General features: G+C 39.4%; 5 protein-coding genes across 9 annotated transcripts; 3 read left to right on the forward strand and 2 right to left on the reverse strand.

The window, feature by feature from the left end:
- Positions 1–2658: 2658 nt before the first annotated feature.
- On the forward strand, positions 2659–3880 carry LOC128610551 (C-C motif chemokine 3-like). Its single transcript, XM_053629936.1, has 3 exons — positions 2659–2995; positions 3371–3482; positions 3598–3880. The coding sequence occupies exons 1-3, from the start codon at positions 2926–2928 to the stop codon at positions 3701–3703; spliced, it is 288 nt and encodes a 95-aa protein (XP_053485911.1). The 5' UTR covers positions 2659–2925; the 3' UTR covers positions 3704–3880.
- An 11555-nt stretch (positions 3881–15435) lies between these two features.
- LOC128610554 (zinc finger protein 239-like) lies at positions 15436–27164 on the forward strand. 4 transcript variants are annotated; one of them, XM_053629944.1, is made up of 3 exons: positions 15436–16498; positions 17621–17792; positions 23607–27164. In XM_053629944.1, the coding sequence occupies exons 2-3, from the start codon at positions 17633–17635 to the stop codon at positions 24680–24682; spliced, it is 1236 nt and encodes a 411-aa protein (XP_053485919.1). In that variant the 5' UTR covers positions 15436–16498; positions 17621–17632; the 3' UTR covers positions 24683–27164. The 4 variants fall into 4 exon arrangements, 3 of the variants coding, with proteins under 3 accessions (XP_053485919.1, XP_053485918.1, XP_053485920.1); XR_008386378.1 differs by having other exon boundaries at positions 15436–22635; positions 23607–23693; XM_053629943.1 differs by having other exon boundaries at positions 15436–17792.
- A 348-nt stretch (positions 27165–27512) lies between these two features.
- LOC128610555 (zinc finger protein 135-like) lies at positions 27513–29420 on the forward strand. Its single transcript, XM_053629946.1, has one exon. It carries the CDS (start codon positions 28042–28044, stop codon positions 29209–29211), a length of 1170 nt encoding a protein of 389 aa, XP_053485921.1. The 5' UTR covers positions 27513–28041; the 3' UTR covers positions 29212–29420.
- A 3852-nt stretch (positions 29421–33272) lies between these two features.
- On the reverse strand, positions 33273–40302 carry LOC128610557 (uncharacterized). Of its 2 annotated transcripts, XM_053629949.1 has the most exons (4): positions 37599–40302; positions 37395–37477; positions 37133–37306; positions 33273–36572 (listed from the first exon to the last, which is right to left on the reverse strand). In XM_053629949.1, exons 1-4 carry the CDS (start codon positions 37859–37861, stop codon positions 36073–36075), a joined length of 1020 nt encoding a protein of 339 aa, XP_053485924.1. In that variant the 5' UTR covers positions 37862–40302; the 3' UTR covers positions 33273–36072. The 2 variants fall into 2 exon arrangements, with proteins under 2 accessions (XP_053485924.1, XP_053485925.1); XM_053629950.1 differs by having other exon boundaries at positions 37395–37796.
- Positions 40303–44892: 4590 nt separating this feature from the next.
- On the reverse strand, positions 44893–50824 carry LOC128610560 (C-C motif chemokine 3). The gene is made up of 5 exons (XM_053629951.1): positions 50708–50824; positions 47828–47875; positions 46367–46437; positions 45296–45425; positions 44893–45178 (listed from the first exon to the last, which is right to left on the reverse strand). Exons 3-5 carry the CDS (start codon positions 46428–46430, stop codon positions 45073–45075), a joined length of 300 nt encoding a protein of 99 aa, XP_053485926.1. The 5' UTR covers positions 46431–46437; positions 47828–47875; positions 50708–50824; the 3' UTR covers positions 44893–45072.
- Positions 50825–51095: the final 271 nt, after the last annotated feature.

Consider the following 51095-nt stretch of genomic DNA (forward strand, 5'->3'; position numbering starts at 1 on the left):
ATTTAATGCTTAAGCTGTCTGAAAGAGTCTGGATCTGCACTTTTCTCCCACAACACCAAAGTGTCCTCTGAAGCACTGGGACTAAAAAACCACGAGCTTTGTGGACTATAAACAGATGAAAAACTAAAGAGAAGACCAAAGCTGCGCAACATTCTGTTCGATTAATGATCATATCATGGATAGAGACGAATAATTCTAAACGCTTATTTTCTCTGATGTGTCACTGGTTTCTCTGAACTCTGTTTCTATAGAAGTTGCAAGCTAAGCCTGTGGTAAAGCATTTTTAGCACCTAAGCCTTAATTTTCTTCCTCTCTGCGAACACCCCTCTTCTCGCTTTTTATCTTCTCTGAAGTTCATCTGTTTTCTTTTACATGGCTATATTCTTATAAAACTGGAGAATGAATGTGTTCTTGTAAGAGAATTAAAGACTTGAACTCAATGAAGAACGCCTGTTTAAACTAGCGCGAGGTGTGTTTTCTGTCCTCACGGTGTTTAATTTCATGAATACAGCCAGAAGACGAAGATTGTGATCAGATCAGATTTAAATACTAGCGCATGCTTGCACGCTGGGATTTAGTGTTTTCTGATTTTACAGACTTGATTTAGCATGTGAAAGGACTTTTTGAGTCAAATCAGGGCGTGCGGTATCTGATCTAAAAATAATGTTGAACTCAGTGTTGCCTCTAAATCACACCGCACACTTCTATATGTATTCACGTGCTAGAACCTTTTTCCAAACTACTTCAATTGGATTTTGTCTCACTCATGAGTCCAAATGTTTTAAAAACGGTTCAGTCTTATTGCAGAAAATAGAACGAATTAAAACCACCTGCCTAATATTGTGTATAATTCAACACCTTGAACTCTTTGTCATGTTCCTCAAATCGTTCCTGAACAGTGTGTGCAGTGTGTCAGGGAGCGTTATCCTGCTGAAAGAGGACACTGATATTAGGGAACACCATTACCATGAAGGGGTGTACTCATTCTGCAGCAGTGTTTAGGTAGGTGGTACGTGTCAAAGTAACATTCACAGGAATGCAGGACCCAAGATTTCCCAGCAGAACATCCCAGCCTTCTTCCCATAGTGCATCCTTGTGCCATCTCTTTTCCCCGAGGCACATGCACCCAGCCGTCTACATGACCAGGACACCTTCTTCCATTCCATTTTAATGTTAAGTCTGATCAGTGTATAGCGATTAAGTAGAATCCAATCTATGGTTGAACTGGACTGAATTATGTTTTGTGAGCTCTATATATGGATTTTATTCTTCTTTTATCTTAATCATAATTAGTTCTGTTTGGACTGGATTCTCATCTAAACTTTGATGGGATTCAGCTAGAACAGCTGTTGTTCCTTAGTCAGATCGCAGTTCTGTTCTTAGTCTAGATTGGATTTTGCTTTTTAACAAGGTTTAACTAGGACTGCAGAACCAATGGGCACAGAAAAAGAACCTCAACCTTAAAATCTGATGTCAGCAACAGAAATGGTACAAGACAAACTATTCTAAACTATAGCTTTATCATCCATCTTTCCGCATCACAGGACGTTGTGCTGCTGTTTCATCTCATTATGACCGGGTCAGAATCTTTTTCTCATTATGCACCATTAACAATGCGAACCACTGGTTTTAGACGAGTAGTAAAATACAGTCTCGTGCTGTCACGAACCAGGATCAAAGCGTCCGGATATGAAAAATAGAATAATGAACAATGGAACATTTCCATTGTTATCGAAAGCTTTGTCTTGCTATGGTTCTGACGGTGTTGTGGCAGATTCAGTAAAGTTGAGCTCCATCATTCCCTGGCGATATTGTCGGGCAGATGAAGCTGTATGTTTGGGCCATCACTGGGACGTTGTTATTATTCAGACCTCTAAGTGTCTCTCCTCTATTCACACTTCTAATTTAATCTTCCCTTCATTCATCTCTCCTTACATCTCTCCTTACATCCTTATTTTTTCTGATCAAATTCTTTCTTTCTCCCTCCAGCCAACCATTTGCTTCTCAATGTACAGTATTTCCCTCTATTTTCTTTCTGCGCCTTGAGTTGCGGAGGATGTGTGCGTGTGTGTGTCTTGTGTGTGTGAGACTGAGATGTATGTGCAAAGTAGCATGCTGAATGTTATCTTGAATCTGATCTAACGACTCCTTCACTCTTCACTCATTTCTGTTTGACCACAATCAGGACTGCAAAAACACTGCACTGAGCACTTTCTTGCACTGATCCTGCACTGGGTATTTTTCTCCATCTTCATTCTTTCTCTTTTACTGTGTATTTCTATGATCTTTTTTTTCCAGCTGTTGTTAAAGCAGGCCTAATCCTGGAGTTCGGGGATCCTGTAGCACCCTCATGACTCCTACTTACAACGGATTTGCTTGAGTTGCTCAGTCTTACCACCTCAGACCCTCTGATAAGTCAGGTCCATGACCTTCTCCTTGGTCTTGCTGATGTTTAGGATGAGCTGCTTGTTCTCCCAGTAATAAGAAAACAGACCAATGTAATTTATTGATTATTTATTAATTATTAGTTGAATGTGTTTAGATCTACTCCAGTAGAGCTTATTTGTCTTGATTTTATTCATGTGTCTGATTAACACAATTCTGTGTGTGTGTGTGTGTGTGTGTGTGTGTGTGTGTGTGTGTGTGTGTGTGTCAACAAAGTAAAGTATTAAAAGCTGATCAGATGTTTCTTTCTGTAGGTGAAATCCACAGCCAGGATCTTAGGGAAGGTGTTTTTTTTTTTTTTTGGTTTGTTTGTTTTGTTTCCTCATAATTAAAGTTTTTCTTCAAACTGCCCCCCCCTTCCCTCCCCATCTAAACCACACTCTCCTCCTCCTGTGATCAGCATATAAGCCCAGTGCCGAGGTCATATCTGCATTATTGATTCATTTCACATCAAAACGATCATCATCTCCATCAGCAGCCATGTTCTCCCGTTCTCTCCTGCTGGTTCTGCTGGGTCTTTCCTGTCTTCAGTCCTTCACAATGGCAGAGAGTAAGATTTTTACTTTTTATTTTTAAGCTATTTCAGATAGCATGGATCAATTATATATTGTTATATGTACTTGTAAATTATTTTATCTAGTGTTAGTGAGTCAATGTGAACTTATGTTATCATTTTAAAAGATTATCATCTTACACATTATAACACAAGTCCAGTCTCAGACTGTAAAGCACGTGCTGCTGAATTTGTTGAGAAAACTGTCTATCACTTTCCATCCATCCAATTTCTATACTGCTTTTCCAACTGGGTGTCCATCACTTTATGAACCCAAAACGTTATTTCAGATATTCATTGACTCATGACTTTTATTTATCTTTAGACTTTACTCTGAAATAAATTGATAAATAACGAAATGTTTGAACACAGGTGCAAACGGGGCATCATTATGCTGTTTCGAGTTTCACAAGAGACCATTCCCTGCAGCGAACGTTGTCTCTTATGAAGAAACCAGATCCGACTGTACGATTCCCGGAGTCATGTATGTTTTTCTTCTTCTTTTAAAATGAATTTTAGAGTTCTCTTGGAGGATTAATGAATATTTGATTTGAGATGATCACAGTTCTACACTGACCCATATCTTCTTTCCTCTGCAGTTTAACCACAAAAAAGGCTTATCGTATATGTGCGGATCCTGAGGAGGACTGGGTGAAGCAGATCATCGCTAATAAAAACTTGGCCAAGACTCCGGCGACAAATTAAAACATCTCTCCATGTATTAGCTTTACTTTGCAGAATGCTTCATTTCACCTAAACATGACTTAAAGCAATATGATGTCATATGTAACAGGACAAAACTTTTAGTTAAACATACGCCTGTAGCTGCACGCAGCCATTTATTTTATCTTCTGCACAAATAAAGGAGACATTTATTACTCACATGAGATGGTGGTGGAAGGTGTATTGATGCAATGAAATCAGTATCATACAGAGAGAAAATATAGAAGGAAGTCGAACTTACAGAGTGTGGAAATAACATTAGGGGAAATGATGCATAAGGGATATTGAGGTATAAGGTATACTGAGGTAAAGGTGATAATGGAGTATCAGTGATAATGAGGTATAAGGGTGTAAGGGATGCTGTGGTATTAGTTATAATAAAGTATAAAGGCTAATGAGCAGTAAGGAATCGCGAGGTGTAAGGGATAATGAGATTTAAAGGATTCTGGAGTTTAACGGATAATGAGATGTAACTGATATTGAGGAATAAGGTATAATGAGGTATTGGGGATTTGGTGTAAGAGGATCATTTGATGTATAAATGCTGAGGTATAAAGGAAAACGAGGCATAAAATTTGAGATACAAGAACTTTATTAGCTTATGCACAAACTCTCCGACAATGAAGTTCATAGTTACATGCTACTGTATATGATACATAAACAATGTTTAAAAAAAAAAAAAAAGTTTAAAACTTGTGCAATATGTTGTGTAGAATTGAGGCAACATGAAAATGTAGCATAAAAATATGGAATATAATAACTAAAAGGCATAAACAGCAGCAGTGTTTATAAGAGATATACAGTAAATATACCCTGGTCATATTTGCATGAGGTGAGGTATTGTGCAGTTTCCGGTAATGTGGAAATTATCTGTCAAAGTTCCATTTACATTTTATTTATTTAGCAGACGCTTTTATCCAAAGCGACGTACAAATAAGAAAATACAAGGAAAAGATACACCAAGTGGAGAACAATACAAGTAGCGTTACCATACAAGATGTTTAATTGAGTTCTAGAGGAGAAAAGTGCACATAGTAGAGGCGTAAGAGCCAGTGTAAGTGTAGATTTCCATCCATCCTCTATACCGCTTTATCCTTTTCAGGGTCACGGGGAAACTTACCACCTTGTGCATCGGGCACAAGGCGGGGTACACCCTGGACAGGGTGCCAATCCATCGCAGGGCACAATCACACTCACACTATTTTTCACACACCCATTCATACACTACGGACACTTTAGAAATGCCATTCAGCCTACCATGCATGTCTTTGGACTGGGGGAGGAAACCCCCACAGCACGGGGAGAACATGCAAACTCCACACACACAGGGTCATGGCAGGAATTGAACCCCCAACTCTGGAGGTGTGAGGCGAACGTGCTAACCACTAAGCCAGAAGAGGTGGGTCTTTAACCGTTTTTTGAAGATAGTGTCGGATTCTGCTTTCCGGACTGAGGTTGGAAGTTCATTCTACCACTGATGGACAGTCAGGTTGAAAGTTCTGCAAAGGGACCTCGTGCCTCACCGAGTATTCACTATACCAGGCCTCGGTCGTTAAGTGATCGCAGGTTGTGTGAGAAAACATAAACTTCAAGGAGAGTGTTGCGGTAGGAGGGACCAGACCTTTCCAGACAAGGTCTTCTACATGAGCAAGAGCAACGTTTATGGGTATCATTCCGTACAAGTGCACTCTCAACATTTATACACTCACAGTGTCAGAGTGTGTGAGGGAAAGATGGAGGTGGAAGTGAAACAATTACCAGATTTGGTAAGAGTGAACAGTGAGTGGGGAGGGTGAGAGGGTTTCCTGAAGACACTGAGAGCCCATCAATCCTATTGTAGATGTCTTACACTGACAGGAGTCGGTCCCTGTGATTTCCTTACAGTAGCTATCCTGATCACCTGCAGTACAGTTACCAAAACCACACAGCAATGCTCAGCAGCGTTACAATGTACATCTGTAGAAGTTTCTGAGGACCTCGGGTGACTTTCAGGAAGTAGAACCGCTTTCATGCTTCCTTACCCAGCTGTGCCATGTTCTCTGACCAGGATAGATCATCATTGATATGGTCATCCAGGAACTTTGTAGTTGCTCACTCTCTCCACCTTGGACCCTTTGATCAGTGAGGGTGGGTGGTGTCGTTCCACTCTCTTCAGGTCCATGTCAGTCTAATTGGTCTTGCTGACGTTTAGGGTGAGACTGTTGTAACGGGTGGGTATGGCTCAGGTGGTAGACCGGGTTGTTCACTAATCGTAGGATTGGTGTTTTGATTCCCAGCCCACGTGACTCCACATACCGAAGTGTCTCAGGGCAAGACACTGAACCCCAAGTTGCTCCTGATGGCAAGTTAGTGCCTTGCATGGCAGCTCTGCTACCATTGGTGTGTGAGTGGGTGAGTGTGTGTGTGAATGGGTGAATGAGATGCACTGTAAATTGCTTTGAATCAAAGCACTATATAAGTGCAGACCATTTCCCATTTACATAATGTGCTATAAGGGATAATGAGGTATAAGATGTACTACTAGCAGCCCTAAATGTTCCTATGTTGTTTTAATGTGTTTAGATTCACTGTTTACTCTTCTCCATTAAAGATTATTTGTCTTTATTTTATTCATGTGTGTGACTAACACAGCTGTGTGTGAGGAGATTGTCTACGAAGTGTCAAACACTGCTCAAAATCTATCTCGTTTTAGGTGAAAACCACAGCCGAGTTCTTGTGGAAGGGGTGGGGGGCTTCGGTCTTTCTTAGTCAAAAGGAACTTTTTGTCATCTTCAAACTGCCCTACCCATCTCACACTCTCCTCCTCCTCCTCTGATAAGTTTATACGCCCAGTGCCGAGGTCATATCTGTATTATTGATTCATTACACATCAAAACGATCATCATCTCCATCAGCAGCCATGTTCTCCTGTTCTCTCCTGCTGGTTCTGCTGGGTCTTTCCTGTCTTCAGTCCTTCACAATGGCACAGAGTAAGATTTTGCCCTTCTTCTTTTTTTTCTTTTCTTTTTTTTATATTAGCATGCATAAATTCAATTCTGTTTTATCTGTTGAAGTCTGATAGAATTTGAAAGACATATTCACCAGACATGAAGATAATACTATAAGAATGATCATCTTCCACGTTATAACACAAGTCCAGTCACTTCGACTCAGATTGTAAAGCACGTCTTGCTGAATTTGTTGAGAAAACTGTCTGGGAAATTGTGTGTTTGTGTGTGTTCACTGTACACTGGCTTCCTGATTTATATTTACAATCATACTTTCTGGCACTGAAAAAAGTGCATCACTTTATGAACCCAAAAATTATTTCAGATAATCATTACAAAGTTAAAAATGACTCATGACTTTTATGTATCTTTAGACTTTAGTCTGAAATAAATTGCTAAATAACAAAATGTTTGAACACAGATGCAAACGGGGCAGCATTCTGCTGTTTCGAGTTTCACAAAAGACCATTACCTGCAGCGAACGTTGTCTCTTACGAAGAAACAAGATTTGATTGTTCAGTTCCCGGAGTCATGTATGTTTTCAACCCTGTTTCTTCTTCTTCTTTAAAATGAATTTTAGAGTTCTCTTGGAGGATTAATGAATATTTGATTTGAGATGATCACAGTTCTACACTGACCCATATCTTCTTTCCTCTGCAGTTTAACCACAAAAAAGGCTTATCGTATATGTGCGGATCCTGAGGAGAACTGGGTGAAGCAGATCATCGCTAATAAAAACTTGGCCAAGACTCTGGCGACAAATTAAAACATCTCTCCATGTATTAGCTTTACTTTGCAGAATGCTTCATTTCACCTACATATTACTTAAAGCAATATGATGTCATATGTAACAGGACAAAACTTTTAGTTAAACATACACCTGTAGCTGCACGCAGCCATTTATTTTATCTTCTGCACAAATAAAGGAGACATTTATTACTCATTATTGCCGTTGTTTTCTAAATACAATGTTTAAACAAACATGGTTCACATCATCATCATCATCATCATCATCATCATAATAATAATATGATGGGCGCACGGTGGCTTAGTGGTTAGCACGTTCGCCAGGGTTGGGGGTTCGATTCCCACCACTGCAATGTGTATGCGGAGTTTGCATGTTCTCCCAGTGCTGCGGGGGTTTCCTCCGGGTACTCCGGTTTCCTCCCCCAGTCCAAAGACATGCATGGTAGGCTGATTGGCATTTCCAAAGTGTCTGTAGTGTATGAATGGGTATGTGATTGTGTGCCCTGTGATGGATTGGCACCCTGTCCAGGGTGTACCCCGCCTTGTACCCGATGCTCCCTGGGATAGGCTCCAGGTTCCCCGTGACCCTGAAAAGGATAAAGCGGTATAGAAAATGGATGGATGGATAATAATAATTACTCTCTGCCTCTCAGGCACTTGAGATGGTGGTGGAAGGTGTATTAATGCCATGAAATCAGTATCATACAGAGAGAAAATATAGAAGGAAGTCGAACTTACAGAGTGTGGAAATAACATTAGGGGAAATGATGCATAAGGGATTTTGAGGTATAAGGTATACTGAGGTAAAGGTGATAATGGAGTATCAGTGATAATGAGGTATAAGGGTGTAAGGGATGCTTTGGTATTAGTTATAATAAAGTATAAAGGCTAATGAGCAGTAAGGAATAGCGAGGTGTAAGGGATAATGAGGTTTAAGGGATAAGGTTTAAGGAATAATGAGGTTTAATGGATAATGAGGTGTAACTGATATTTAGGAATAAGGTATAATGAGGTATTGGGGATTCGCTGTAAGAGGATCATTTGATGTATAAGTGCTGAGGTATAAAGAAAAATGAGGCATAAAATTTGAGATACAAGAACTTTATTAGCTTATGCACAAACTCTGATAATGAACTTCATAGTTACACACTGTCACGTGTGCTGTAGTAGAAAATACTGTACATGATACATGAAAAATGTAAGTTTAAAACTTGTGCAATATGTTGTATAGAATTGGGGCAACATGAAAATGTGGTATAAAAATATGAAATATAATAACTAAAAGGCATAAACAGCAGCGGTGGTTGGAAGAGATATACAGTAAATGTACTGTCAAATGGTCATAATTGCATGAGGTGAGGTATTGTGCAGTTTACGGTAATGTGGAAATTAGTGACGTGACTTGGTATAGTCCCGTACAAGTGCACTCTCAGCATTTCTACACTCACAGTGTCAGAGTGTGTGAGGGAAAGATAGAGGTGGAAGTGTTAGAAGGTGACAGTAATGCTGCTGAACCATTTACCAGATTTGGTAAGTGTGAACAGTGAGTGGGGAGGGTGAGAGGGATTCCTGAAGACACTGAGAGCCCATTGCTCCTGTTGTAGATGTCTTACACTGACAGGAGTCGGTCCCTGTGATTTCCTTACAGTAGCTATCCTGATCACCTGCAGTACAGTTACCAAAACCACACAGCAATGCTCAGCAGGGTTACAATGTACATCTGTAGAAGTTTCTGAGGACCTCAGGTGACTTTCAGGAAGTAGAACCGCTTTCATGCTTCCTTACCCACCTGTGCCATGTTCTCTGACCAGGATAGATCATCATTGATATGGTCATCCAGGAACTTTGTAGTTGCTCACTCTCTCCACCTTGGACCCTTTGATCAGTGAGGGTGGGTGGTGTCGTTCCACTCTCTTCAGGTCCATGTCCGTCTAATTGGTCTTGCTTACGTTTAGGGTGAGACTGTTGTATAATGTGCTATAAGGGATAATGAGGTATAAGATGTACTACTAGCAGCCCTAAATGTTCCTATGTTGTTTTAATGTGTTTAGATTCACTGTTTACTCTTCTCCATTAAAGATTATTTGTCTTTATTTTATTCATGTGTGTGACTAACACAGCTGTGTGTGAGGAAATTGTCTACGAAGTGTCAAACACTGCTCAAAATCTATCTCGTTTTAGGTGAAAACCACAGCCGAGTTCTTGTGGAAGGGGTGGGGGGCTTCGGTCTTTCTTAGTCAAAAGGAACTTTTTGTCATCTTCAAACTGCCCTACCCATCTCACACTCTCCTCCTCCTCCTCTGATAAGTTTATACGCCCAGTGCCGAGGTCATATCTGTATTATTGATTCATTACACATCAAAACGATCATCATCTCCATCAGCAGCCATGTTCTCCTGTTCTCTCCTGCTGGTTCTGCTGGGTCTTTCCTGTCTTCAGTCCTTCACAATGGCACAGAGTAAGATTTTGCCCTTCTTCTTTTTTTTCTTTTCTTTTTTTTTATATTAGCATGCATAAATTCAATTCTGTTTTATCTGTTGAAGTCTGATAGAATTTGAAAGACATATTCACCAGACATGAAGATAATACTATAAGAATGATCATCTTCCACGTTATAACACAAGTCCAGTCACTTCGACTCAGATTGTAAAGCACGTGTTGCTGAATTTGTTGAGAAAACTGTCTGGGAAATTGTGTGTTTGTGTTTGTTCACTGTACACTGGCTTCCTGATTTATATTTACAATCATACTTTCTGGCACTGAAAAAAGTGCATCACTTTATGAACCCAAAAATTATTTCAGATAATCATTACAAAGTTAAAAATGACTCATGACTTTTATGTATCTTTAGACTTTAGTCTGAAATAAATTGCTAAATAACAAAATGTTTGAACACAGATGCAAACGGGGCAGCATTCTGCTGTTTCGAGTTTCACAAAAGACCATTACCTGCAGCGAACGTTGTCTCTTACGAAGAAACAAGATTTGATTGTTCAGTTCCCGGAGTCATGTATGTTTTCAACCCTGTTTCTTCTTCTTCTTTAAAATGAATTTTAGAGTTCTCTTGGAGGATTAATGAATATTTGATTTGAGATGATCACAGTTCTACACTGACCCATATCTTCTTTCCTCTGCAGTTTAACCACAAAAAAGGCTTATCGTATATGTGCGGATCCTGAGGAGGACTGGGTGAAGCAGATCATCGCTAATAAAAACTTGGCCAAGACTCTGGCGACAAATTAAAACATCTCTCCATGTATTAGCTTTACTTTGCAGAATGCTTCATTTCACCTAAACATGACTTAAAGCAATATGATGTCATATGTAACAGGACAAAACTTTTAGTTAAACATACACCTGTAGCTGCACGCAGCCATTTATTTTATCTTCTGCACAAATAAAGGAGACATTTATTACTCATTATTGCCGTTGTTTTCTAAATACAATGTTTAAACAAACATGGTTCACATCATCATCATCATCATCATCATAATAATAATAATAATATGATGGGCGCACGGTGGCTTAGTGGTTAGCACGTTCGCCAGGGTTGGGGGTTCGATTCCCACCACTGCAATGTGTATGCGGAGTTTGCATGTTCTCCCAGTGCTGCGGGGGTTTCCTCCGGGTACTCCAGTTTCCTCCCCCAGTCCAAAGACATGCATGGTAGGCTGATTGGCATTTCCAAAGTGTCTGCAGTGTATGAATGGGTATGTGATTGTGTGCCCTGTGATGTATTGGCACCCTGTCCAGGGTGTACCCCGCCTTGTACCCGATGCTCCCTGGGATAGGCTCCAGGTTCCCCGTGACCCTGAAAAGGATAAAGCGGTATAGAAAATGGATGGATGGATAATAATAATTACTCTCTGCCTCTCGTCAGGCACTTGAGATGGTGGTGGAAGGTGTATTAATGCCATGAAATCAGTATCATACAGAGAGAAAATATAGAAGGAAGTCGAACTTACAGAGTGTGGAAATAACATTAGGGGAAATGATGCATAAGGGATATTGAGGTATAAGGTATACTGAGGTAAAGGTGATAATGGAGTATCAGTGATAATGAGGTATAAGGGTGTAAGGGATGCTTTGGTATTAGTTATAATAAAGTATAAAGGCTAATGAGCAGTAAGGAATAGCGAGGTGTAAGGGATAATGAGGTTTAAGGGATAAGGTTTAAGGAATAATGAGGTTTAATGGATAATGAGGTGTAACTGATATTTAGGAATAAGGTATAATGAGGTATTGGGGATTCGCTGTAAGAGGATCATTTGATGTATAAGTGCTGAGGTATAAAGAAAAATGAGGCATAAAATTTGAGATACAAGAACTTTATTAGCTTATGCACAAACTCTGATAATGAACTTCATAGTTACACACTGTCACGTGTGCTGTAGTAGAAAATACTGTACATGATACATGAAAAATGTAAGTTTAAAACTTGTGCAATATGTTGTATAGAATTGGGGCAACATGAAAATGTGGTATAAAAATATGAAATATAATAACTAAAAGGCATAAACAGCAGCGGTGGTTGGAAGAGATATACAGTAAATGTACTGTCAAATGGTCATAATTGCATGAGATGAGGTATTGTGCAGTTTACGGTAATGTGGAAATTAGTGACGTGACTTGGTATAGTCCCGTACAAGTGCACTCTCAGCATTTCTACACTCACAGTGTCAGAGTGTGTGAGGGAAAGATGGAGGTGGAAGTGTTAGAAGGTGACAGTAATGCTGCTGAACCATTTACCAGATTTGGTAAGTGTGAACAGTGAGTGGGGAGGGTGAGAGGGATTCCTGAAGACACTGAGAGCCCATCACTCCTGTTGTAGATGTCTTGCACTGACAGGAGTCGGTCCCTGTGATTTCCTTACAGTAGCTATCCTGATCACCTGCAGTACAGTTACCAAAACCACACAGCAATGCTCAGCAGGGTTACAATGTACATCTGTAGAAGTTTCTGAGGACCTCAGGTGACTTTCAGGAAGTAGAACCACTTTCATGCTTCCTTACCCACCTGTGCCATGTTCTCTGACCAGGATAGATCATCATTGATATGGTCATCCAGGAACTTTGTAGTTGCTCACTCTCTCCACCTTGGACCCTTTGATCAGTGAGGGTGGGTGGTGTCGTTCCACTCTCTTCAGGTCCATGTCCGTCTAATTGGTCTTGCTTACGTTTAGGGTGAGACTGTTGTATAATGTGCTATAAGGGATAATGAGGTATAAGATGTACTACTAGCAGCCCTAAATGTTCCTATGTTGTTTTAATGTGTTTAGATTCACTGTTTACTCTTCTCCATTAAAGATTATTTGTCTTTATTTTATTCATGTGTGTGACTAACACAGATGTGTGAGGAAATTGTCTACGAAGTGTCAAACGCTGCTCAAAATCTATCTCATTTTAGGTGAAAACCACAGCCGAGTTCTTCTGGAAGGGGTGGGGGGTTTTGTTCTTTCTTAGTCAAAAAATAACTTTTTGTCGTCTTCAAACTGCCCTACCCACCTCACACTCTCCTCCTCCTCCTCCTCTGATAAGTTTATACACCCAGTGCCGAGGTCATATCTGCATTATTGATTCATTTCACATCAAAACGATCATCATCTCCATCAGCAGCCATGTTCTCCCGTTCTCTCCTGCTGGTTCTGCTGGGTCTTTCCTGTCTTCAGTCCTTCACAATGGCACTGAGTAAGATTTTGCCCTTCTTCTTCTTTTTTTAATATTAGCATACATAAATTCAATTCTGTTTTATCTGTTGAAGTTCAATTCTGTTTTATCTGATAGAATTTTTGAAAGACACATATTCACCAGACATGAAGATAATACTATAAGAATGATCATCTTCCACGTTATAACACAAGTCCAGTCACTTCGACTCAGATTGTAAAGCACTTGTTGCTGAATTTGTTGAGAAAACTGTCTGGGAAATTGTGTGTTTGTGTTTAACTTTCATTAGAAAGTTAAGAATGACTCATGACTTTTATTTCACTTTAGACATTACTCTGAAATAAACTGCCAAATAACAAAATGTTTTGACACAGATGCAAACGGGGCATCATTATGCTGTTTCGAGTTTCACAAGAGACCATTCCCCGCAGCGAACGTTGTCTCTTACGAAGAAACAAGATTCGACTGTACGCTTCCCGGAATCATGTATGTTTTAAACCCTGCTTCTTCTTCTTTTTAAAAATTCATTTTACAAATGGAGGATTAATGAATATTTGATTTGAGATGATCACAGTTCTACACTGACCCATATCTTCTTTCTTCTGCAGTTTAACGACAAAAAAGGGTTATCGCATATGTGCGGATCCTGAGGTGGACTGGGTGAAGCAAGTCATCAAAATTAAAACCTCGGACAAGACTCAGACGACAAATTAAAACATCTCTCAATGTATTAGATTTACTTTGCAGAATGCTTCATTTCACCTAAATATTACTTAAAGCAATATGATGTTGTGTGTAACAGGAAACTGATTTATTTTACCTTTTGCACAAATTAAAGCACATTTATAACTCATGGACTCTTGGTTGCTTCTCTGACTAATCCCCTCTTTATCCAGTCACTGAGTGTTGGGCCGTGCCGTGGAGAACCTCCCCTGGGCAAAGTTTCTGTAGTGCCATACTCTTTCCATTTTTTTCATAACGGAAAAAGTCCATAATGAATGGATTTAAAATACTGTTTGTTTTGGTATGTTCTCTAGCAAACTCTAATTTAAGGGTTTCACACTAACAGGGGTTAATACGTAATTATTAATAAAATTAGTCAAAATAAACAAGTAAATAATGAAGTAATTTTGCACACTATACTGATTTACCTTACATATTTATGCAAGGCACAGAAGCAGTCCCTCTAGGATTTTGCGATCGCAGAAATGAATATAAAATCAAGGAAATTTTTCGCGGGAGCTTGCAATTTCTCAAAATTACAGCAGATTTTGGCCAAGACACATCATGTGACATCATCTCAATGCGCCTGTCATCACACCATGCAATCAGCCCAAGCCCCCTTCGATTCACGCTCGTCGAACATGTGTTCAGCTAAAAGGTTTAATTTACCAACAAACATCACTGCCAATTCAAGTAAAAAAGCCACAGCAAAATTTCTGGCCACAACAATAAAAATTCTTCATTCTTATCCAGAGCAACCTACGTTTATACATCTTATACATTTATACAGCTGAGCAGGTGAGGGTTGAAGGCCTTGCTCAAGGGCCTAGCAGCTTGACAGTGCAGGGATTTGAACTCATGACAATGTCTCGTCACGAAACTACTGTACCACTACCACATAACATATTCCACATGTAAGCAAGATAGAACAAAACATTTTATCTGGACTGTAGTGATTAAAAAGATCACAGCAGAACTGGGAACATGAGGATAAGGGAAGACATGAAGGAGGATCAAACCATTTGGTGGGGGTGGGGTGGAGGGGTCACAAATATATACCTTTATATATATGTACAATGCAATGCAAGACCTTTACATTTAGGTCCAAAATAATTACAGTACTTTCAATCATTTGAATTCGTTTTAATATGAAAAATAATCAATTTACAATTGGCAATATTACTCAGTAAGAAGTCATGTCCTCTTCACTGGATTTTAAACAAAAGATCCAATGGTCTTTTTGCACTGTCTCACTCTATCATCTGCCTTTATTATTATTATTATTATTATTATTATTATTATTATTATTATTTAGCCATCCCAAAGAAAAAATGAACACCATTTGATTGTCTTTTCATCATCAATGTCTCTGTAAAAAAAAAAAATTACTTATACAAAATTGTTTACTGACCCTCAATTTGTTCCAAACCTGTACGCTGTTATATTTTCAGTGAAACACAAAAGGAGAATTTAAGAAGAAGGTTTAACACAGCTATATTATGAAAGCCTCCCATACGACACAAAGCTTTAATCTTCTGCCACTTTATGTAATAGAGCTGTAATAGAGTGTGTGTGTGTGTGGGGGGGGGGGGGGGTGTCTTCTTTTGTGTTATATAAATCATTATGTTATCTTGTTTATATTGTTAACTTGTTTTAACACAGAACTGACAATGACATAGATCAGAACACAATGGTTACAGACACTTAAAAAAAGAGAATTAAAAAAAAAGAAAAATAGTTAAAGAACTAGATTTGCAAATAATATATATTTTTTATTTTAATAAATGACTTTGTCCTAACCACAACCTAAAACCACACTTGAGTCAAATCCGCACCATGCTCTAGTTGAGGTCTGAGGATAGTAACACTCTTATTTTTAGTATTATTTATTATTTTCTTAGAAAAGTGAGTTCACTGAAAGGCCACCAGTAAAGCCATGCAAAATATATGCACAATATTCATTCTTCCTCTTATGTCTAATATACTGAAAACGGCTCTGTTAATGTTTCTTGTCTGGTCACAATAACACACGAATCAGGTAAATGTTTGCATCCCTGGATATTACTGTCGGTTTAACATGAACGTTTCTGTCATAAAACAGTTGTCAAATATTAAACGTTAGCTACTTAGCTCATATCTTACCTCAGACTCTTTCACCGTTACAACTGAAGCGTCGCGCGCGGATTCTATGACCGTGCTTCGATTTGATTAGCCAGCTCAAACATGTGAGTAGATCTTTAACGTCTTTGCCCAGCGTCCAGTCCAGTAGATGGCGGTAAAGCACCTTTAATCTGTTAAATCACCTCAACTCGATGAAGAGCTGCAGTATTTATTTATTTTTTGCTTGGACACGGAGATCTATATCCAACCGGGCTGATCATCTCTACTCTAAATACACTTTCAGACATTTTATTTACATTACAGCAGTTCTGTTCAAGCTTCATCGCGACAGTTCAATCTGTTCGAGTTCAATAATAATAATAATAATAATAATAATAATAATAATAATGGTTGTATTTGAAGTGGGTACATGTTGATTTTTAAATCCAGAGCTTCTCGGTGTCGGTTCACAGTTAGGCTACTCACTGGATCCTAAATGGATCTCTGCTTCATGTGTAATAGTGTCTCGTGCAGATAGCTGGCTTTTTACCTCAGTAAGTATATACATTTTTCTGTTTCTGATCGCTATCAATTGCTAAGGATTAAGGTGCCGAGTAAGTTTACCTCAGCTAACATACCTTCAGCTAAATTATTTACATAAATTCAAGGGATTGGATTAGCCACAAAAGTGGATCTGCTACAGAAACCTAGATGGTTCATGTTTAGAAAACAAAACTGCAGTCACTGAACTAATACTATACTAATACAATACTGTTTTGCTATATATATATTTGATATAGTATTTTTTTTTTAAAAATACTTTGCTGGGTCTGCATCAGGACCGCTGTCTGCCATTTAGCGACCTCTGGTTTCACCCATCATTAAGTATTTCTGCTGCTTGAACATACCACTACTTTACTTGCCTGGTGCTTTTCTTGATGGTCTTTAGTCTCTGGTGATACCACAGCCCCTAAAACGAAGCTGTAGCATAAATCTAATGTGTGGTCACATGTAGTAGCTTCTTCTCATAGTGATTTACTGAGGCTGGCAGTTCAAATTTCACAGAAGAAAAAGAAGCTGAGTTCATAAAATAGTTCTCTAGCCTATTACGCTGACTACTTTTGAGGGCGGAACCAGAATTACTGAGGAAATGTTTCATGCTGAATAGAATGGTCTGCATATTTTGTTTACAAAAAAAAATAAAATTCCTAGTGGATTGGCACCCGGTCCAGGGTATACCCCGCCTTGTGCCCGATGCTCCCTGGGATAGGCTCCAGGTTCCCCATGACCCTGAAGAAGGATAAGCAGTATAGAAGATGGATGGATGGATGGATGGAAATTCCTAGTGAGCACAAACATAAAAGTTCTGTAGTATTGAATACAGGTGTGCACATGACTTTTTAAAGCAATATCCCATTTCTACAGACATGAGACCAAAGACAAACACCACATAAGCAAGTGTGTTGACTGTAATAAAATTTTAAAGGGATGTAAGCTGCAAGGAAGGTTGTAAGGAACTCTTTAACACAGTGGTCATGTCTTCCCTTCAGGAGGCAGAGCCAGAAGTCTGTATCAGTGCATATCTTATGACAAGCAGGTCCTTTTGGTGCATTGGGACAATGATCTTTTGTATTTTTCACATTATTGAATTAAATTTTTTTCCCCTCTCCCCACAGATAAACAGTAACATGATGCCCACAAGAGACTCCAGTAGTCAGCAAAAGACTGATATTCTTTGTACTATGACCAGTGAAGTACAAATGCAGACTGACCTTCACCACTGCTCAGACTGTGGGAAGAGTTTTACTCACCGGAGTATGCTCCAAAGACACCAGCGCATTCACACAGGTGAGAAGCCGTATAATTGCGCACATTGTGGGAAGAGTTTTTCACAGCTGATCAGTCTCCAGCTACACCAGCGCATTCACACAGGAGAGAAGCCATACGATTGCTCAAAGTGTGGAAAGCGTTTTGCTAGGCTGAGTAATTACCACCAACATCAGCGAATTCACACGGGCGAGAAACCATTTATCTGTGTACAGTGTGGGGCAAAATTCACTCACAAGGGTAATCTCAAAACACACCAACGCATCCATACAGGAGAGAAGCCGTATCACTGTTCACAATGTGGAAAGAGTTTTGCTGACATTAGTAATTGTCTACAGCACCAACGAACCCATGTAGGAGAAAAGCCGTATCACTGCTCACAATGTGGGAAGAGTTTTAATTTACAGCGTAATCTCCAACAACACCAGCACATTCACACTGGAGAAAAACCGTATCAGTGTTCACAGTGTGGGAAGAGTTTTAATCACAAGAGGACTCTCACGCGACACCAGAGTATTCATTCAGGAGAGAAGCCGTATTACTGCTCACAGTGTGGGAAGAGCTTTAATCGAGAGTGTAATTTCCAAACACATCAGCGCATTCACACCGGAGAGAAACCTTATAACTGTCCACAGTGTGGAAAACGTTTTAACCAACGGAGCGGTCTCAAAACACACCAGCGCATTCACACGGGAGAAAAGCCGTATCACTGCTCACAGTGTGGGAAGAGTTTTAATCAAAAGGATACTCTAAGACATCACCAGCGCATTCACACAGGAGAGAAGCCGTATCACTGCTCAGAGTGTGAAAAGAGTTTTACTCATCCGAGTACTCTCCAGAGACACCAGCGCACTCACACGAGAGAGAATTCCCAACAGTACTGACCGCTGAATGAACTACAGTCATACCAGCCCATTCACACTGGACAAAAACTGTATAAATACTGCACATTATGAACCGTTATTTACTTGTTTTCAAATACTTTAAAGACGCACAAATGTGCACAAACACAGAGTTATCCGTGTTTTGAGTTAACATGACTTGTGTAAAGTGTCGCTATTTGTTTTGCTTTCCTGTTGTTGAATTACAGATTTTTACTCCAGAAGCAAAGAAACTTCCCAGTAAACACCTGTTATTAGTAGATATGCTAACCCTATATTATAACATGAGAAAGAGTAGGCTGGGAGGAAATACTGAGACAATATAATAATAATAAGAAGAGAAGAATCTTGTGACAGTTTGTAGATGGGGCATAGCAGCCATTTTAAAAGTGTCAGTATATAACTCACCCCCCAGAGACTAATTCTAATAAAGAGTATCAGTCTTAAGAATCTAAGCAAACATGGACAGCTTTCTTTCAGTGTCTCCTATAAATCCTAAAAAAAATCCTAAAAAATGTCAAAGCGTCCATAACTCAGTTCTATGTGAGAGTATACAGGTGCATCTCAAAAAATTAGAATATCGTGTAAAAGTACATTTTTTTTCTGTAATTTAATTCAAAAAGTGGAACTTTCATATATTCTAGATTCATTACACATAAAGTGAAATATTTCAAGACTTTTTTGTGTTAATCTTGATGATTATGGCTTATAGCTAACAGAAATCAAAAATCCAGTCTCTCAAAATATTCAATTAAAGAATTTATAATACAGAAATGCTGACCTTGTGAAAAGTATGTTCATTTATGTGCTGATACTCGGTCGGGTGTAACCCAGCCAAGGTTAAACAATTATAGAATTATTCTGGAAATTATTTAATTTGACATGTAGGGCAATTATTATGATTAGTTTAATACACAGAAATTACTTTTGTATTCTATGTACTTTAATTCATATTTGAAGAGAGACATGTTTTGTAAAGGAAGTCACGATTCAGTCAAAATAGCTAGCTGCCTTGTGACATTTTAGTTAATTGAATCTTGGAATGTCGGCGCTCATGTGCTAAGAAAGAACACAGAGATATTCGCCATTTTATTTTTCTACTTTATTGTGAAGGATGTTTGCAACACATTATACTAAGAATTGTATGGTATTTTATGTTTGTTCAAGGTAATGCAATTAATAGCCATTGCAGTTCTTTATACTTCGTGGTTATTACTCAGATTATGGGTAAATGTATTTGTGAAATTGAAATGGTACTAAACAGTTGTACAACATTTAGAAATATAGTCTTTACAACATGATTAGGCTTAATGATTAATAATCTATTTTTTTGTGAATAATCCTACGCTGTTGTTGTTTCATGCGCATTAACTTTACGGCATGTTTGTCCTCCTCTGAGCGGAGCAAGAGCAACAATTCTTTGAAAGTAGGTGGGTTCTCTTTCTTTTTCTGAAGACCGAGGGCAGTAATAAGCACATCATCCCAGCAGCCTCGGCAAAACTGCCTAAGAAGGTGACGATCTGTCTCAGATTGAGAAACCCCACCTCTACAGACAGTCTTGCTCACTGTTGACTGCAGCCTATGGAGATAGTTGGAAGGTTTCTCACCTGTGTTCTGGAGAGTATTCATAAACTTCGCAAACAAATCATCTCCGTCTTCAACTATGCCAAAAGCTGAATCTAGTAGCTCAATATAGGCCCTTGGGGCAGCTTGAGGTCCCAATGGTTTGATAATGTCTGCAGCTGGGGGTAAGAGACTTTCTATAATTCTCCTAGCTATGTGTAGATCAGACATAGATGGGTCTTCTAAGAAGAGCTCAACATTTGTTTGCCATGTATCATAATCTGTCTCACCACTTGGACATGGATATTTCCTGGAGAAGGTTCTGAGCTTCGATGATACAAACAAACCCTTTAAATGTGATCATGTATGACAGAAGCAAACAGTCTGGGACCTATGATACCTTCCAGACAAATGATAACAAATCAAATCATTGTCCCTTTCCACCTATCCAGATTTATTACAAATACTGTGTACATTTATTTAAAAAAAAAAACTACTGTATTCTTGTGAATTGGTGACGGTTAATCACTGAACAGTGGAGAAGTTCAACAAAACAGACTTCATGTAAAAACTGTAATGAATTTTCCTGGTTACACAACTGCACTTTCACCATGGAGTATTAGCACATTTATAGAAGGGGTGTATTTATTTATAATCGCACTCTCCGGTGTCACCCAGATAAGGACAGGTTCCCCTTGAGTCTGGTTCCTCTCAAGGTTTCCTCATATCGTCTCAGGGAGTTTTTCCTCACCACTGTCACCTCTGGCTGATCATTAGAGACAAATTCATACATTTAAAATCTATATCCTGAATTTATATGTTTCTGTAAAGCTGCTCTGGGACAATGTTCACTGTTAAACACGCTATACAAATAAAACTTAACTGAATTGAATTAAATGGGTAATCTTGGAAGGTGAATTTCAGGCTTATTGAATAGAATAGAGGGAGATTTGAGTAGATCTTTGGCCAAACGCTGTCCAGTAGGTCGAGGTAAAACACTGAAGAAGAAACAATAGCTATTTCTCCCTCTATGTTTACAATACAATATTTTCTTCCTAAGTTTTACAGCGACGGTTAAATCTGATCAAGGTTTTTTTTTTTAATTTTATTTTTATTTTTTTTATAAATAACAGCATTTGGAGAGATAAAGTTTGTTGAGCTTTAAATCCAAAGGTAAGTTAAAATGAAACTGCCCTGCTGAATAGGCTCCAGGATAGGCTCCAGGTTCCCCTGTGACCCTGAAGGAAGGATAAGTGGTATAGAAGATGGATGGATGGATGTTTTTGAGTAATGCTTTGAATATGAAATGATGGTTTCACAGGAGGCACAGTGGTTTAGTGTTTAGCACGCCTGCCTCGCACTTCCAGGTTGGGGGTTCGAATCCCGTCTCTTCCCTGTGTGCGTGGAGTTTGCGCGTTCTCCCCATGTTTCAGGGGTTTCCTCTGGGTACTCCGGTTTCGTCCTTCGCTCCAAAGACATCTGTTGTAGAATGATTGGCATCTCTAAATTGTCCGTAGTGTGAGTGTGTCTACGATTGTGCCCTGCAATGGATTTGCACCCTGACCAGGGAGTCCCGTGTCATGTCCCTTGAGTCCCCTGGGATAGGCTCGAGGCTCCCCACAACCCTGTGTAGGATAAGCTGTACAGAAAATGGATGGATGAATGTTTCAGAAAATGTTATTTTTAAATAAATAAGCTATTACACAGTAACTCGAAGCTAATTATACGATGTGAAGTAGATCTGTAAAAAGTTTCACATCTACCTATACGTCAGTTCACACAAACTCAAGAGCTCTATTACCTAGACTATGAATGTCAGTGGTTTAAACCCAACACTACACATGATAAGAAAACACACTATATGAAGTAGTGTGATAAATGTCAGGCACACAACTCTAATTTCTAACACAATTTCAGGTTTATTGAACAGTATATAGCAGGGGTTACCAAACTTTTCCAGGGCAAGGCCCCCCAAATGGCATTAACATTTGACCGAGGCCCCCCTTTTGCAAGATGTCTTTAAAACACATTAAAAATACAGACTTCTGAATATATCCCCCTTTTGATTAATTATTACATGTTACATCTTTACATTCCATTATATTAGGAATTGATTGTGTATGTGTGGTTGTCTGAGAGTGAGAATTTATTTTTCACACCAAATTGTTGAGGCTTCCCGGGCGCACCCTGGCGGCCCCACTTTGAAAACCACTGGTATATAGGGCAATTTGAGTAGACATTTGGCCATTAGGTGGCAGTAAAACACCTTTTAGATGTAAAATCACCGAAGAAGAATCCATTTTTTTTTGCCTGTTTGTTTACAATACAATATTTTCTCCTCAGCGACGGTTAAATCTGATCGAGTTTTAAATAATAACAGCATTTGGAGAGGATTTATGTGTTGATCTTTAAATCCTGAGGTAAGTTAAAGTGAAAATGGGTCTCTGAGCTGCTGGGTGTTGGTTATCAGTTACTGACTGGATCCTAACTGGATCTGCTTCATATGTAACAGCTGGATTTAATCTTTCAAATAAATCAGTTAAGATTCTGACTGATAGTAATCCTTTTAGAATTTGCTCCAGTTTTGTAGTTATCAGTTGCTAAGGATTAAATTAAGTTAGTTCACCTCAGCTAACATTTCCCCCTCATGTGCTAAGGATTATTATTGATTGGATCATGTTGACTTTTGGAGAACTTTTTTTTTTTAAGAGAAAAATGCGATTTATTTATTTATTTATTTATTTGTTAGCAACAATCTAGTCAGCTAACTGTCATGAGTGAGGTACACTCGCCGTCCACTTTATTAGGAACACCTGCACATTTTATGCAGTTATCCAATTAGCCAATCATGTGGCAGCAACACAATGCATAAAATCATGCAGATACAGGTCAAGAGATTCAGGTAATGTTCACATCAGACATCAGAATGGGGAGAAAGTCTGATCTCTGTGACTTTAACCGTGGCATGGTTGTTGGTACCCGATGGGCTGGTTTGAGTATTTTAGAAACTGCTGCTGATCTCCTGGAAGTTTGCACAGAATGGTGCGCAAAACAAAAAACATTGAAGGCAAACACAGACTCCAAAGGTGACCAAATGCCTAGAATAAAGTCTAGATGTTGAAAGCAGTTAAACACAGCTGAGCAATAACAAACACTCATGAAGCTCTAAACTTCATGGTGCCTTAAAATGCGGTAATAATAATAATAATAATAATAGTAATAATGGACATTTTATTGTCAGCAAAATCTAAAAAAAAAAAAAAAACAACCCTAATAAAAACAGTTGGAAAATGGAATTGATGGATCCCTTATCCCTTAAATTTGGGGCATTGGGACAAAACTGTTTTATATATTTTATGTTACTGAGTTCTATTTTTTTTTTTCTCCTTAGACATGCACAAAAACATGGTGCCTACAAAAGCCTCCAGTAGCCATCAAAAGCCTTCCGGTACACCTGAAACTCTCACCAGTTCTTCACAAGTGAAGAAAGATCTCAACACCTGCTCAGACTGTGGAAAGAGTTTCACTTCCCAGAGTAAACTCCAAATCCACCAGCGCATTCACACCGGAGAGAAGCCGTATCACTGCCCGCAGTGTGGAAAGAGGTTTAGCTGCAAGAGTGCTCTCCGAAGACACCAGCGCGTTCACACCGGAGAGAAGCCGTACCGCTGCTCACAGTGTGGGAAGAGTTTTAATTGCAGGAGTACTCTCCGAAGACACCAGCACATTCACACCGGAGAGAAGCCATACCACTGCTCACACTGTGAGAAGAGTTTTACTCGACTGAGTGTTTTACGTGAACACCAACGAATTCACACAGGAGAGAAACCATTTATGTGCTTACAGTGTGGCAGAAGTTTTACTCAGCGGGGTAATCTCAAAACACATCAACGACTGCACACGGGCGAGAAGCCGTATCACTGCCCGCAGTGTGGGGAGAGTTTTAAACACAAGACAACTCTCCAGGAACACCAGACTATTCACTCAGGAGAAAGGCTCTATTACTGCTCACACTGTGGGAAGAGTTTTAATCGAGAGAGTCATTTCCAAATACACCAGCACGTTCACACCGGACAGAAGCCGTACCACTGTTTGCAGTGTGGAAAGAGCTTTGCTCGACCAACTACGCTCCGAAACCACCAGCGCATTCATACCGGACAGAAGCCGTATCAGTGTTCACGGTGCGGAAAGAGCTTCGCGCAAATAAGTACTCTCCAGAACCACCAGCGCATTCACACCGGACAGAAGCCATATCACTGTCCACAGTGTGGAAAGAGCTTCTCTCTGTCGAATGCACTCCGAAGACACCAGCGCACTCACACGGGAGAGAAGCCGTATCACTGCTCCGATTGTGGAAAGAGTTTCAATCAAAGAAGTCATCTCCGCACACACCAGCGCATTCACAGGCTTACAGTGTGGGAAAAGATTTTACATTCAGGGTCATCTCGAACCGCAACGCATCCCTAGAGAAGAGAAGCCGTATTACGGCTCATAATGTGCGTCAATTTTTGCTAGCCTTAGTAATTCACACAAGACGGAAGCCGTACCAGTTCTGAGGAACGGTACGAAAACATGCATGTACTTACTATTGAGGACAATGAGGTGTGTGTGTGTGGGGGGGGGGGATTACTTAGTAGTGTTGTGAATAATTCTAAGCCTTCAGAATTAAGCTAGTTAATTTGGTGCATAAACAGTGTAATTTGCGAGGTGGGTATGTATTAGTTTTAAAATGTAGTTTTCGATATGTTTGCATCATACTCAGTAGATTTTTTTTTCACAGCTTCAATATCCTCACGTGATGTTTCTGCAACACCACATACAGCTTACAGAATCAAGTGAGTGGCACAAGATGGTTTCAGTTGTTGAGACAGACACTGGTGAAATTGAACTTAGGACGTACTGTAGGCTGCCCCAACAACCTCATGTCCCCCCCCCCACCACCAATTAGGTCTCCCCTATCATACCACAGCTACCAACCCAGAAATATGGAGGTCTTCCTCCTAGTCATATGAAACCAGCCAACCTCATCATTTCAGACTGCTCCTCATTGCTGAGTCAGGAGGTGGCGTAACACACTCAGACGAAAATACTGTCTGCCCATTTGACATGCATGAGCTCAGATGCCCACCTGGTGATACTTTGTTTCATAGGAGAGAGAGAGAGAGAGAGAGAGAGAGAGAGAGAGAGAGAATGAAGCCCCTCCTACCCAGGGAGCATGGCCAGTTTTGCTCTCTTGGACTCCCGGGCACAAAAGGGTGGGGCATCTTTCGGATTCAATCTCACAATCTTTGGATGATAGGGCGAACGCTTCTCTTTTGTTTCACTCTGGAACTAAAATAGTATTTTATTTTAACCAGTAGAAGTTTATTATTTAAAAAAATATAGATATACATTCATTTCAAATCTGATGACTGCAACATGCTCCAAAAACACTTGGGACAGTTGAGTGTTTACCACTGTGTTACATCACCATTTCTTTTAATGGCACGTATTAAACTATTTTCACTCTTTTCTCAGCTTCAAAATGGCTTGCTTTTCTCCATAGACAGCTCTCTCATCTTCATGTTGGTTTATCCTTTTTATCTTTTGGTTGTCTTCACAGGCAAAACCCAGAGTCCAAGAGCAGATATTCATGGCTATAAATTCTTTAAACAATCAATCTAAAAGGGCACACCTGGGCAACAAGAAACACCTGTCAGTCACATGTTCCAATATTTATGATCTATAAATATGTGTGGGTTCAAACAAATGGTGCCATGTTCTAAGTTATTTAACACACCTATGTTGTGTCCCAAATGACATACTGTACACTATGCACTATGTATTCTACTGTCTAGTGTATGAATGATAGAAGGGTAGTATCATCTCAAATGGAACACTAATCTTTTTTTCACATCGAAAGTATTAGCCGTTTTCCAATCGATCACAGGTGACATCAAATGCATGTAATGCAATGCTGCTAGCTTTTTTATGTCTAGTGGAAACCAATACCAACCATTAAATCCCTAATAGAACACGGCCCAAAACACTCTACATTTGTTAATGGATTTAACGGTATTTGAAGTGGAAACCATTAGAATTTTGCAATGGTTTCTATTTTTTTCAGCAGGGAAAACATAAACCAACAACTTATTTACACAAGGTAATTTGGTATTCATGAAAATCCTGTAAATTCCTGCTCGTGAGTGAGTGTAAATCTATGGATAGGTGGACCTACTACTGTAAACCTCGACTGATCGACTTCGAATCATATAAAATGCAAAAGGGTTACTGTATTTTAATATATGGGTTATGCTGTCAAGTTTAAATCACTTATTTCAGTTACACAAATACATTTTATATTTTTTAATCCTGTCATTTCATATTAATGCCATTAAAAATAATAATAATAATAAAGACAGCAACCCAACTCCATTTTAAGAGAAGCACTGTAAGACTTTAAGTCTTTCAATTAAGAAGAAATTTCAAGATGTGGAGAAACTTTAAATATATTCACATTTAAGTCAGCAGCAGAAAGACAAAAGACTTGCCATGGATAAAATGAAAAACTTTTTTAGCAGTCTTTTATTTATATATTTTTTTAATGCTGTATGAGAATATGCCTTGCATGTTAACATTCTCCTAGGCTCTAGTTACTTTAGTTAAGCCAGATAAACAAATGTATTAAAATCACTATCATCCATCTCATAAGCCAGATATGTTTTATTATATCACACGCCACCTGTTGCGTTCCTTATCCTAACCTCTTCTTCTACGCTATTCTCGTATTTACTTTAATATTGCATCTGATCTCCTTAGAGCTCACGATATTATTGAGCCAGAACCCAACAAGCATGAAGTGGAAAGTATCATTTCTAGGCTGTGGTTTAAACACAACATAACATATGATAAGTAAGAAAGCTCAATATCATGTGGCGTGATAAATATGAGGAGAGAATTGAGGAAAGGATGCAGACCTTCGAGGAACATGAACTAGAACTGAAGTTGAATTTATGGAGCTGGTGAATCAGACAGCTTTAATATTTAAACACAAACACAGACTTATTAAAAGGACTCTGTGGAAATTCGAGGAGCACGAGTTTGCTTTCCGTCCAGCAGGGGGCGGTCAATCATCTTTCAGCTGTGAAACCATCTTAAATCGTAGAAGAGCTGCAGAAGAGCTGAGCATCTCTGCATGTAGACATGTTTACAGTACAGCATTAAATCTGATCTAGTTACAAAAAGAGAAGAAAAAAAAGTCACAGCATTTGAAGAGGGTAAAGCTTGAGGTAAGTTAAAGTGAAACTGGTTACCTGAGTTTCTGACTGGATCCGAAATGGATCTCTGCTTCATATGTAATAGTGTCTAGTGGATATTTTACCTCTTAAATAAACCAGTAAGTGTATACGTTTATTCTTACTGGCAGCCATTAATTTCGGTTTATCTCTAGCAATGGCTCAGGATTATACAACTATTTTAGTTTACGTGAGCTAACATCCTAAATGCATTTTGTGTGTGTGTGAAAATGCTAAAAAGAAAAATTCTCATTTGCATACTAAAAACTAAGTGGTCAGTAAACACCAGCAAGTGTTGCCATCCCTTTTCATGGGAATGTACATAATGCATCCTCAAAAAGTTGGCAGATTATGTCATGGATTCATTTGTATGTTCCGTTAACCAGAAAGAGAAATGTAGATTACTGATTTCAGTACCATGGTTGTTCTGAAAAACGGTTTTGAGCATGAAGATAATAATAATAATAATTAATAATAATGGGTTAATAATATGGTTTTGTATTTTCAGTGTTATTGAGTCCCTTCTTTTCCTCACTAGAGATCGATAAGAAGATGACGCCCACAAGAGACCCCAGTAATCAGCAAAAAACGTCTTCCCCAGCTTGTCCGATCTCTCATGTCCAAATAAAGACAGAGCTTCACCACTGTTCAGACTGTGGGAAGAGTTTTACCTACCAGAGTAGTCTTCAAAAACACCGGCGCAATCACACAGGTGAGAAGCCCTACGACTGCTCGCAATGTGGCAAGCGTTTTAATCGCCTCGGCAATTTCAAACGGCACCAACAGACTCACTCGGGAGAGAAGCCGTATGATTGCCCGCAGTGTGGAAAGAGTTTTACTCAGCTCTGCTATTTCAAAGAACACCAACGGATTCACACGGGAGAGAAACCCTTTATTTGCGTACAGTGTGGAAGCAGCTTTACTCAATCGAGCACTCTCCGAAGACACCAGCGCATTCACACGGGAGAGAAGCCGTATCCCTGCCCGCAGTGCGGAAAGAGTTTCACTCGGTTCAGTAGTTTCAAAAAGCACCAACACATTCACACGGGAGAGAAACCGTTTATCTGCATGCAGTGTGGGAGCAGGTTCGCTCACCTGGGTAATCTCAAAACACACCAGCGCATGCACACGGGAGAGCGTCCGTATCACTGCTCGCACTGCGGGAAGTATTTCACTCGACTCAGCAGTTTCAAACAACACCAACAAATTCACACGGGAGAGAAACCGTTCATCTGCTTACAGTGTGGGAGACGATTCACTCACTGCGGCACTCTGAAAACACACCAGCGCGTCCACACGGGAGAGAAGCCATACCGCTGCTCACACTGTGGGAAGAGTTTTGCTCACATGAATAATTTCCAGCGCCACCAGGGGACTCACACGGGACAGAAACCCTATAATTGCTCACAGTGCGGGAAGAGTTTTAATCTAGAGCGTAATCTCCAAGATCACCAGCGCGTTCACACCGGAGAGAATCTGTATCACTGCTCGCGCTGCGGGAAGCGTTTCAGCCGGCGCAGTAATTTCGAACAACACCAACGAATTCACACGGGAGAGAAACCGTTCATCTGCTTACAGTGTGGGAGACGATTCACTCAGCGAGGTACTCTTAAAACTCACCAAAGGATCCATTCGGGAGAGAAGCCGTATCAATGCTCACACTGTGGACGGAGTTTTGCCCATATGAGTACTTTCCAGCGCCATCAAGGAAGTCACACGTGACAGAAACCTAGAACTTCCAACAACACCAGCGCATTCACACAGGAGAAAAACTGTATCAGTGTTCACAGCTTGGGAAGAGCCTTGTACAGCTGAATCATAACCAACATCACCAGTATTCACTATGTAATACAAGCTTACACTTTCAACAGATATGTAAAATCATTTTAAAACACACAGTAGATACATCAGTTTTTCTATTTTGTGTTAAAATACAGCCAGGTCCATAAATATTTAGACATATATGGAGTTATAATTATTTTAGTCGTCTACCACAGTACACTGAAGTTGAAATTAGATAATGCATGTGAGCTTGAAAGCAGAGGTTCAGCTTTAAATTTAGCGTATCTGAATCCAAATCCAGTGAACAGTGAAGGAATTAAAGCACTTCGTCTATATGCGGTCCCCCCCACACCTGTATAAGGGGCCGAAAGTACTTGGAGAAAGTAACATAATCATAAAATTAAATGCTCGTTTTTTTCATACTTGGTTGCAAACCATTTGTAGTCAATGAAAGCAAACAGTCTTGGGACCTAAAATATGATTAAGGAACATTAAAGCATGCCAAATCATTGTGACTTTTGGGCTGTCCAAAATTGATCACAAACACTGTTTATAAATTTATAGAAACTACTATATTATCATGAATCGGTGACGGCTAGTGGGGATGACTGGATGAACGTTATAATGATGGTTAATCTTGGAAGATGTGTGACATTACACCAACTTTAAATAAATAAAAAGTTAAAGAATTCTGTTTCAACCAATGTCACCAGACATTAAAAGAAAAATATATTTGTTTAAATGTGATTTTTAGTCTCATTTTATTGGATACTCGGATTTAACGAAGTAGTATCGTGCATTTTGCCCCTTTCTGGTTGAAAGTTAGTCCCATAGCTACACTCTGGGCTTACGGATATTGATGATGTACTGGGGCCGCGTTTATAAAACTTCATCTATCCATCCATCCATCTTTTATACTGCTTATCCTTTTCAGGGTCACGGGGAACCTGGAGCTTATCCCAGGGAGCATCGGGCACAAGGCGCAGTACACCATGGACAGGGTGCCAATCCTGTAAAACTTCATGTGGATCTCAAAAATATTTACAAAACATCAAACCTTGAGGAGACCTCAGGAGACCACATCAGATACCACTCCTGTCAGGAAGAACAGGAATCTGAGGCTATCATGGGCACAGACTCGCCCACACTGGACAGTTGGAGAATGGAAAAAGACCAGGTGATTATTTTTCTAATCTTCAACTGTCCAGTTTGGGTGCGTCTGTGCCCATGATAGCCTCAGATTCCTGTTTTTGATTAACAGGAGAGGAACCTGATGTGGTCTTCTGCTGTTGTAGCCCATCCACCTCAAGGTTTGGTGTTTTGTGCATGCTGAGATGCTTTTCTGCTCAACATGGTTGTAAAGAGTTTTATTTATTATTTGAGGTACTACAGTATATCCTTCATGGCAGCTCGAGCCAATCAGATGTACAGTGGAGAGCACTGTAACCCTGCTGAGCATTGCTGTATGGCTTTGGTAACTGTACTGCAGGTGATCAGGATAGCTACTGTAAGGAAATCACAGGGACCGACTCCTGTCAGTGCAAGACATCTACAACAGGAGTGATGGGCTCTCAGCGTCTTCAGGAATCCCTCTCACCCTCCCCACTCACTGTTCACACTTACCAAATCTGGTAAATGGTTCAGCAGCATTACTGTCACCTTCTAACACTTCCACCTCCATCTTTCCCTCACACACTCTGACACTGTGAGTGTAGAAATGCTGAGAGTGCACTTGTACGGGACTATACCAAGTCACGTCACTAATTTTTGCACAAGTTTTAAACTTTTATTTAATTTTTTTTGTGTGTGTCATGTACAGTATTTTCTACTACAGCACACGTGACAGTGTGTAACTATGAACTTCATTGTCAGAGAGTTTGTGCATAAGCTAATAAAGTTCTTGAATCTCAAATTTTATGCCTCGTTTTCCTTTATACCTCAGCATTTATATATCAAATGATCCTCTTACAGCGAATCCCCAATACCTCATTATACCATTCCTAAATATCAGTTACACCTCATTATCCCTTACACCTCGCGATTCCTTACTGCTCATTAGCCTTTATACTTCATTATAACTAATACCACAGCATCCCTTACACCCTTATACCTCATTATCACTTTTACCTCAGTATACCTTATACCTCAATATCCCTTATGCATCATTTCCCCTGTTATTTCCACACTCTGTAAGTTCGACTTCCTTCTATATTTTCTCTCTGTATGATACTGATTTCATTGCATTAATACACCTTCCACCACCATGTCAAGTGCCTGACGAGAGGCAGAGAGTAATTATTATTATTATTATTATTATTATTATTATTATTATGTGAACCATGTTTGTTTAAACATTGTATTTAGAAAACAACGGAAATAATGAGTAATAAATGTCTCCTTTATTTGTGCAGAAGATAAAATAAATGGATGCATGCAGCTACAGGCGTATGTTTAACTAAAAGTTTTGTCCTGTTACATATGACATCATATTGCTTTAAGTAATATGTAGGTGACATGAAGCATTCTGCAAAGTAAAGCTAATACATGGAGAGATGTTTTAATTTGTCGTCAGAGTCTTGTCCGAGGTTTTAATTTTGATGATCTGCTTCACCCAGTCATCCTCAGGATACGCACATATGCGATAACCCTTTTTTGTCGTTAAACGGCAGAGGAAGGAAGATATGGGTCAGTGTAGAACTGTGATCATCTCAAATTAAATATTCATTAATCCCCCAAGAAAAGTGTAAAATTAATTAAAAAAAGAAGAAGCAGGGATGAAAACGTACATGACTCCGGGAACTGAACAATCAAATCTGGTTTCTTCGTAAGAGACGATGATCGCTGCGCGGAATGGTCTCTTGTGAAACTCGAAACAGCAGAATGCTGCCCCGTTTGCAGCTGTGTCAAAACATTTCGCGATTTAGCAATTTATTTCAGAGTAAACACATCTAACCAAAGTCTTAAATTACAGGCAGGTGTGTTTGATTAGCATTTTCAGTGAGCAAACTAACTAACTAGCCCCCTAAATGAACAAATCACATCAAAAAGCTTTCACTGTTGAGGACTAAATCACATTGTTTGTGGCAGTATTAGAAGAGATAAGTAAGCAGTCTTTTATCAGCTGACATGCTAACGTTTTCTGTGGCAAGTAAATTAGATCTGGAAAACTGCATGTCCTCATTCAACTAAATACAAATTCACATAATACTCATTAACACAGCAATAAGTGATAAGTCCAGGTTTCCATTGGAAAAAGTGAAAGGAGGAGGAGCACAGTGAGGGGGCGGGGCTTAGGATAGAAGAGGAGGCACAGGATATTTTCACTTCAACTGGCGTTACAATCAGCCTTCATGTTTTAACTGATTCAAATATTGTAAATGATAATGCTCCATGAAAAGGAAAGCCTATTAACATATCTAGTGCAATCTAACTCATCAGAAAATTATTTATCAGGAAAATTTTACCGGGGCTTGTGCCATAGTAAAAAGGGTCTGGTGATGCCCCTAGTGACTGTTCCAATGACTAGCAGTGATAATGCTAGCCTGATTGTAAAAGCTTTTAGAAGCGCTTACTCTACGAGGCTAAACATTGTCATCCTGCTCATGGCTTTGAAAGTGATATTAAATGGAGCTAACAGCCCACATACAGTCATATGGACTTTTAGGGACTCAAATATACAAACCAGGGGCGTAGGAGCAATTTTGGACCTCAAAGGAATGCTGAAATGTTAGGGTGTTTGGAGGCATACTCCCCCGAAAAGATTTTTTTAAAATAATAAAGCACTTAAATGCTCAGTTCTAAAGGCTTCATATATATATATATATATATATAGAAAGAGAGAGAGAGAGATACTGATGTACATCATTGAATGAAGCTCAATTCATTAATTAATATTGTTCCAAACAGAATTGTTCATTTAAAACACTAGCTACTATAATCATTAAGAACAGCTGCTAGTTAATGTAGCCACAGTACATGTTGAAGGGGGGGGGGGGGGGATCACTGTTTCTGATGGCGAGTTGAAGTTATGAGTATGAGCTGGAGGATATTTTGCTACAGCAAAAACACTCCATTGTCCAGTTTTCTCACTGGATGACAGGGTGACCTACTGCAGCAGTTCTTGATAAAGCAGCACTGCCCTTGTTACGAAAGGGGCATGGAGACAGGAAGTAAGTGCAGGAGAGCAGTCTTTATTGTGCCACTTCAATAAACATACGAGGAGGCAGGAAACCAGAACTAAACGTAACACTAACTCAACCAGTCCTCCTTCAACTATAAACAAGGCATGAAACAATCCTCTAACAAATGACAGAAACACATATACCTAGAGCGTGAACACTTCATATAACTAAAGCAGAAACATCTCGTTAAACTAGAACAGGAACGTCTCAGTTAACTGGAACAGGATACAAGCACTCAACTACGTCAGGGTATCAACTAAGGAACAGGAAGACAGACAGAGCATGGCAATATCACAACCTGGCACCATTATACATTCCGTCGTCTGCTCTGTTAGTCCTTTCTCCTCTTTACTTTGCTTGGCGTTGCTTTACTGCAACTCCTCAGCTTAGTTTAGATTAGATTATGTTAATTCAGTTCAGGTTAATGCCGCGCGATGTGCGCAGCAAGGCGAGGGGTTTAAGTAAACAGTCCATTGATCGCCGGCAGCTGGTGACACTTAACCCAGCTTTAGAGTCCATGGGAGTTTCAAGCACGTGCGCGCTCTGAAGCCGCTCGTGCATGCTGTCGCCAGAGCGCCATCTGCCAGCGGTACCGTAACAGCCTTACTATGTTTTCCAGAATCATGACAGAAAATGAAAACATACAGTCTCCAACTCATAGGTCCAACTCACCAACAGTGGGAGCGATCCTACCACGATAGCGCCCCGTCCCAAACATCCAACACAGTGTGACATGAACTAGCTGGAAACCTAGTAGCTATCCATACAACTTGCAAACTCGTCCTCCTCAGTCTTTTCTACTCCTATGCACTGCTGTTAAGCCTCCTCTTCCTCTTAAAATATTGTAGAATACTCATCTCTGTGTGAACATTCTGACTAACGTCGTTTATGGACACGTAGCAATGGCACATACACACAATTTTGGTGTGCTAGCTTGCTTGCAAACTTTCACAGGCAATATAATTATTTCGACAACTAAATTGTCGATCAAAACCAGTAAACAATAATCAGTGTCATGGGCTGAAATAACTACGATATCCTACCTCAAATACAAAGTGGTAAATCTTTCATCTATACGTTAGTGTGCTCAAGAGAGTCTGAATGCTGTGTCGTAACCGCCCTCATTTCAGGACGTGAGGTTTTTTTCCACTGATGGTAACGAAATATTCAAGTCATCTCCTAATGAATCCATTCTGATTTCATTGTGTAAGAGAAGCCACCTCTCTGAAAATCAATACCAGGTTTTGTGTGTAACCTTACAGTGACAGACACTTTGCTCTCGTCAAGCTTGGCAACAGGCAAACGGTTCAGCGACCCCTAGCTACTCGAGTCTGACCCCTGCACTTATTATAGTGAAAGGTTATTTATTTTTATTATTGAATATAAAAGTTGCAAAATAGACTCATTTAGAGACGGTCCAACTCAGAAATCATTAAGACAGGCAGGCAATGTGAAATAAAAGTTGAGATTAGGAAAAAGTTGGGGGACAAAACCTAGATTTTGAAATGTGGGGGGTTGTGTCGTGCCAAGACCAAGAAAACAGGAGAGCAAAACATGACAGCATGAAATGATCAAAGCCAGACACCTAGTGCTGTACAAACAGTGACTAAATACATACAGGTGCTCGTTAACCAAGGTGTGGGTGGTCATGTGACCGTGATGCAGATGTGCAGTGGCTGCTGGGAATTTAAGTCTCTAGTTCCTTCCGGAGATTATGTTGCTGTACCAGTGTGATCAATTACATATTCCTACTTATCAGCACTGAATATCTTTGGCTACATGAGATTCTAGAAGTTTTAACATATCTGTAATTTCGAGGACTGTGACCTTTCATGTGCCTCCTGGCCTGCCGGATCACTACCCTCTTAGTGTTCCAGGACCTGCAGGTTTACAAATTAAGCACTGACTTTAGCCATGTGAGTCAAAAACTTCTCACTATACCAATTTACATTTAGAGCATTTAGCAGACCCCCTTATCCAATGTGACCTACAGTGAAGGAACATTACATTTTACATTCATAAAACTGATCTGTTGGAGGATTAATGCTGGGATCTGAACTCATGACCTCAGCAGGCTAATGCTTTAGCCAATAAGCTACCACCATCACCACCAACTTCCCCACCACCTTGACCCCCATAATAGCAATAATACAGGCTCACCACACAAAAATGTACTATATCAACAGCTGAATTCAGTACTACAGAGACACACAGCAAAAAACATACACTGACTTTATTAACTGAGCAACCAGTCAAAAGAGAAAACAAATACCAAATCAATAACGTCACATGTTTGCCCAGAAATAAGTCTTACCTTTAGTAGAACATCTTTCTTAACTTTCTGCATGCAAACTCATTAATTCTCAAAAAAAAAAAATTCTAAATCCAAAGGAAAAAAACTTGCGATTGCAGGTAAATCAATCCCATAGCCATCCTAGTGGAAGGGGGGGTTCTTGCTTTCAAAAAGTGGAGCTTTTTGCATTTTTTCCCCTCATTAAGTATTTAATTATGAGATTCAAGTACTGCATTTTGGTGACCTTTTTATGCATTCATTTGTGCTGGATTAGCTTTTGTCTGCTGGTATCTTAACGAGCACGCCTTTTGATGCAGTGAAAATATTTCACACACACACACACACACACACACACACAAATGAGTAAATGGTATTTCTGGCCATTAGACATCTTACGCACATTAAGATTTCTTCAACTGATTTCGTGACCTGAATGAAGAATCCTAGATCATGAAACATCTCCTTCTCCTGACCTTCCCTGAAGGTGTGTGGGTCCTCCTGAACTTTCCTGACGGGGTGAGGGTCCTTCTGACCTTTCCTGAAGGGGTGTGGGTCCTCTTGAACTTTCCTGACGGGGTGTTGGTCCTCCTGAGCTTCCGTGATGGGGTGTGGGTCCTCCTGACCTTCCGTGATGGGGTGTGGGTCCTCCTGACCTTCCGTGATGGGGTGTGGGTCCTCCTGACCTTCCCTGATGGGGTGTGTGTCCTCCTGACCTTCCCTGATGGGGTGTGGGTCCTCCTGAGCTTCCGTGATGGGGTGTGGGTCCTCCTGACCTTCCCTGATGGGGTCTGGGTCCTCCTGAGCTTCCCGGAGCTGTTGTGAATCATCTGTAAATATACAGTATAGGCGTTGGTCAGGGATGTAGCGCGGAGTGCATAGAACTGTTTCATTATCTGAAATAAGCTTGTATATTATTTGACAAATCATAAATTCACATGTCAGAACTACCTGAACCCCCCTGTCTACAGGCATGTACATTATGAATGGTGGCTATGTGCCATAATCTTTTTTTTTAGTTTGTGTTTCGCATAACCGCATAGCTGATGCCTATCCATTTTGAATTTGTCTAATGTGATAGAATGGCACCAGCAGCACTGCCTCGTTGTGTTCTCAACTGGGGAGTATATTTTCCATATTCTCTCTCTACATATTATATATTATATTTATATATTGTATAAATGGTAAATTTTTTATCTGATCACATCTCTTCCAGTAAATTATATATATATATATATATATATATATATTATGATCATTATCTTAATCATTTGGTGCCTCCAGTGTCTGGTGCCCCAGGGCACTTACCCAATCCCAGTGACCCTGCACAAACGTCTATATTAAAGCAGTTAGCTGGTTTAGGTGGTTTATATATTTACAGGTAACATACTTGCGATTCCATGTGATGTCACTGTGTGTAGTTGTTCTTCTGTGTAATCCTGCTGAACTGGACTCTTTGTAGCTAAATAAGAGACGTGTGTAGAATTTTTTCTACCTTGCACTGTTGAGGAATCCATGTGTTCAGCTGTATCCATGTTTAAACAAAACTGGGTCATGAATTCATCTGTGATTAAAAAAAGAAGAAAATTGGTAATAAATTCAGGTTATGTGATTTAATATGAAAATAGGTTAGTGGCTTATGTTTAACTTACCGTTGCCTGCTGTGTAGGAATGAAAGCAGGTGATCACCAGAAGAACCAGCAGAAATGAATGAGTACAGGAGAACATACTGTAGCTGATGGTGGTGGAAAATAACTGAGTAAATTAAAGCAGGGGGTCTGCTGAGTATATAAATGGTAAAGAGTGATAAAACATTTAAAAATAGGTTTCACAGGAAGCCCTCATATGGTTTTTACCCGAAGTAAAGCATGCGCAGTAATGGGGGGGCATGTTTTATTTCACACATAACAATCATGATCAGAGTGCTGGCAGGGGCAAGGGCGAAGCTCTGAGGCCACAGTGAGAGCTTGTGGTATGACAAAAGGAAATGCAGCAGATGGGTCATGAAATCTGGAAATATAAAAAAATTCACAACATTAAAGTCCATAAATGAAGTTATGTGAAATAAAGTGAAATGACACAAGAAAAAAGTATTGAACATGTTAAGAAAAAGTGTCATGTATCAGAGAAGGAACTCTGGACTTCAGTTCCCAGCAGCCACTGCACCTTACTCATCAGTCAAATGACCACCTGCACCTGAATCACTTTCTTGTTAATGAGCACTCATGTATATAGCCACTGTTTGCACTGCTTTCTTTGTCTCACGTTAGTCTTTCTATGCCTTTGTCTCTGTTGCCGTGTTTATGTTCTTTAGTTTCTGTTTTGTCTTGCCACAATGTTTTCATAGTCATAGTGTCTTTTGTATTTTGTTTGCTTATTTATTAAAACCTTAAATTCTGCACCTGGATCTGTCTCAACCCTCAAGTCATGACAGAAAGCAGTTCTCCAAGGTAAGGTAAGGCAAGGAACCAACTGAAATCCATAAGTATTTAGAAAGTAAGTATACGCCCTATCTGTGCAAATTAATAACAGCTGGGTTAGTAAATTGATGGTCTATTAAAAAGGCTTTTTGTAACCACCTTGTGTCACACAAGAAACATCTCATGATGGGTAAATGCAAAGAGCTCTCCCAAGACCTTAACAACCTTATTGATGTGAAACATATTGATGGAATAGGATACAGACGTATTTCAAAACTTCTGAATCCTCCAGTAAGCACTATTGGGGCCGTTATCCACAAGTGGAAGCAACATCACTTCGTCATCAACCGGCCAAGCACAGGAGCTCCTCGCAAGATTTCTGACCAGGGAGTCAGAAGAATAGTCAGAAGAGTAGCCCAAGAGCCAAGGACCACTCAGAAAGAGCTCCAGAAACACTTGGAAGCAGCAGGTACCATCGTCACAGAGAAAACAATAGGCAATGCACTCCACTGTTCACGCTCACCTGCAAGACTCCATAATTAAAGAAAAGGCATGTTGAAGCTTGTTTAAAGTTTGCTACAACTCATTTGGACAGGCCTATGAAATACTGGGAGAGTGTAGTCTGGTCAGACGAGAGCAAAATTTAACTTTTTGGTTGTCATACTACACACCATGTTTGGAGAATAAAATAGCGGTGCACATCACCCTAAAAACACTACACCAACAGTGAAGTTTGGAGATAGAAGCATCATGGTGTGGGGCTGTTTTTCATCACATAGTACTGGCAGACTTCATATAACTGAAGGAACGATGAATGGAGCCCTTTACCAGGAGATTCTTGAGAAGAATCTGCTGCCATCCACCAGGATGATGAAGATGAGACGTGGGTGGACTTCCAGCAGGACAACGATCCAAAGCATACAGCAAAGGAAACTCTCAATTGGTTTCAGAGAAAAAAAATCAAGGTGTTAGAATGGCCCAGTCAATCATCTGACTTGAATCCAATTGAGCAAGATTTAAAGACAATATGTTTAGAAGAATGGGCCAAAATCACACCTGATGTCATGTAACGGAATGTTGTGGAGGTCAGAATGGATGCAATTGCAGATAAGAGCTTTATTGGAGTAGAGATAGACATACAAATCCAAAACGTGAGACAGTAGCATGGTCAAAAACATGCAATGGGTTGGGCGATCGGCAAATGGGCATAAACTAGGCACGGCAAACCACAAAATGAGAAACGAGATGCAAGCTCAAAACCCACGAACCACGGCTTGGCACTTCGCTCCGTACATAGATACACAAAGGCTTTAAATAACGAATGTAATCGGGGTGAAACACAAAACAGCTAAGAACAATGATTGCACATAAGGGAAACAACCAATGACGATACAAGGGCGGAGACAGAACAAAAATCACAACAAAACACACGTGTCAAAAGTAAAGAAAGTCAGTGTCACTGACAAACCCGGAAGCGTGCAGCATGCTCCAGCGTTGTGCGAGAGGAAATCGTGACACCTGAATACTGTGGCACATTAATTTCTTCATACAGGAAGCGTCTTGAAGCTGTCATTACAAACAAAGGCTTCTCCACTAAGTATTAAATACATTTCAGTTAGTGTGTTCAATACTTTTTTTCCCGTGTCATTCCTCTTTATTACACAACGTCATTCATGGACTTTAATGTTGTGAATTCTTTATATTTCCGGATTTCTTGAGTTAATACTGATGTCTGGTGAAAATTTCATGTGAGTAACCTCATTGGAAATATATTTACTGAAATTTTTTTTGACGTGTTCAATACTTATTTCCCCCACTGTATGTATGAATAAATAAATGAATGAATAAATAAATGTGGGGAAAATACAATAATACATAAATAAGGAAATAAAAGAGTAAATGCTCATTTCCTTTTGCTTTTTTACATTTCTTTGTAGATTCATTTATTTATTTAGTTATTATTTTGGCAGGGTTGGGATTCCACCACAGGGACAGAATTCCCATAGTGTTAGCCATAGGGGCAGTGGTGGCTTAGTGGTTAAGGCTCTGGGTTACTGATCGGGGGTTCAAGCCCCAGCCATGCTGCCACTGTTGGGCAAGCCGCTTAACCCTCTCTGTTCCAGCTGTATCATGGCTGACCCTGCACTCTGACCCCAACTTCCTGATATGCTGGGGTATGGGAAGAAAAGAATTTCACTGTGCTAATAGTATAGTATATGTGATCAATAAAGACTCATTATACTAATGCTAACCCTAACTATTAGCTAGTAGACTGTAGTACAAACTGTGGTTATTGCAAACCTTTCCTGCCGTCTTTTTAGTTTCACCCATGTCCCTCCACATTGTGATTTCTTCACGGGCTTGTGAAAGGCACGATCTGTCAGATTTAAAAATAATGAAGCTTGCCTTCAAACCCAACAGTGCATCACACCTCACCCATCCCCACCGCATGGTTCTATAATAGTTTTGGATGGAGCTATAACCCCATCTAAAATGTACAATGGGTTTCTTTTGGGTAACGAAAGAAAAAACAGTGACTCTGTAATGCTGTGGGAGGAATATAGTTTTGATCACATGGTGTAGCTCCACTTGCCCCCTTAAAGGCAAGCATTACTGCAAATCAGTACAAAGTTGATCCTATGATGGGTGTGGCCACTTCCAGGATGACTCCACCCCAAACACATGGCATGAGGGCTCCACATTTTGTAAAAGAAATTTCTTTATGACAGAGAGAAGAATTAAAGCGTATGGATCTGAGCGACTTTGACAAGGGAGAAACTGTGATGGCTAGACGACTGGGTCAGGTTTTGTTTTATTTTATCAAATTGATCTGAGTAAATAGCATCATTAAGTCTACAATCAACAAATGGCAACAGAATCACACAATAAACTGATGGACACAATTCATTATTTTAATCAAACAAGAATTGATAATACTAATACTTCTTACAATTTATTATTTACATGGTTACTCTGGATGGTCTTTCTGTTCCATCACGTACAGCAGTTAAAGACCTTGGAGTGATTATTGACTCCAGCCTATCATTTGATGCTCATGTAGATAATATTACTAGGATAGCTTTCTTTCATCTCAGAAATATTTCTAAAATAAGAAACATATTGTCACTACATGATGCGGAAATACTAGTTCATGCATTCGTCACCTCTAGATTAGATTACTGTAATGCCTTACTGTCTGGATGTTCCAGTAGGAATATAAATAAGCTCCAGTTAGTCCAGAATGCAGCTGCTAGAGTCCTAACTAGAACTAGAAGATACGACCATATCACACCGATATTATCAATACTGCATTGGCTCCCAGTAAAATCTTGCATTAACTATAAAATACTTTTATTAACCTATAAAGCACTAAATGGTCTCGCGCCACAATATCTAAGCGATCTTTTGGTTTTATATGATCCGCCACGCCTACTTAGATCAAAAGATGCAGGCTATTTGACGGTACCTCGAATAGTGAAGGCTACAGCAGGGGGAAGAGCTTTCTCTTCTAGAGCCCCACAGTTATGGAACAGTCTTCCAATTAGTGTTCGGGACTCAGACACAGTCTCAGTGTTTAAGTCTAGGCTTCAAACGTATTTGTTTACTCAAGCCTACCCTGACTAGATTCTGTTCTACTACTTCGCAGTCATAATAAGCTTTTTTCTCCCTCTCTCCTTTCGCCGAGCCCCACACGAATTTATGGAGATACTAGAGATCCAGATCCTTTCTGCCTCTGGATGGAGCTCAAATCTTCTCTAATTCCAGACTGCTGGGACTGCGGCTGCTCCTAAGGCCATACAGACTTCAGATAAATCCATAATGAACTTTTTCACACTAACTGTTGTTACCCAGATGAGGATGGGTTCCCTTCTGAGTCGGGTTCCTCTCAAGGTTTCTTCCTCTTAAAACATCTTGGGGAGTTTTTCCTTGCCACCGTCGCCACTCAGTGGCTTGCTCAGTTGGGATAAATTCACACCTTTAATATCTGTATACCATGTTGATATTTCTGTAAAGCTGCTTTGAGACAATGTCTATTGTAAAAAGCGCTATACAAAAAAAATTGAATTGAATTAGAATTGTGTTTAGATTTTTTTTATATTAAAGTAAGTGAAAGAAGTAAATCAGAATAAATAAACCTGATAGTTTAACTTAATGAATTGCAAATCCAATGAGAACGTGATTAGCATTTATAAAGAGTATGAAAAGTGCAGGCCTGAACATCCGGGGAAAATGACATGCCATGATGAAAAACAAAACCACCCTCAGTGCTAAATCTGCTGTTTGTGTTCAACAGGAGCTGAAAATGATTTGGAGAGAAGGAGATAAGTGTCAGCATGCACACGGAGTCAGTATTCTATATCGAATCTGAAGGTGACAAGTTTTTCACTCTACTAGCTTTGTGTTGATCACTGACAAGCTAGAGGTTTCCTTAATTTTAATTTTATTTTATTTGCATTGCTGTTTTAAAAATACACATTGTCACAAACAGCTTTACAGAAATCCAGATGTAGGTTCACATCTCTAATGAGCAAGCCAGAGGTGAAACTATTTTCAGGTGAAAGTAGGTAATGTATGCTCGAAATGTATGTAATTTTTATAATGTTATTATATTATAGTTATAATGACTTATTAGTAATGCAGATTTATTTATAGGTTTAATAAGTGAATTATTTTACATTGTTGTTGATAGTTGTGTTGTGCTGCCTTATAAATACTTATTAGTGAGTGATAATACAATTACTAACCTTTTATAAATGCATCATTGGTGGCTTTAAGTAAAGTGAAAGCATAGAATGCAGTTTCCATAATGCCAATGTTAAGAAATCGTGAAGATGTGTTTATTATGTGTTATAGATGCCTTTAAAATAGTTTATTTGTAAATGTACCTACTAAATAATAATGGGTTTTAATAAAGTAATGAAAAAACAGACATCACTAATGCAAACAGTTGCAAATATTTCTTTTAATGTTACATACTAGCAAAACATTGTAACATTAATTTTTGAAGTATAATGTCAAATACATTTCCATACATATGGCTGACGAGCTCAAGCCTTTAACAAGTCAAACTTTTTAGTCAAACTAATAATTTACAAACAAATTCCTGACATGAAGAAATGCCTGAGATGAACAAGTTCATTAAGAACAAGTGTCTGACACACTGTCTCAGAAGGTGCTGCTACTGGTAAAAGTTCTCCATCAGTTTTCATCTGGGAGATTGTCTCTTTGATGGCACTGCTGATTGCAGCAGGACATCTGTCAGTAAATGAGGAGAGCTTCTCCAAACACAGGATGAGTTTGTGTGCTAAAGCCTAGTGTGACCATCCCATGACTCTGGCGAGAAATTTTTTTTGAAGGAAGAATTAATTCTTTATATGTGTAGATTTCTTGAGTTAATATTGATGTCTGGTGAAAATGTCATGTGAATAACCTCATTGGAAATATATTTACTGAGAAAAATGTTTACACGTCCAATACTTATTTCCCCCACTGAACTATGGTGTCGGTGTGACTTCTTCCTGGTACCAGACGAGAGGAAATCAGCCAGAGCAGGGTTCAAATTTTGGTTCTGACTGCTATCGGACAAAGAACTTAACAAGTATACATAACAGTTTTTATTTGTATAAACCATGGAAAGTGTTTAAATAATAAGATTATTTACTGTCACGTTTGCAAGGATAATACAAGTGTAGTTGAGAGCTAATTTATTATGAGGCAGGCAGACAAAATCCAAAACAATCAGAAAGAAAGTAGTCAGAGGACCGGTGTGGGTCAAGCGATCTACAAACAACACGAACTAGGCAAGTCAAGAATCAATAAACGTGAGACGTAAACAGGATCACAAACCATGAAATCAGTGAACGTGGAATGGAGGCTTGGTATGGCTCTGGACATAGCCACAGAAACGCAATACATCGGAATGAACAAAGACACACGAGGGGTTAAAACATAAAAAAGCTGAGATACATAAGGAGACAATAACATGACAGGGGCGGAGACATGACATAAATCATAACAAACACACGTGTAACGGTAAACAGAGACAATGTCAAAACCTGGAAGCGCACGCTGTCGCGCATCGGGCTGCTGAGTGGCGGTGAGGAAATCTCTAACAGTTACGTATAGTTTTGAGTGACTCGTTTCAATCTGAGTTTGTGCATATGATAAAGTTCTTGTATCTCAAATTTTATGCCTCATTTTCCTTTATACATCAGCACTTATACATCAAATGATCCTCTTACACCGAATCCCCAACACCTCACTATACCTTATTCCTCAATATCAGTTACACCTCATTATCCCTTAAACTTCATTATCTCTTACACCTCATTATCCCTTACACCTCGCGATTCCTTACTGCTCATTAGCCTTTATACTTTATTATAACTAATACCACAGCATCCCTTACACCCTTATACCTCATTATCACTGACACTCCATTATCACTTTTACCTCAGTATACCTTATACCTCAATATCCCTTATGCATCATTTCCCCTAATGTTATTTCCACACTCTGTAAGTTCGACTTCCTTCTATATTTTCTCTCTGTACGATACTGATTTCATTGCATTAATACACCTTCCACCATGTCAAGTGCCTGACGAGAGGCCGAGAGTAATTATTATTATTATTATTGTTGTTGTTGTTATTATTATTATTATTATTATTATTATTATTATTATGTGAACCATGTTTGTTTAAACATTGTATTTAGAAAACAACGGCAATAATGAGTAATAAATGTCTCCTTTATTTGTGCAGAAGATAAAATAAATGGCTGCGTGCAGCTACAGGCGTATGTTTAACTAAAAGTTTTGTCCTGTTACATATGACATCATATTGCTTTAAGTAATATGTAGGTGAAATTAAGCATTCTGCAAAGTAAAGCTAATACATGGAGAGATGTTTTAATTTGTCGCCGGAGTCTTGGCCAAGTTTTTATTAGCGATGATCTGCTTCACCCAGTCCTCCTCAGGATCCGCACATATACGATAAGCCTTTTTTGTGGTTAAACTGCAGAGGAAAGAAGATATGGGTCAGTGTAGAACTGTGATCATCTCAAATCAAATATTCATTAATCCTCCAAGAGAAGTGTAAAATTAATTTAAAAAAAGAAGAAGAAAAACATACATGACTCCGGGAATCGTACAGTCGGATCTGGTTTCTTCATAAGAGACAACGTTCGCTGCAGGTAATGGTCTCTTGTGAAACTCGAAACAGCATAATGATGCCCCGCATGCAGCCGTGTTCAAACATTTCACTATTTATCAATTTATTTCAGAGTAAAGGCAGAAGTTAAATAAAAGTATGATGGTAAATATAAATCAGACAGCCAGTCATGCTTTACAGTGGAAGTGACAATGTTCAGTCACTTTCACACACTAACACTAGAAAAAATGATTTACAACTGAAGTACATAAAACAGTATATAATTTATGCGTGCTTATTTAATTGGCTCTTTTAAAAAAAGCATAGAAATAATGAATATTAAACTGCTCTTTAACTTACACAAAAATCAGGAATACAGCATTCATAAGAGCATCTGACAAATGCCATGAATGCATTGTGTGCAAATATGTAAGGTAAATCAGTATAGTTTGCGAAATTACTTAATTATTTACTTGTTTATTTGCATTAACTATGCTGGTATGAAACCCTTAAATCAGTTATATAATTAGTTGAATGGAGTTGACCTGTGAGCAATTAAATTAAATGTCTTATAATATCGCAAAAGCAATTAGGCCTATTCACCCAGGCGAACAGTAGCTGGTAAGTGTTTCTTTCTTGATTTTTAGTTGAAACTAGTTTTACCACTGGCTGTCAGATAGAAGCTGTAACTGCGCTTCCTTGTTGCTACGAGCTGTTTACACGTTGCTAGATTAGAGCTAATTCAGATATTCATATTCCATTTCAGTCTGGAGTCGCTCGTTCACGCGATTACACTTTGTTTTGCTAATTAAAGAGTTGTGCTCTTTAATTGAGAACTGGTTCCTGATTGATGTAGCCTTTTATGGAATTCAGCCACAAGTACGTCACTAACACAGGGGAAAATATCTAGCAGCATTGAGTCAAAGCAGCTGAACTATAACACACAGGATTTATAATCATCAGGTCCAGTCACTTTGACTCAGTAGCCTACAAAATATGAGCTGGATGACTGAAAACCGTCATGAACCACAAACAGTTAATAATATATCTTACGCTTTACGGCTGTTGTGAAGTCCTGGAGGCAGACGAGAACCAGCAGGAGACCGCGGAAGAACATGACTGATCTGTTGTAGAACAAACAACAGAAATATAAAATCAACTCAGAACTTCCAACTACATCCACATTTCCAATGTACCAAATTACACCATGACACTGATGACATGTAAATGCAGTCAATTTAAAGTTAATATTTCTGAAGATTATATAAACATACAAATAACACACACAGTGATCAGCCTGAACATTAAAACCACTGACAGGTGAAGTTAATAACATTGATTATACTGTTACAGTGGCTCCTGTTAAGGTGTGGGATATATTTATTAGGCAGAACGTGAACAGTCAGTTCTCGAAGTTGACATGTTGGAAGCAGGAAAAATGGGCAAGTGTAAGGATCTGAGTGACTTTAACAAGGACCCGATTGTGATGTCTAGACGACTGGGTCAGAGTGTCTCCAAAACAGCAGGTGTTGTGGGGTGTTCCCATTGTGTAGTGGTTAGTACCTACAAAAAGTGGTCCAAGGAAGGAAAACCGGTGGCAGGGTCATGGTCTCCCAAGACTCATTAATGCGCGTGGGGAGTGACGGCTAGACTGTCTGGTCCGATTCCACAGAAGAGCTACTGTAGCACAAACTTCTGAAAAAGTTCATGCTGGATCTCATAGAAAGGAGTCAGAACACACACAGCATCACAGCTTGCTGCGTTTGGAGCTGCGTAGCTGCAGACCGGTCAGAGCGTCCATGCTGACCCCCTGTACACCACCGAAAACTCCTACAATGGGCATCAGAACTGGACCATGGACAGAAGGAAGAAGGAGGCCTGGTCTGATGAATCACGTGGATTTTACATCATGTGGAGGCCGGGTGCGTGTGCGTCGTAGAAGAGATTGCACCAGGATGCACTATGGGAAGAATGCTATCCAGCAGAGGCAGTTTATGCTCTGGGCAATGTTCTGCTGGGAAACCTTGGGTACTGGCATTCATGTGGATGTTACTTTGGCATGTACCACCTACCTAAATACTGCTGCTCACCGAGTACACCCCTTAATGGTGACGGTATTCCCTAATGACGGTGGCCTCCTTCAGCAGGATAATGCTCCCTGACACACTGCAAAAACTGTTCAGGAACAGTTTGAAGAACATGACAAAGAGTTCAAGGTGTTGAATCGGCCTCCAAATTGTCCAGATCTCAATCCCATCAAGCGTATGTGGGATGTTCTGGACAAACAAGTCCGATCCTCGGAGGCCCCACCTCACAATTTACAGGACTTAAAGGATCTGCTGCTAACGTATTGGTGCCAGAAACCACAGCACACCTTCAGAGGTCTTGTGGAGTCCATGCCTTGAAGACTCAGAGCTGTTTTGGGAGCACAAGGAGAGGAGGACCTACACAATATTAGGCAGAGGGCTTTAATATTATGGCTGGTCAGAGTATGTATTTATATATTTTACTTACGGTTTATATGGGGTGCAGTAGTAGAAACGAGTTGCTCTGTAGTAGACTCTGGTTGAAAGAATTAAAGATTATATTACACTTCATATTTAATTTTACTCTTGTCTTTAATTTATTTATTCATTTTCATATGATTCATTTACATGTGATTCATTTTCATGTGATTCATTTACATATGATTCATGTACATGTGATTAATTTACTAATTTGCATCTCTTTAAATCCAGTTTTAGACTTTTACAAAGTCTAAGTTTTAGACTATTACAAAGGTCTTTCCAGATTATTACTTGCTACACTGTATGAGATAACCCCAGTAAAATTGCCTGAATTCTATAATATAATATAACTTGTTCACCATGTTAGGTTTAAATCCTCTAAAAACAGATTCGCAATTAAATATTACTCTGTTCCAATTCACATCCTTCAAAGCATTGGCATGTTCTGCTTACTCTCACAATCCCCCAAACACACACACACCCAAAGTCTCCATAAACAAATGAGACAGCAGTGTATCCTACAAAAACCGAACGTTGTCCACAATGTGAAAACAACTCGGAGAGTAAGCTGAACTAACCAAAGAAATTACCAAGACTGATAAACAGTCTGCACACAATAATAAATATAATGTCCTTACCTTTTAAAGACTTGTAACAAATAATATAACAGTGTAGCACGTAAAGCCGAGGAGATAAACACTAATAAAATTAAATAAACAGAAACTCTAACCCGGTCAGAGCCTCAAAACAGAGAAGCACATTAATACAGAAGTAAATTTTAAGAGGAGTGAGTCTACAAAATCTAGGTGGAGTAATGCAGCGACAATATCTTCAATAAGAGTCCGAATTCTGTAGAGCTGGAAGGCCGAGTGCAAAAAATAAAAATAAAAGAAGTGCGAAAAAGACTCCGCTGTGTAGGTGATGCAGTTCACCCCGATATCAAGAGTTTAACATAGTCTCCTGCTTCCTCTGCTGAAGTAAAGTCCTTCTGAACACCGTTATATGTAATGTGAAGCCGAGCTGGGTGAAGTATTCCATAGAGAGCGCCCTCAATACCACGAAGTTGACGCCGAACCTATAGTGGAATCTGCACACAATAACTCGTGGTCGTTCACCAGGCTTGGGCTTCGGCTGAAGGGTCCAGTGGGACCGGTCCAAAACCGGTTCCTTCTCCAGACCAAACGCCTCTTTTAACAAGGCCGCTACAGCAGCAGTTGTATGGGTGTCAGGGCCCTCTGGAATTCCCACTATCCTAACGTTACTGCGCCGTGACCTCGACTCCAAATCCTCACATTTATTCTCTAATTGAGTCACGGTCGCAGTGAGAGACTCGATAGTAGTCTTCATATGAACTATGTCATCGGTGCAACCGGAGAGCACGTGATGCATTTACCCAACGGTACCTTTCAGTGTTGATATGGTAGCCTCGGTAGAAACTTTATCACCAGCCTGCTGTGTTTTCACGGCCTGCAGGTCAAGCTGGATAGTAAACAGCGCATCCCCGAGAGTCTCCTGGAGCTTCTGGAGCTCCTTTTTAAAAATATCGGCGATGTCCTTCCTCAGTGAAGCCAGCAGCTCAAGCCTGAGTGCGGCGAAGTCAGGGTCACCGCTCGGCGACGCGGATTCAGGGGGAGAAGGGGACTCGCTCACGGCGCGCACACTTGGCCTCAGTCGTGTCTGAATACCACGGGTTTTCGTGTTCTTTCCAGACATTTTAACGTACCACAAAGTTAAAATTGCAAACAAGGAAACGGAGTAGAATAAGTCAAAATCTACTGTATGACCGAAAAGCACAAATTAATTACAATTTTAATCGAAATCAACAGGAGCCTCCAACTTCGCGGCCTACTCCATCGAATTCCGAATTCCCTCTCCACATTTAATTTTACTCTTATACCAACACAGTAAAACTGCAACTGCAGACAATACTACTAACACTAGATTGTGCATCTACAGATACTACTATATTATACTGACAATATCCCAATATGGCTATTGCTTTAACAGAAAAATACTTAAAATACACATAAATAACAGGAATATCATGAGTGTGATCAGAGTTAAAAGAATAATTAACACTCATATTTACATTAGTGCACCAGCACTCCCATTTGGCCCGTGTGTGTTACTGCTGTTTAAAATGCATTAACTTTAACTTAAAAAATCTTTAAATAATGTAAAAGGCATTTAAAAAACACAAGGTTATCATGAGAGCTCACAGAGGTGTAAGGCACCACCTTATTATTTATTTTTTAATTTTATTTTGGTACACAGTATTAGGCAGAGGGTTTTAATATTATGGCTGATTGGTATATTTTTCAGCAGTAATGCTTTACCTCTCTGATTTAATTCCTCTGAATTGAATAATTATATTGGAAATAATTAGCAATCAATTACTGAGTAATAAAACCATACACAAATATGGATGCTTTTCATAATGCGTGCATGAAAGAATGTTCACAACACTCCTGTTATTTTCTCTATTAAAATATATGATAAATAAGGACAGATAGTGAAACTACATTAAACTGAGATACTACTGAGTATTTACTGATTTATTTGTGTTTATAACATAAATGTTTAGTAGACATACAGTGTATTTAGTGATTTGTTAAAAGGAGCATTTCTATCTAATCTATAATGTGTGTGTGTGTGTGTGTGTGTGTGTGTGTGTGTGTTTACCCTGGACTAATATTTCGACACACTTCCTGTACTGCTAAACCAAAGCTGTTTACCAGAAATAACGGAAGTTTAAGGACACTGTTAAAATCAATAAATGTTACAAATCCAGGAGAAAATAATACAAATTGAAATCTACAGCCTTTCCACAGGAAGAGGAAAAGTGTTGAGATGAGACAGACATGAGAGAAAGTGGAGAAAATCTTACCAAATCTCTTCTTATAGACTTCAATCTGTAATTTTCCAACACTGGTGCAGTTCTGTAAGAAGTAGTTTCGGTAACTTGAGGGTGTTATTCGGACAGTTGTATGTATCCATCCGCCATCAGAGTCACGTGACTACTCTGATCACGATGAACCCGAGATTCTTCACTCTGATAAAGTAGTCCTGAACCTGGAGTGTTGATTTATACAGAATTAAATCTTCATTTACAAACACAGCTGGATGAAGAATCCATCAAAGCATTCCATAAACAAACAAACAAACAAACAAATAAACAAACATTATTGATAAAATCCATCTGGATTGATTTAACTGGAGGATCATGGATGTTTCAGTTTTAACATTTTTGGTGTTTTTGTTAGTGGCAGTGTTTT

Source organism: Ictalurus furcatus, chromosome 7 (genome assembly GCF_023375685.1).
Source record: "Ictalurus furcatus strain D&B chromosome 7, Billie_1.0, whole genome shotgun sequence".
NCBI classification, from domain to species: domain Eukaryota; kingdom Metazoa; phylum Chordata; class Actinopteri; order Siluriformes; family Ictaluridae; genus Ictalurus; species Ictalurus furcatus.

Coding starts and splice junctions, on each gene's coding strand:
- LOC128610555 (XM_053629946.1), top strand. CDS start 28,042: ATGACGCCCACAAGAGACCCCAGTAATCAGCAAAAAACGTCTTCCCCA.
- LOC128610560 (XM_053629951.1), bottom strand. CDS start 46,430: ATGTTCTTCCGCGGTCTCCTGCTGGTTCTCGTCTGCCTCCAGGACTTC. Junction 45,426..46,366: donor CTTCACAACAGCCGTAAAGC/GTAAGATATATT, acceptor ATTGATAAATAG/TGAAATGTTTGAACACGGCT. Junction 45,179..45,295: donor TGTACGATTCCCGGAGTCAT/GTATGTTTTTCT, acceptor TTTCCTCTGCAG/TTTAACCACAAAAAAGGCTT.
- LOC128610557 (XM_053629949.1), bottom strand. CDS start 37,861: ATGACACTTTTTCTTAACATGTTCAATACTTTTTTCTTGTGTCATTTC. Junction 37,307..37,394: donor TTCCTACACAGCAGGCAACG/GTAAGTTAAACA, acceptor TTTTAATCACAG/ATGAATTCATGACCCAGTTT. Junction 36,573..37,132: donor GACATCACATGGAATCGCAA/GTATGTTACCTG, acceptor GTATATTTACAG/ATGATTCACAACAGCTCCGG.
- LOC128610554 (XM_053629943.1), top strand. CDS start 17,480: ATGTCTTCCCTTCAGGAGGCAGAGCCAGAAGTCTGTATCAGTGCATAT. Junction 17,793..23,606: donor ACACCAGCGCATTCACACAG/GTGAGAAGCCGT, acceptor TTTTCTCCTTAG/ACATGCACAAAAACATGGTG.
- LOC128610551 (XM_053629936.1), top strand. CDS start 2,926: ATGTTCTCCCGTTCTCTCCTGCTGGTTCTGCTGGGTCTTTCCTGTCTT. Junction 2,996..3,370: donor GTCCTTCACAATGGCAGAGA/GTAAGATTTTTA, acceptor GTTTGAACACAG/GTGCAAACGGGGCATCATTA. Junction 3,483..3,597: donor TGTACGATTCCCGGAGTCAT/GTATGTTTTTCT, acceptor TTTCCTCTGCAG/TTTAACCACAAAAAAGGCTT.